This window comes from Homo sapiens, chromosome 5 (assembly GCF_000001405.40).
Source record: "Homo sapiens chromosome 5, GRCh38.p14 Primary Assembly".
Taxonomy (NCBI): Eukaryota; Metazoa; Chordata; class Mammalia; order Primates; family Hominidae; genus Homo; species Homo sapiens.
In genome coordinates, this window is record NC_000005.10 from 123,841,775 (window position 1) to 123,913,863 (window position 72,089).

The 72,089-nt window shown below is 36.8% G+C and overlaps 3 annotated features.

Annotated features, from left to right (window-relative positions):
* Positions 32,560-33,310: an enhancer, noted in NCBI's record as "OCT4-NANOG-H3K27ac hESC enhancer chr5:123210028-123210778 (GRCh37/hg19 assembly coordinates)". NCBI's record gives its function as "activates a minimal SCP1, AML or CMV promoter by ChIP-STARR-seq in primed H9 embryonic stem cells {active_cell/tissue: H9 hESC(primed)}" and the evidence as "EXISTENCE:reporter gene assay evidence [ECO:0000049][PMID:30033119]".
* Positions 33,311-34,060: an enhancer, noted in NCBI's record as "OCT4-NANOG-H3K27ac hESC enhancer chr5:123210779-123211528 (GRCh37/hg19 assembly coordinates)". NCBI's record gives its function as "activates a minimal SCP1, AML or CMV promoter by ChIP-STARR-seq in primed H9 embryonic stem cells {active_cell/tissue: H9 hESC(primed)}" and the evidence as "EXISTENCE:reporter gene assay evidence [ECO:0000049][PMID:30033119]".
* Positions 34,061-34,811: an enhancer, noted in NCBI's record as "OCT4-NANOG-H3K27ac hESC enhancer chr5:123211529-123212279 (GRCh37/hg19 assembly coordinates)". NCBI's record gives its function as "activates a minimal SCP1, AML or CMV promoter by ChIP-STARR-seq in naive H9 embryonic stem cells {active_cell/tissue: H9 hESC(naive)}" and the evidence as "EXISTENCE:reporter gene assay evidence [ECO:0000049][PMID:30033119]".

Consider the following 72,089-nt stretch of genomic DNA (forward strand, 5'->3'; position numbering starts at 1 on the left):
TTCAATAAATAGTCTTGGGATAACTGGTTAGCCATATACAAAAGATTGAAACTGAACCGCTTTCTTACACCATATGCAAAAATTAATTCAAGGTGGATTAATGGCTCAAATGTAAGTCCTAAAACTATAAAAACCTGGAAGATAACCTAGATAATACCATTCTGGACATAGGTGAAGGTTTCATAATGAAGACACTGAAAGCAATTGCAACAAAAACAAAAATTGATGAATGCTACTAAACTTAAAAGCTTCTGCACAGCAAAAGAAACTACAAGCAGGGTAAACAAACAACCTATAGAATGGCAGAAAATATTCACAAACTATGCATCCAAGAAAAAGCTAATATATAGCATCTGTAAGGAATTTAATTCAACAAGCAGAAATCAAATAACTCCATTAAAAAGTGGGCAAAAGACATGAACAGACACTTCTTAAAAGAAGACATACAAGTGGCCAAAAAATATATTAAAAAACCCTTAACATCATTAATCATCACATAAATGCGTATCAAAACCACAATGAGATACCATCTCACACCAGTCAGAATAACTATAATTAAAATATCAAAAAATATCAGATGCTGGGGAGGCTGTGGGGAAAAGGGAATGTTTATACACTGTGGGTGGAAATGTAAATTAGTTCAGCCCCTGTGGAAAGCAGTGCATGTGCATGTTCATAATAGTTCTATTCACTATAGCAAAGACATGGAATCAACCTAAATGCCCATCAATGGTAGACTGGATAAAGAAAATATGGTACATATACATCATGGAATACTACACAGCCATAAAGAGAATGAGATCACGTCCTTTTCAGCAACGTCAGTGGAGTTGGAGTCATTATCCTAAGTGAACTAATGCAGGAACAGAAAACCAAATACTGCATGTTCTTACTTAGAAGTGGGAGCTAAACATTGAGAACACATGGACACAAAGAAGGGAACGATAGACACCAGGGCCTACTTGAGGATGGAGGGTGGGAGGAGGGTAAAGATAAAGAAACTACCTACTGGGTACTATGGTTATTACTTGGGCGATGAAATAATCTGTACACCAAACCCCTATGACACACAATTTACCTATATAACAATCTGCACATGTACCCCTGAACCTAAAAGTTAAAAGTCAAAAAACAAAAAATAAATAAATGAGACAATGAGACAAATAAGTGTAAGGAATATTAGTAATCTATAGTTCATGTACATGTTCATGTACATGTACGTGTTCACCAGAGATGGAGCACACACAACTCTCAGCTCTCCAGGATCCAGCACTAAAGCAAAACATGATTGGCTTAATGTCTTAGAATGTCCATAAAACAATACAAACCACTTGCTCAGAAAAAGCAAAGCTATTCCTACCACTAGAAAGATTTCTCTTCTGGATCCTCTTAAAGAGGACGCTGTAAAATCCCAAGCAAAATCCTCAGCAGCATCCTTACAGCAAATGAGCTGTAGGTTTTTGTAGGTCTCTCACTTGGCAGTGTTTTTCAATGTGGGCTGACATCATCATGCCAAAATGGAATTCTAGAAACAAATGTAGATGGGTAAGGCCACTGTGGTGCAAGCAGGCACAGAGCTGTCTGATAATCTAGCTTAATGTAAGGGCAGATTTTATGGTTTTTAGCAAATGGATAGGCAGAATGGAGGGACTGAATATCCTTTGGGTAATTCTCCATAAATAATATACCTCTCAGATGGAATTTTGGTAAGTATAGTGGGGCAGTAAATTCAGTGTTAGCTTCCCTGACAGGTAGCCAAATTATAGAGACTCTGTAACTATAGTATTGTATTTAATTTTATCCTATGAATGGTCCTTGGAGTTATTATTTTGAAGGAACATATTATTCTGAAGGAACATAAGAGTCAAGGGGCAGTGAGTAACCTGTGCTGAGAGTAGAAAGCTAGTGTGAGGGAGCTTTGAAGGGTAAATGTGAGTTACAGTCTGGCTGAGAAATCTCTTAAGACCGTAAGCTTTAAAAAGAAAGCCTAGGCTGGGCGCGGTGGCTCAGGCCTGTAATCCCAGCACTTTGGGAGGCCAAGGTGGGCGGATCACCTGAGGTCAGGACTCCGAGACCAGCCTGGCCAACATGGTGAAACCCCGTCTCTACTAAAAATACAAAAATTAGCCAGGCATGGTAGTGCACACCTGTAATCCCAGCTACTCGGGAGGCTGAGGCAGGAGGATCACTTGAACCTGGGAGGCAGAGGTTGCAGTGAGCCAAGATCATGCCACTGCACTCCAGTTTGGGGGATAGAGCGAGACTTCCTCTCTAAACAAACAAAAAGAAAACCTCTAAAGGCAGATTAAGAGATGGCAAATTATCAAGGTCTGTTGAAAGCAAATTGAACTTAACTGAAATAAACCCGAATTACACAAACTTATTCTTGAAAAGAATTAATAAACAGGCTAAAGTGGAGAAATGTACTGGAGCAAATGACATGTTAAGGCTAAGTAAAATCGATACCAAACACTTTGTCTTGGTCACTCCGGTTGGTTGGTAAGTAGGCAAATGAGTGCAGAGAGTGGGGAGTGGTATATGGAATGAATTGTGCAGGAGTCAGACCAGAGGACTGAGGGAGACAGTTTCTGGAATGCTATGTGTGAAAGTGGAGAGACTGGATTTCCCATATCTTAGTTCATTCAAGCTGCTATAAGAGAATACCATAGACTGGGTAGCTTATAAACAACAGAAATTTATTTCTCATGATTTTAGAGGCTGGGAAGTCCAAGATGAAGTACCTGGCAGATTTGGTATCTGCTGTGTCTTGGTTCATGGATGACCATCTTCTTTCAGCATCCTCACATGGCAGAAAGGGGCAAGAGAACTCCCTGGAGCCTATTTTATAAGGACATTAATCCCATTCATGAGGGCTGTGCCCTTATGACCTAATTCCTTCCCAAAGGCCCCACCTCCAAATACTCTGAAATTGGGGATTATATTTCAACATATGAATTTTGGGGGACACAAACATTCAGTCTTTAGCACCCATCTATGTTGAATGAGTTACCTGTTCTGAGGCTCTGCTAGGAGTTGAACTGTGTCCCTCAAAATTCATATGTTGAAGTCCTAACCTCCAGTGCCTCAGAATGTGACCTTATTTGGAAATAGGGTTGTTGCAGAAGTAATTAGTTAAGATGAGGTCATCCTGGAGTAGGGTAGGCCTCTAATCTAATATCACTGGTGACCTTATGAAAGGGAAAAATTGGACACAATGACACACAGGGAGAATACTGCATGGAGACAGAAGGAAGTTATTTTGTCACAAGTCAAGGAGCTGCCAGAAGCTCGGAGAGAGGCCTAAAACAGACCCTATTCTAGTGCCTTCTGAGAGAGCATTTCCCTGCTGATATCTTGCTCTCAGACTTCTGGCCTCTAGAACAGTGAGACAATACATTTCTGCTATTCAAGCCACTCAGTTTGTGGTATTTGTTACCTCATCACTAGGAAATGAATGCAGGCTCCCATGGGGTATCCCCCAGCCTGATTCTGGGTTTCCTACCTCTCTGAGTGGGTTCAGAAGACAGCAGAAATCTGGAGGAAGACCCCTGGTCAGGGAACCTGCAGGCAGTGTAGAAAGAAGGTGATAGATTAGCAGGGTGCTAGTTTGGGGCAAAAACTGAAAGGGCAGGCTGTGTATGACAGGCAGTCAACCATTTAGCAGGTGGAAGGCTTTTCCTGGGCAGCAGAATCAGATATCATGTAGCAAAGACTGGGCCTAGAAGTAAGGGGTAAAAGTTTGGGAATGCCTACCCCGCTGGGCATGCGACCACCGCAGAGGTGTTGAATCAGCAGAGACTGTGAGGACTCTTACCAGGAAATGTGAAAGCTGGAATCCTGTGGGTGGATTTTTGGAGTTTCTGAGATGTCTTTGTCAGTTATTTAAACTCACAGAATGCGATAAATTTATTGATTACATATCAAAACCAAAACTGGTGATGATGTGAACTGAAGAGAGAAGGAAGAAAATTCAAATGTACACCCACTCACACACATACACACTGCAAGTTAAGTTCTACAAATTTGATGTTTTTTGGAGTTGGACCTCAGACTTACGTTTAGACCTATAAATTCCCCCTATATTTGATTTTCTGCTCTCATTTCCTCTATGTTCACCTCTGATAAAACTGACAGTCATGGGGTTTGTATATGGTCAAGGGAGCTCTGCTACATTTTGTTAGAGGATCTGGTTAATTGCCAGGGTTTCATACTTAATTGGTATTCTGGAAAGTACCTTGGGATTTCCTTTTGAAATTAAATCTTTGCATCTAAAACATGTGTTTTCATTATCGCTTTATTGATACCTTATGCAAAAGTGCCAGATAGACAGTGTAAAGAAAAAATGATAAATTATCACAAAAGAAAGTCAAAATGTTATTTCTTAGGGTATATAAAACAATGCTACATTTCAACATGGCTATAAAAATTGAAGGTTAACTGCAAAAGATAAACAGAGAAAAATAGGTGATTGGATGATTAACTGTAGCATAAAATATGCAAGCCTAGTTTAGGAGTCATGATAAATTGGAATGTTACTTTTATTGAAGATAAGGATGAAGAGAAATAGAAAAAAGATTAAATAAAACTCTTTCTTTAGAGATGGAAAATAACCAGTTAATAGGTTGAAGATTCAAGAAAGAAGACTAAAGGATCCACTGAAATTAAACAAGAAAAATGACTACATAGCATAAACAATACTTAATATTGAATTTTAACATGGTTGTCATATTATCCTGTATTTTCTCTAAATTTGAAAACATGACAAGATAATATGCATTTCCTGCATAAACTTGTGTAGCACTTAAAAAATATCTACATGAGTAGACAAAGCCTTAAGCAATGTGGCTTCATGTGAAGGTAGGTAAAATGGTGAGATTAAAAGGCTCGCTGATTGCTTGTCAATCATTTGGAGGCCCATTGGCAGAAGAGGCACTAGACCTCTCTTACTCTTCCTGCCTAGCTAGCTTCTTTTCTGCCTCTCGTTTGATAACCACATGATGCTTCAACTCTCCTTAGGTTGAAGAAATAGGTCTATTGAATCCTACAAACCACACAGAGACAGAAAGGATGTGTATCAATGTATTGTAATATTTCACAAGAAAATAGGTTTTAGGTTTCTCACCTACCACTAGTGTGACCTTGAGATGTTAGGTACCCTATATCTCACTCAGTTGTAAAATGAGGGTAATACATATTTCACCTGGTAATCATAAGGATTAAATGAGATTGTGTGTACATATCACTTGGTACATAGATCCAATTATGATTAATATTATTGTTAATCTTTAAGGCCCAGTGATAAGAGGTTGATTAAGCCCAATTATAAAACATGAAAGAAAAAAATTCTAAATGTTATCATTTATCAAATCGTCTCACTTTTCCTTTCTTGGTCTTTAGTCTTGGTTTTGATCACAGAGCTTTGTTTAAAGTTGTATTTCATTAAGGCAATGAAGAATTATTGAAGGAGGGAAATCCAGAGCAGTAGTTTTTGATTCTCGTTGCATATTAGAATCGTCAAAGGCAGAATTTCTCAAACCAGTACCACTGATATTTTCAGTCAGTAATCTTTGATATTGGTGGTAATCCTATGCAATGTAAGATGGTTAGTAGCATCCCTGACCCTTACCTGCTAGATACCAGGAGTACATCCTTCCCCCCATTCCCCATAGTGATAATCAAAATATCTTCAGATAATGCCAAATGGCCTTCCTTAGGGGACAAAATTATCTCCAGTTGAGAAAGACTTACCTAAAAAGAAAGCTGTGATTTAAATGCTATGGGTATACACAGACATTGGTATTTTTAGAAACTCCCTAGGTGAATTTACATGGAATCAGAATCATATCTGGAATCAAATATGAAATCAAATTTGGAACAATTTGACAGGGAATCTATATTTTGATTAACTTGGCTATTGACCACTCTGAAATTCTGAATTAGTTGTAAATTTTTAATGAATGAATGATTTTCTTAGAGTTCAGCAAAAGTTGTTGATGGTAATAGTGGCCTAATACCATTCTCATTATCATTTCCATCTGGATAAAAAATATTTGAGAAAATTTACCTGAATTAAAGAATGGCCAGAGAATACATTGAAGAAATAAGCATTGATGAAGAAAAGAAAACTGAGTGAGTTAAGAAAGCAAGTAACTTACAAACTGTTTTTCATTATTATTGAGACTTAGACAATATGAATCATAGTTGATTGGTTTCCTGGAGCTAAGAGCAATATAAAATAATGTAGACACAATGAACTTTTCCCAGCATTCTATACATTTATTTCCTTTACAACTGATCATCCAATTGAGAATTTTAACCAATTGTCAATTAAGGTCAAAATTTTGGACAACCCATTGATTTTCATATTTTTCATAGAAGTAGCGGTACATTAATTTCCTCATTTTAGTTTAATGTAATAAAATAAATAAATAGAAAATTTTGTTGATATATAATAGTTGCACATATTTTGAAGGTACATGTGATATTTTGATACTTATATACAATGTGCAATGATTGTATATTGTACAATCAAGATAACTGAAATATCCATCACCTTGAACTTTTATTTTCTTGTGTTGGCAATATTGTAATTTTTCTTTTCTAGTTATTTTGAAATATACAATAAGTTGTTGTTAACGATAATTTCCCTACTGTGCTATTAGATACTAGAACTTATTCATTTTATCCAACTGTTTTTTTCTTTTTTTTTTTTTTTTTTTTTGAGACAGAGTCTCGCTTTGTCACCCAGGCTGGAGTGCAGTGGCGTGGTCTCAGCTCACTGCAACCTCCACTTCCCAGGTTCTTGCAATTCTCCTGCCTCAGCCTCCTGAGTAGCTGGGATTACAGGTGCCCACCACTATGCCCGGCTACTTTGTGTATTTTTAGTAGAGACGGGGTTTCATCATCTTGGCCAGGCTGGTCTTGAACTCCTGACCTCGTGATCCACCCACCTCGGCCTCCCAAAGTGTTGGGATTACAGGCGTGAACCACTGCACCTGGCCCAACTGTATTTCTGTACACCTTAACCAACTTCTTTTTATTCCCCCTCCCCTTTTTCTCCCCAGCCTCTGGTAGCCACCATTCTACTCTCAACTTCCATGAAATTCAATATTTTAACTCCCACATATGAATGAGAACATGCAATATTTATCCTTCTGTGCCTGCTTATTTCACTTAACATAGTGACCTTCAATTTCATACATGTTGCTGCGAATGACAGGATTTAATTCTTTTTTAATGGCTGAAAAATGTTCCATTGTGTATATATACCACATTTTCTTATCCATTTATCTATTGATGTACACTTAGGTTGATTCCATATCTTTGCTGTTGTGAATAGAGCTGCAATAAGCATGGTAGTAGTACAGATTTCTCTACTACTTTTCTTGTCTCATTACCTTTATTTCTGCTCTAATCTTTATTTATTTTCCTTCTAATAATTTTGTGTTTGGCTTCTGCTTGCTTTTCTAGTTCCTTGAGGTGCATTGCATTGTTAGGTTGTTTATTCGAAGTCTTTCTAATTTTTTGATGGAGGCATTTATTGCTATAAACTTCCCTCTTAGTTTGGCTTTTGCTATATCCCATAGGCTCTGATATATTGTGTTTTATTTTCGTTTGTTTCAAGAAGTTTTTGATTTCCATAATTTCTTCCTTGACTCGTTGGTCATTCCAGAACATGTTGTTGAACCCATGTGTTTCTCCAGTTTCCAAAGTTCTTCTTGTTATTGATTTCTAGTTTAATTCCATGTGCTCAGAAAAGATACTTGATATGACTTTGATTTTTATAAATTAGTTAAGATTTGTTTTGTGGCCTAACATATGGTCTTTCCTGGAGAATGTTCCATGTGCTGATGAAAAGTATATGTATTCTGAAGCAGTTGGGTGAAATGTTCTGTAAATGTTAAGTCCATTTGGTCTAGAGTACAGTTTAACTTAAATGTTTCTTTGTTCTTTTTCTGCCTGGATGATCTGTCTATTGCCAAAAGTGAGGTGTTGAAGTCCCCTTCTGTTATTATATTAGGGTCTATCTTTCCCTTTAGTTCTATTAATATTTGCTTAATATAGTTAAGTGCTCTGATGTTGAGTGTATATATATTTACCATTGTTATATCTTCCTGAATGGACTCTTTTATCATTATATAAAGACTGTCTTTGTTTCTTTGTATAGTTTCTCACTTAAAGTCTATTTTATCTGATATAAGTATAGCTACTCTGGCTCTTTTTTGCTTTCCATTTACATGAAATATCTTTTTTATTCCTTCACTTTTAGTCTATGGCTGCCTTTAGATGTGAAGTGAATTTCTTGTAGGCAGCGTATAGTTGGGTCTTGTTTTTTTATCCATTGAGCTATTCTATGTCTTTTAATTGGATAATTTATTTATATTCAATATTATACTGATAGGTAAGAACTTACTACTGTCATTTTGTTCTTTGATTTCTATTTGTTTTGTAACTTTTCTTGTCTTACAATCTTCCTTTGGTTAAGTGATTTTCTCTGGTAATGTGTTTCAAATTCATTGTTTTTTATTTTTAGTGTTTCTATTAATAGCATAAGTTTTTCCTTTGTGATTGCCATAAGGCTTATTAAAAACATAGTATTGTTATAACAAGTTATTTAAAATGGATACCAACTTAATTTTGGTGGCAAAAAAAAGGAATCAAGCAAACAAAAAAATCCTGTATACATTAACTCCCTTCTCTTCCCACGTTCTGAATTGCAGATGTCACAATCTCCACTTTTTGTATTACCCATCTCTTAACAAATTGTTGTAGTTATTTTTAATAGTTTTGTCTTTTAGTAGTCTTAGTAAAAAGAAATGGTCCACACATCACAACTACAATATTAGTGTAACAATTATGTTAGTGTCTTTTTCTTTCAGTTTGAACAACTCCCTTTAGCATTTCTTGTAGGAAAGGTTTAGTAGCGATAAATTTTCTCATCTTTTGTTTGTCTGGGACAGTCTTTATTTTTCTTCATTTCTGAAGGATAGTTTTGCTGGGTACTGTACTATCCGTTGCTAGTTTTTGTTGTTGTTGTTGTTGTTGTTTTTTCATTCCTCTAACTATATCATCTCACTCCCTCCTAGCCTGTAATATTTCTACCGAGAATCCTGGTGCCAGGCATATTGCATCTCCCTTACATGTTTTTGCTTTTTTTCTTTCACTATTTTCAGGATTCTCTCTGTGTCTTTGACTTTTTTTGTTTGTTTGTTCGTTTGAGATGGAGTCTTGCTCATGTTGCCCAGGCTGGAGTGCAATGGTGCAATCTCGGCTCACTGCAACCTCTGCCTCCCAGGTTCAAGCGATTCTCCTGCTCAGCCTCCCGAGTAGTTGGGATTACAGGTACCCACCACCACACCCAGCCAATTTTTTTGTATTTTTAGTGGAGATTGGGTTTCACCATGTTGGCCAGGCTGGTCTTGAACTCCTGACCTCGGGTGATCCACCTGCCTTGGCCTCCCAAAGTGCTGAGATTACAGGCATGAGCCACCATGCTCAGCCTGTCTTTGACCTTTGAGAGTTTTATTACAATATGTCTTAGGGTATTCTTAATTGGGTTGATTGGTGATCTTTGACCTTCCTGTACCTGAGTATTTGCCTCTTTCTCCAGGTTTGGAAAGTTTTCTGTTATTATTTCTTTGAATATGCTTTCTGTCCCTTTGTCTTTCTCAGTTACCTCTTTAACTCCAATAACCTGAATATTTGCTCTTTTGATATTGTTCCATAAATCTCATAAACTTTCTTTATTCCTTGTTTTTCTTTTTTCTTCTCTGCCCGTATATTTTCAAATGGTCTATATTTGAGCTCACTGATTCTTCTGTTTGATCAAGTATGCTCTTAATGTTCTCTATTGCATTTTTTTCAATCGACTAATTGTATTTTTCAGCTCCAAGGTTTCTGTTTGATTTTTTAAAATTATTTTAATCCTTGCTAACATTTGTCTGATGAATTTCTGAATTCTCTGTTTTCTTAAAAATGTCACTGAGTTTCCTTAAAACAGCTTTTTTTCAAATACTTTGAGAAATTACACAGCTCTACTCATTTAGGGTTCATCTTTGGCACCTTATTTTGTCTATTTGATGAGATCATATTTCTCTGAATATTCATGATGCTTGTGAATGTGCAATGATGTCTGTACATTGAGTATTTATTTTCGTCTTCACAGACTGGCTTTGTTTATGCCTACCCTTCTTCAGAGGGCCTTCCCAGGAATCTAAGCAGACTTAATTGCTGAGTTCCCTAAGTCTATGACTACTGCAGCCATTTCAGCATTGGGGGAGTGGGGGTTGTTCTAAGCCCCACTTGCTATGAGTCCTGTGAGGACTCCAAGGTTGATGTGACTTTCTGGCCCAGATGGACCTGGTAAAGACCCAAGAAGGGTACTAGGGCTATGTGGGAATGCTGGCTAGGCACCTAAGTCCAGAAAACTGTCCTGGAAGCTCAGACAAGTTGGCTTCCCAACAGGTCTCTGCACAGATGAGATGAGACCTTAACCTTATGGAGATGGACTGGAATTGATACTGGGCCCCCTTGGGATCTCCTGTGGGTAGGAGGCTGGTGGGTCTGTCTCATTGGCTCAGACATTCATGTGTCACCCAAAGGGCCCTGCATAGAGAGGGTAGTTCTTTGACTGCAACAAGAGGGCCAGAACTGAGATTGAGCCCCACTGGGATATGCTGTGGGACAGAGGCTGGAGAGTCTAGTTTTGGCTCAGAGAAGTGTCTTTTGCCTAGTAAGTTTCTTCATTGACAGGATAGTTCCCGGTCTGCAGCAGGAGGGGCTGGAGATGAGAGTGCGACTCTGGGATTTGCTGTGAGGTAGAACTTGGAGAGCCCAGTCTGGTTGGCTTATCTCCCAGCACATCCCTTTGCATGTGGGATAGTTCCTTGACCGCAGCAGAAAGGGCCACCATTGGGACTGTATACCCTTGGGATCTGCTGTGGGATGGAGACTAGAGAGCCCATTAGGGAGGCTCAGACTCCTGGGCTTAGAGATATAGGTGAGTCTCCTTCTAGGTCCTTGTACAAGCAGCTATGAGCTTAGACCTCAATAAAGGGAGGCTGGAACAAAGCCATGGGGGAACTTTTAGGTTCGATGCGAAGAACAATATCAGCAGGTAAAGGAGCCTTTCCACAAAGGCACTAGTGTGTTGGATTCCTTCTAGACCCCTTGGCAGACAGTGGTTTTGGTTACAGGCTCAAGGCCAAACAGGGCTCTAGCCAAGCCCCTAGGAGGATTGGGCCATTTCTGGCCTTGAATCTGAGAGCAAGCTCAGTGGATCAGTCACCTGGGTTTTGGTGTGCATTCTCAAACAACCCTCCAAGGTCTTGGAACCCACCACAGCTTCATAAACTCCTACCTGAATCCTGAGGCTACTGTAGAAAGACTTTTGATTGTGAATGGGTATAGAAATCTTATTGTTATGGAGGGGGATATTAGTGGTTTACCTTCTATTCCACCATCATGCTGACATCATTCCTTATAAATAATTTCATATCTTAAAACATGATCCAGACAGATATGGTTAAATATGTAACAGTCACCCTTTTAAAAATAACTTTAAAAGTTACTTTTAATATAGTTACTCTTAAAACCAAACATTTTGCATTTCCCTATAAGCATAGAACCAAGAAACTATGCATATGTTACCTTTCATGGCAAAATAAACTTTGCAGATATAATTGACTCATGGATCTCGATACAGAGAGATTATCTGGATGGTCCTAATGTTATCACATGGTCCTTAAAAATGGAAGAAGGAGGCAGAAGAGTGAGTTAGAGAGGGAGATAAACTGATAGAAGTGAAGACCAGAGAGATGGTAGTGTGAGAAGAAATTGGCATGACATTTCTGGCTTTGAAGATGGAGGAAGGGGGTCATGTGGAAAAGATAAAAAAGTAAATGATACCTGGAGCTCCCAGAAACAATGCAGTCCTGCCAACACTGTGATTTTAGCCCAGTGAGACTATTTAGACTTCTGACCTTCAGGACTGAAAAATAATAAATTTGTATTGTTTTGAGCTACTGATTAGTGGTAATTTTTACAGTAGCAACAAGAAACTACTCTTATACCAGGTCTTTATAATCTTTTAGTAATATTTGGGATTTCTCCTAGATATTGTGGTACACTAAAAAATTTTTGAGGAAGGATGTTTGCTACATTATAATTCACAAGGGAAAACAACTGTAAATAATCTAAAGATCCAATAATAGAAGAATGATTAACTTATGGTTCATCTATTTAGAGGGATCTTATGCATTTATTTAAAATCATGTTTGAAAAGAACAAGTGCTGTGGGAAATGCTTATGATGTAACCAAAATTAACAAGTGAAACATATAACACTACATTTAAGGTGATAATTTGATTGGAGGTATGGTCTTTTTCCTAGATAGACTTTCATAAGGATTGTTGAATTGGTTTCAAAGGTTTATAAATCACCTAAGGGACACTGAAACCCAATTTAAAAATAATCTTATTTAAAGAATGACCTCAGTTCTATTTAAAAAAACAGATTTAGGTGTATGTACTAATATACATGTATGGGATTATATACAGAATTTATTTAAAAATATTACAGTGGTAAATTATAAAATTCATTGACTATGATCTTGTTTCTATTTCAGTTATCTGTAGCTTGATCACTTGATGTCTTTTATTTTAACAAAAAAATCCATTCTTCATTAAATTAACTAGCATGTATAAATAGTAATAACCTCAACACTTACAATTATGTTGTAACTTCCTAGATACTGCATTTGAAAGCAGGGATCAGGTGTCATTTAATGTTTTCTTGTATTTTTTCTCTATTATCAAATCATAGCATCTTATTCACAAATATCATTTACTATTTTTTACTAACATTTTGTAAATCCTGTTTTCATTGGTTTTTGAGTTTAGTATTTGTCCGACCTCTCAGGCAGAACTGAATCTACCCTGACATCTGCAGAGAGTTTAGGCAAAATGCAACGTTAAAGGGATGACAAATTAGTAGTCAGTACACATCAGTACTGGAGTATGGTATCAAGAACAAATCCCTTGGAACTAAGTCATAAAAGATGTTGTAGATTCCACCTCATACCATGAGACACTTACTCTTGGAACCCACACACCATGATATGAGGAAGTCAAGCAACCATAGAGGCCACCTGAATGTGTACTAGGTCTAGTCCTAACTAAAGCCCAGCTAAGAGCTAGCATCAACAATCAGACATGTAAGTGAGTGAGCCTTCAGATGATTCCAGGCCTCAGGCTTTGATGTACCCCTTCTGACACCAACTGGAGATGAAATGAGCTGTCTCCAGTAAGCCCTGACCAAATTGCAGATTGGTGAGCAAAACAAATGCCATTGCTTTAAGCAACTCATTACATTTTGGTGTGGATTTTCATATAGCAATAGAAACTTGAATGACCTCCATATTTCTTCCAAGCCAAATATACATTCCTTTATCCCTCAGTATTCACTGACCCCTAGAATTAACCTACTTTTCTAGTCTAAATCTCTGATGCTCCATCACTCATGCATTGCCATATTCACATTGAGCAATTATTATTGTCTTTCACTCTCTCCACATAAAGCTTAGTAATATTTTATTCCATCTATGCTCATCTAAATCCTACCCATTCAAGGTTCATAATTAAAGCCATGAAATGCAGATTTGTTCTCTTGCTTTTGCCATATCCAAGACCCCTGGTCTGGTGCCAGTAGCCTGATTTTCTTTTTGAGAAACCACACCTTCTTAACAATCTATCCAGAGGCTTCAGGTAGGGGAAACTTTAGACTCCATTTTAAGGTGATCAAGGGACCCACACTTAGCCAGTTGGCATAGTCTATCTTCCTGGCTAGTATGACTAGTTCAAGGGTGAGCACATGCCCCAAGTTTGTTCACTGAGACTGAATCCTGGATTTTTCCCAGAGCAATTTTTCAGTAGCACCTGCTGAACCATGAGGCTGTCAGCTCAGACAGGGTGAATGCCTGCCTGAGAATGAAGCCAACCCAGAGGAAAGCAGAGCCAAGCATCATATTTCTCCCAGCATCACTGGAGCATCTGGATGCAGCCATGCCTAAAGATTGGTCCTGCCTCCACCCACAACTTCTTAGTTTTGTCTGCCAAACAATTCCTTTTCTGGCTGAATGCCAGTCTGAGTTAGATTTCTATTACTTGGTAACTAAAGAGTCCTGGAGAGTATAGAGCACATCTTTCTAGTTGATATGGCAGTCCCTGGGTGCCTACTTCAAATGTGATCCTGCACCTGGAGTTGGGATACAAATATTGAGTAAGGCAGGGTCCATGAGGCTCAACCTTATTCCCACCATTCTTCCAGTGGAATTCCTCATGATGCCATTTGATTACAGCACATCCCAGAGCCATTTTGCAGTGTAAGTTGCAGCACACATGCCATTATAAGTGGTGCGAAGACAAGAACTATTTACTTTATCTGATTACATAAGAATCCATATCTGAAACTGCCAGGCATATAATGGGTACTCAGTAGATCTTACCTCCTTCTTCTTTCATATTACTCCTCTCATGGGTCTTGTTCATGGTTGTTGAATGAACTATACATTAATTACTGCCTTTAAGTAATACTAGATAACATTTATGGAACAATTATTATGTGCCAGGCATGAGTACTATCTCAATTAATTCTCACAGTAACATAAGGTATGAACTATTCTTCCTTTTGTACAAGTGGACAAACCTCAACAAAGTAAAGCTTGAAGAGTTAAAACAATCCCATCCCTAGTCTCACAGCTAGTAAGCTGCAGAATGAGGACTCCAACTCAGATATCTCTCACACTAAACTATTATTTATTTAGCTCATAGTCACCAACTGTATAAAATGCATACGATTTTCTGCTTGAAAAACTCTAAAATACCTGTTTTGAATCAAGTTATATTTGCTAGGCTAAAAATCCTTGAAAGCTTAGGAAGTCAGTTCTCCAATTAGTGCAGCAGTACTGTCCAGGCTATGGAAGCAACTTAGCAGCATTTGGGGAGGTGGATAGGCTAAGTTAAAATTTGGAAGACATTGCCATAAGCCAATCGCAGAAGTAAATTGCCTGAGCTTTGTTCTTTCCACATCAGCCACAGATGTGAAGAAAATGACAAGAGTAGAAATTGCAAGAGCCTTTGCTAAAAAGTATTGCAAATCCTGTGGCTGTCAGCCAGGAGAAAGCAGTGTCTCTGGTTGTCACAAGTGCATAAAAGAACAAAGAATTGCAGGCTGTGGGGAAAAATGATGGGGCTGGAAATGAAGAGCTTATGAGGAAACAGAAAATAAAAATCTAACCAAGGATAAATGGAGATGAAAGGGACTTGAAGTTTTCAGGAAGACCTGTACAAAGTTCAAATGAGTAAATGTAGGGAAATATGCCATTTGTGGAGCTGCAAGGTAAGTTTTCTACTCCTACCCTCTCAAGAAATAGAACAGGCTCACTATTAAAATTCTGGTAGTTTTTTGCCGGAGAAGGAAATGAATCCACAGGCAAATTGAAAAGGATGACCATATAATCTAGTTTTTTTCTTACAGTACAATATAAAATTAAATATTTGTTATAGACTAAAAATATCCTTGAAAAAGGCAGCTTTTTTTCCCATCTTAATTTTCTGATGGGCCTTATGCAGAGTCCTTAGGTAAATTGCTCCCAGGAGTCATGGCACTGTCCCCAGCCTATTCCTGTGGTCTCATTGAGAGCTGGAGACATAAGGGGAAGACGGGGACATAGGGATGTACCCTGGTCTTAGGAGACCTGCTGGAGAAAAGAGAAGAGGAGCTTCTGTTACATGTATTTTTCAGATTCTCATTTTTGATATCTGAAAAATAGACTATGAAAACACCTCTAGTGGTCATTTGCAGGGTTAAATGGATAACGTATGTAAAATCATTCATCTCATTAACTAATATACTTTCCCACTAGTCTGAGAGCCCCATGATGGCAGAGACCACATCCCTTTTGTTCTCTCACTGCTGTGGCCATAGTGCCTGGCACAGAGGAGAGGCTAAACAAATATGTGTTGGATTAAATAAATACCTGTTGGTTATGCATTCACAAAGATGAAAAATGAGTTTTCTCTTATGTTAATTCAAAAGTAATTTGTGATAAGCAAATAATTTCCAAAGCTAAATTTGCCCCTAAGTAATCAAAGAGATCCTGAAGATGAACTAAAATGGTCATTCACATTTAATGACAGAAACAGAGGGACAACGGGCTCTGAGGACATTTCCTCATAATAATGACAAGAGTCCTTTCTAATCGATATGCTCTGTTTAGAGACCATCATCTTAATCAAAAGACACCTTAAGTGACAATTTACATGTGGTCCTTTAAAAGTGCCAAGTAGCAAGGAAAAAAATCCCTTGAACATCATTCTTTTTTGCATCTGTTCCCAGAAGGAATGAAAACAACATAGCAATTAAAATTTGCTAGGTGATGCTGAAAAACCATTACAATTTTGCTATTCTTCTTTCTAGTACCAGCTTAGAGATAACACTTCCAAAAAGCCTTTCTCTGCATTGGAGATATATAAATTATTAGAGAGGTAGGAATAAGAGATACTAATCGTATTGATAGATAAGATCTGTTGTGGGCTATGGTAGCACATATGAGAGCTGGGTGGTGAGGAAGAGGAGGTAGGGAGGGGAGGGCATGCCGAGAAACTAGTACTAGAAGAGAGTGATGTCCAGTTGGAATCTTGAGGATAGGTCAGTTAACCAATTCATTGAACTCTTTCAAAGTTCCTGTAATGAAACTATCATTCTTATTTCATAGGTGATATAATACTTCAGCTGTCTGAAAGTAAGTCACTCTCCAAAATTCATACTATTTCTACTATACTAGCATTTTACAACTTTTCTTTTGTTTCTGGTCCATCTATCCTTTTCACAAGATTAAATACTTGTGACTCTATTAAAGATTATTGTAATTATTCTTTCATTTTCACATAATTTATTTTTTTAATTCTAAAATACTTTGTTAGATGAGTGTAAGTTAATGGCCATATTATAGGGTGTAATTTTAATGTTTATAATCTTTGATTACATTTATAATGTATAACAATTAATTTTTGTCCATTTAACAAATATCACACGTTGAATTTACTACAAAAAAATAAGAAAAATCATGATTTGGCAATATGTAAATTTATAAACATTATATCATTTTTGGCTTAGAGATTAAAACCATAATGAAATATAGATTGTTTATGGATCATGACATCAACAATGAATAAAAGCTGCCTTCATGTAATGTTTAGAAGTTTTGAATGTTTTATTTAAAAATCAGTTAGTTAATTTTGATAATTTCCATGTTTTATTTCTAAATTACAAGATAAGCTGGAAGGTATTAGGCTGCTATTGGCAATCATTTACCCATAAGTGAGATGTTCCAGATGTTGGTAGCCTTTATTACTAATAAAGAAAAAGCTATATCAGTTCTATTTTTCACAGTGCTTTCTCTTTTCAGTGTTTTCTTTCTTAGCAGAGACTCCCTACTGGCCTATATTATGAGCATATACATATGCCCTACACATCTTTTCTAAAACGTTAAAACAATTTATTTTTTCACACAGGGTCTCACTATGTTAACCTGGCTAGAGTGCAGTGGTGTGATCATAGCTCACTGTATCCTTCTGGGCTTGAATGATCTTCCTGCATCAGCCTTCTGAATAACTAGGACTACAGGTGCGCACCACCATACCTGGCTAATTTTATTTTTGGTAGAGATGAGGTCTCACTATGTGGCCAAGGCTGGTCTTGAATTCCTGGCCTCAAGTGATCCTCCCGCCTTGACCTCCCAAACTGCTGGGATTACAGGCATGAGCCACTGCAACTGTCCTGATCTACACATCTTATGGGGAACATCTTAAGGCACATATCTTAGTTAGTTCTACTATAACAAAATACCATAGACTGGGTGGCTTAAACAACAGGAATTTATTTCTCACAGCACTGGAGGCTAGAAGTCCAAGATCATGGTGCTGTGACCATTTGGTTCCCAGATGAAGTCTTTCTTCCTGGCTTCTCATGTCTTCTCATGTGGTAGAACGAGAGCTCTGGTATCTCTTCCTTGTCTGAATAAGGGCAATAATCCTATTATGAGGGTACAGCTTTATGACCTCATCTAAACCTAAAATACTTCCCAAAGGCCTCATCTTAAAATAACCATCACATTGTGGGTTAGGGCATCAGTATGTAAATTGTCGGGGACATAAACGTTCAGTGCATAATAGCACATTTGTAGAAATGCTTTGGCCCAGACAAGTGGGGCCCCACCTCACTCTTTGGGATTTGCTCTGTTTCTTGTCCTAATAGACTGAGGGATCTGCAGGGCCAAGAAGATGTGCAGAGTCCACACACTCCCTTCCAGGTGACTGAGTGCCTGGGACCCCAGAACTTCCTACTCAAATAGCCTGCCCTTGCTTCTGGGCCTGCAAGGTCCCTTTCCCCAAATCTTTCTTCTTGAGTGTGAACTACACTGCCACCCGAAAGCCTAGGAGATGGCTAAGGGGTAGCAGTTTGTAGGAGAAGAATGGTTGGAACTTGTTAAGTGCTGGCTGGGAGATCCACAGGCATGATACAAGATAGAACCAAAGATAGAAAGAGAAGGGAAAGAAGAGAGCTGGTTCTTCCCACGCCGCTGTGTCCCAGCACCCAACTTTGAAAAGTACAAAGATTTAACATATAAATCTCACCTGCCAGGTTACTAAGAAACTGTATTTATGAAGTTGGGAGGATAGAACAGATTTTATTTTGTGATTGGTTAGGTTGATTTGTAACATTAAAATGTGTAGACACCGATGTTTGAGGCTTCATTTGTACTTTCGCTCTATGATCCCAAATGTTAAGAGCAGGTCTGACAATCACTAATGCTCCTTAGGTGCACACTCATTAATGTGTATTTTAGTATTAGTGATTTTTATGCATCTACTCTTTAACTAATATTAAAGATCTAAACTAAACAATATATGACTGAGAATAAAAACAGCTATAAACCAAGCACTGGTCAAGCCATCTTGGGGGCCAGCAGTGTTGAGCTGAGAGATGATCCATCTGGTTGACTGAGTCTGAATTTGCTCTTCAGAGTTCTATCAATGGCCATTAGGATTCATGTGCTATATGCTACAAATCCCCTGAATTTCTCCCGTTAGAAGGAAAATATATATGCGATAGTTATTTGATTTACTAATTTGAAAAGTTTTATTTAACCCCTAATTCCCATTCCAAATCCCAGCCTGCCCTCCACCTCACAGGCTGCCCATGTGCACTTGTCTTATGTCCTGCAATTTGTGCCATTTTAAAGTACGTAGTGTTGTTTTTTGTGTGTGCTTTTAAAAAATGTAACTATGAAGGGCATTGAGCTGTACATCTCATTTTCTTTCTTACTTTTTTCACCTAATGTTGTTTTTAAGATCTATTCAAATTGCTGTCTGAAATGAGTTTATTGCTTCTAATTACTGCGTAGTGTTCATAGAACATGAATATCATCTTTTACTTGTCAATTCCCCCAGTGATGGACACCTAGGTAGCTTCCAACTCTCTACTAGCACAAATACAGTATGGTCATAATGAGCATATTTTATGTGATCCTTCCCAACCTGGGTGAGTATTTCTCTACCGTATTTACCCAGGAATGGTATTGCTTGTAGGGCTTAAGCACACTTATTTCATTAAATATTGCTGGATTGTTTCCCAGAACTGCTGTACCTATTTTAACTTTTGTGGGTAGTTTAAAAGTGTTCTATCTTTCTACATCTTCATCTATACTTGGTACTATCTACTTTTCAAATTTTTGCCATTCTGAGCCATGTAAGGGGCATCTATCTCATTGTTTTAATTTATCAGTATCTCTATTATTTTAATTTGTATTTTTTGAACGATCATTATTGATATTTTAGAAAGAATAGTTAAAGGTTGTTAAAAAAGATTACACTTTCCTTTTCCATCCTCATGTTGTTTGTTTTGTCTTCTTGTTTGACTTGCATCTACTTTTTTTTTAATGTTCTTGTCCTCAATGAATAATGTAAACTCATTCATTCATTCAGCAAACATTTTTGTTTGTGTGTATGCTATACGCTAGGTACATAAATAAAAATTTGGCCATCTTATAAAATACGAAGTGCTAGTGTGTGTTGCATGTGTGCATGTGTGTGCGTGTTTAATTTATAAGAAGGATATTGAACTCTGTCATTCTGTTTCTTGTTGTTGCTGTTGTTTTTCTTATTTCTTCACCACCATTTCTTTTTTATTCCTCGCCCACCTCCTCTGCTACCTTTTCTTTCTCCCCCTTCCTTTCTTCTCTGTCTTCCTTCTTTTTTCCTCCTTCTTCCTTCCTTTTTCTTTTCATCCTTTACTTAATACTATTTTAAGAAATATCCATCTTGCTATATGTACAATACACCTAACTCAATTTTTCATTTTTTACTTGAGTTTTTAGGTATTTTTTTGAGCTTTTCCAAAGAAAAATTCTACAGGTTAATTGCTAAAAAGAAAAGTAGAATTATTAAATAAGTGGAAGCAGAGAAAAGATTAATGGTGAAACAATTCTGGGATGTTTTTCCTTTAAAGAGAGACTATTTCTATAGGATTAGGGAAAATACATGTCTAACATGTGGTTATTCCCTTCTTAGAGACGGGACAGGTCTCTGATATTAAAGCCAGATCAGCATGATAGGTCTCACAGGCAAGAGTTTCCAAGGTTGCATTATCATCTCTCCACTTCATTTAAGATTAGAATGTCCCAGCATGTTCCTCAGGAGACAATTTTATGTTGAGTCAGAGAACTTGATGATGTGGTCAAATTGCACATCTATGTTCATTCATTGTCAACTCTGGTTTTTCTTTTTTATGTCCATGACATGGGCCTTTAATTTGGATAATAAATCTGTATGGTTTTCTTCTGTGCTATGTGCCTTTCACACTAATGCTAAGCAAGCTGACTTTCAAGTTGTATTTTCTCCTAGTATCCAGGAAGAGTTCTGAGGGAGAGGAAAGAAAGGGGATTTCAGAATTCTAAGTGGTTATCAATTTGTGAATGAGCATATTTTTTGCCTATGACCATTATGAAAGGCAACAACTCCATCTGGGGATAATCAGGAATTTGTGGAGGAACTCTTTTTTTAAAAAAAAAATTGGAATTGGACTGCCAGAGTGAAATTTGTTTTCTGGATACTGACAGAGCAACTCCACCTTGAGAACAAGGTTCAGTAACTTAATAGTATTGTCTTCATCTCTTACTACTTACAACTCTGTCTTTCTGCAATTGATGCAAACAGTTATTTCACCTGTGGCCTCTTCTCTGTGCATTTTAAGGGGCTCCAGGTAGCAGAACTTCATTTTAGTACAGAGATGGAAAAGTGTTCTCCATACATGCAAAATAAAAAAGCCACACTAACCGTAGTTAAAGGGATTCAAGTGCCTTGATTTGGAATCTGATCCATGTTAAATGAATTTCCCTCATTGACTCATATGATGGATGTTCTACTGCTTTTTTATTGCCAAATGATAGTACTCAATTTATCAACAGATCTCCCTTTCTGACCAGTGTGATAACACCGAAGGGCCCAGCAAAATCTAGAAATAGAAAGGTAGTTCTCTCAGGAGATAAGAATCTTAATCAATTACAGATTATATCTTGTTGGACTTGGCATATTGTTTTAATAGTCACAGAAAAAAACTCATTTGAATTAATGTTGCTTTATTTATAACTGCTTTGAAGAACTGAATACTGAAATAAAAATCTGTGTCACTTGCCAGTTTTCCAAAGTAATATCCATTCTCTTCCTCCACCCCTAGCTGCCCTTGCCAACTTTTTGTCATCTGCCTATCACTATACAGAAGGAAATAGGCATCCACCTCTAGCAAATACCTGTTTTTCTTGGTGCTTTGTTAATTAATAAACACTTCTGGGAAACAAACAAAAAGACAAAAAACACCCCAAAGAAGCAAAAACAATGGTCAGTGTAATCTCTTCTCAACTCCATTTTTGGATCATCTGTCTATAAATTTATCTTCATGACTACTGTAAAAATGATTTATCTTTCTATTGGTAGAATTTCTTGGATGTCTGAATGAATTGGATAGGACTTGCCTTACATAGCCTAAGGTGATTTGATTTCAGGGTGATGGTCAGCCGTCTTCCCCAGCTGATTTCTCCGCCCAGCTCCATCCCATTAGCTGCTACCTGAGATTTAGCAATTACGTTTTGTTGGACTTAGAAGTCATTCCTACTTTAGTATGATTGTGCTTATCAGATATTTTCTTAAGGGGAATATTTTCAAGGGTGAAAAAGGGAAGAGTATTACAAAGACATTGGTTACAGTTTAGGTCAAGAAGAGATGGCAGATGAACTTCTGTTGAGAGCCGGCTCTGGACCTGAACTAATGTGACCCCCTACCCCAGACTCCAACTTGTTTCCTTTGCTTCTTACCAAAGGTTCATGCAATGTTATTGGAAATGGAACTGGGTGTAGTTGTAAAGTCCTGGATTCAAGTCTTGGCTCTCATTTGATCTGTTGTTTCCTCTTACAAAATGAAAACAATAATCTTTACCTCACAGGGAGTCAATCTGATAAAATATGTTGAAAGGTAATACTGGTATTATTCCTAAGTACATATAAATATTTCCCTACCATTAAGGTTTCCCCTTGGAAATTATTATTTTCCACACAACGCTGGAGATTTTCTCATTCCTTGGGGTGCATCACAAGCTCCCCACCTGTACACCCTTATTAGAGTTTTGACATATCCGGCTTGGTGTTTGACAGTGTAGAAAACTCTCTTGTTATTGCTCCAGCTGTGGTTGCTACTTGTCATGTCTTACTACATCGTGTCTGGCCTACATTAACTTCTGTGTGTTATTACCCAGAAATGGATAAGAAGACAGGGCATTCTTTTCATTAAGAAAAACCATTCTGAGCTACAGAAATTTTTAGATGAAATGCTAGGCACATAGGAGGAGGCTAATCTTTTCTCCTACTCTGCTGTCATTTCTAAAATGCATGCATAATGCCAGAATTCAGAGGCCATCTTAGGTCCAGCTGACTTCCTATAACACCCCCTTAGGCAAAGTTAGAGTAGTTAAAATACTATGTGTGTTTTTAGAAAAGTGCTGGCATAATCCTGTGTCTTCTTAAATTGTCTTAATATAAAGGTTTGTTTAGTTTTGAAAGCATTTTTATTAATAGTGTGGCAACTCATATTGTGAGTTTGGGAAAATCACATTCTTAGGACTATCTGATATAACCAAAGGTTGTTAGCAGCAATTAAACTTCAGAAAATACTGGCTTTCCCTAGGTTAATGAAATATTTATATGCCAACACCTGTATCAAATAAAAGCCTGGAGTGCCTTAGTCCCTTGCCACTCACAGTGTGATTCAGAACCTGCACCATCAGCAACACCCAACAGCTTGTTAGAAATGCAGACTCCTAGGCCCTGCCCAGACCTACTGAATCAGAATCCTCATTTTAACAAGGTGTCTGCTGGTGACTTGTATGTACATCGGAGTTCAAGAATGCTGCCTTAGTAGACTTTATTCTTTTAAAAAAGAATGAAGAAGCCCAAAATTATTTGCTGCCCTTGTCACATAATAATAATCAATCAGGAAAGCAGTTTAATTGGTAACTTTTTCATCTGTGTAGATCAGCACTAATCAAAAGAAATATAATGTGAGCTACATGTGTAATTTTACATTTTGAGTTGCCACATTAAAAAGGTAAAAAGAAACAGACAAAATTAATTTTAATAATGTTCTATTTAACCCAATACTTCCAAAATAGTATAATTTCAGCAGGTAATCATTGTGAAAAAATATTAACGACATATTCTACATTTTAATCTTCATAATAATGATAATGTTTTATAATAAATTCTTTTGTATATATTATACTTACTGCACATCTCCATTCAGTCTAACCATATTTCAAGTGCTCGATAGCCACATGTGGCGAGTGGCTGCCACTTTGACCGAACGATTGCAGATGATGATGTATCTGCCATCCCACTCCAGGGTCCATTGAATTGTCTTTCCTGTGGTGGTGAAAGGGTAGGAAAACTATGCAAACACTCACTCCTTGGTTTATTCATTACTGAAAGCCTAGTATGTGTCAGACTTAGTGCTACGTTGGAGGGAAGCAGACGTGAGTAACACCCACGTAGTTTAGAAAATAATTACAATATCACACGTAAAGCACTATAGACACATGGAAGACAGCATGAGCATTGCTAAAGGCAGAAATACAACATGAGAGTGAGAAGGCTGCACTCTGGAGTCAAATGGACTCATGCTCTAAGAGTCACATCAGCCCTTTGGGCTTTCAAAAGGAGTTAGTGACAAATCCTTCTTAAAGGGTTGTTATAAAGATAAAATGATAATTGGCTATAAATTTTCTGAAAAAAGTATACTGTATTGATTTACAGTTATTGTTATTATAAGGAAGATAATAATAAATTTGAGTGTTTATTGTTGAATGGAGTTTCACAAGTATATCAGTCAGGATCCACCAATTATGACCATTTTGCCTCCTTTCTTATCTGTCTGTCTATCATCTATCTATCTTAATCTTTTTCCTGAGCCATTTAAGAATAATTTGCAGACATCAAGTCCATTTTTTCCTAAACATGTTGGTATGTAGTTCCTAAGAACAAGAACATTTTCTTAAATAATCAGAGCGTAATTATTAATATCAGGAGTCTAAAACACAATGTTATTGTCTAATCCACAGTCCATATTAGTATTTTCCCAACTGTGCAATGTATCTTTCATAGTTCTTTCTTTTCCTTCTCATTCTAAGATTTAATAAGGATTATATATTATATCCAGTTGTCTTATCTCTGTAATCTCCTGGAATCTAGAACAGTTCTTCAGACTTCATGTGTATGAGTGTTTATAGTAAGAGTGTAGTGGTGGGGAGGGTAAAAGACCTTGACATTTTTAGACTCTATTACTTCTGTAGACTATCCCTCAACTTGGATTTTTCTGATGTCTTCTCATGATTAAATTCAGATTACATATTTTTGGCAGGTCAGTAAGAATTTCTGAAAATACTCTTTAATGAAGGTACCAGTAATAGCAGGAAGGCAACACCACCCCAAGATCTGATGGGAAGGGAACAGGAATGATGTTCTTGTGTTCTAGTTGGGAGCTGTAGCTGCAGGAGGGGCCTACCTTATTGAAGCTGTGATTACCCAGGGATGCTGCCTTGGCTAGACCCATGGCAAAGTGGAATGTAGAAGGAAGAGTAAATACCCTGGCTTTTCTCTGTTTCTGTCCTTGGATCATTCGCAAGTGCTCTCATTGGCTGAGCCCATCAAGAAGTGAAGAGGCGAGGCAATCTGGGTGATTTAGAACTTAGCAGTCAGTCTGCTGGGGCGGTGAGAATGGTACAGTAAAACAGAGTGAATCCTAATGGGTTTCGGAGAAGTAGAAAATAACCAGCACACCAGGTTAAAAAAAAATGGGAGAGCAGAGGAAACAGTATGTGCCAGGGCAATGGGATGTGAAAGGGCAAAAGTGTTGAGGAACATTCTGGAATGTCCTCTGTGAGGTTAAGAAGCTAGACTGGCCCAGTTTGTAAAAGTATTACATATTAAACTAAGGACTTTGAACTTGAGTGTGCCGATGTAAAGATTTTTTTTTTTTTTTTTTGAGACGGAGTCTCGCTCTGTCGCCCAGGCCGGACTGCGGACTGCAGTGGCGCAATCTCGGCTCACTGCAAGCTCCGCTTCCCGGGTTCACGCCATTCTCCTGCCTCAGCCTCCCGAGTAGCTGGGACTACAGGCGCCCGCCACCACGCCCGGCTAATTTTTTTTGTATTTTTAGTAGAGACGGGGTTTCACCTTGTTAGCCAGGATGGTCTCGATCTCCTGACCTCATGATCCACCCGCCTCGGCCTCCCAACGATGTAAAGATTTTTAAGCAGGGGAGTTACATGATCAGATCTGTGTTTCAGAAAAAACATAGCTATGGTGGCAATGGAGCAGAACGGTATGCAATAGAAATGGAAGTCAGGGAGCTATTGCAACAATTCAGGGCAGAGATAAGAAAAGACTCACTAAATCAGTTGCACTGAGGGCAGACAGCAAGAGACAAAAGAGGCATTTGGGATATTTCAAAATTAGAAAGAGGAAGGGGTCAAACATGCTTGAGGTTTAATTATTAATAATTAGTATTATTGATAATGGCAGCTAACAGTGAATACCTATGATTTGACACTAAATTAAAGATCTCATTAATCTTCAGAGCAACTCTGTGAGGCAGGTGTTATTACCAGTTTTAATTATGAGAAATAAAAATGTTTGGGTGGATGATAATACCATGAAGTGAGGTAGAATGTTTAAAGTTGCCAGTGGGGCAAACAGTAAGCTCTAACCAGTAAGCTATCGGAAAATGGGATATGGAGCTAAGGAGATGGATCTGGGCTGCTCTTGGGTATTTGAGGAAGCATCACATTGTTGATATGATAGTTGCAGTCACATAACATATGGGATCAACCAGAATGAGATACTGAATGAGAAGAAACACTGCCATGTTTTAAGCAGTGCTCAAGGAAGAGCTAGAAAATTTCAGATGTGTTTGGCTGGAAAGAATACTACATGTAGCCACTTTAGTTGTTGATATAATTGGCCTATCCAAGAATAGCACTTGTGAACTTTGGTCTCATTATCATTGTGATCTCCCAGCTGGCCCAGACTCATAAAGGACACATAATTTACTACTTTGAAAGGATAGCTGTGTGGCAAACAAGGCATTAATCTCTAGGAACATGACAAAAACTCTAGCTCATTACTGAAGGTGCAGCTTGCCTTGAATGAAGTACACTTGGTTTGTTCTAAGCTCTGCCAGTATTTTGTCACATGATCTTTCATACACCAGTTAACATCCACTTGGGAATTGAGTGCTTTTTGAGCTCCTAAACAGGGAATTATGTTTTTCCCATTAGAAAATTATTTTATGAAAATATTTCTAAGTTCCTGAATTAGAAGGATAGATTTTTTAAAATGTTCTATGCAAGATTATGTCTAGATCTTGATCAAAATGCAAAAGTCTGTTACACTAAATAGATCCTAAATTAGTGTTTCATAATAGGCGGAAGTAGGTGTATTATATATTTTTCACTTTTGGAAGGCAAATGGAAAACAATTTTGCATGTGGAATAGGAATCATTTAAGGAACTAAGGAAACCACTAATCTAGCTTAATGCTTTCTATTACTTAGGAAACATTTATTTTATCCCTTGGTTACTGGCAGTTCTATTATGGTTTGCAGACAACAATAGAAGATTTTATGTTTTATGCTTCACTGGAAAAAAAAAATAGTTCTCAGATATTTGGCCTCAGATAATTGTGAATCCCACTGAGGATGCATTGCATGTTTTCTGAGACTATGCTTTTTTAAACCGTGAGGAAGCACAGAACACAATTTATCCCGGGAGCTTTCCATTAGGATCTATACGATCTTTTCGTGGATTGTTAATATATACTATATATGGTTGTATTGTATATTATATCTCTTATTAACTCTAGTGCCATCACTAATGGTTTAATATATAACTGTATGTGCCTCAAGGGAGCAGTTTGTGTGTTTTACTGGCAAGGAGCACAAAAAAAATTCTCCCTGCTGTTTCCCTCTATTATAAATTAATATCCACTACCAAGGGACCTCTTATGATATAAAATTGTCATCCTGTGAGTGGTATGGATGAAATTACCATGGAGAAAATCTGAGTGCTAACCAGAGTACAAATAAGACACCGCCTATACTGCTGCAAGTAGGACCCCTGGTGTCTTATATTAATTTATAATAAATAATTTACATTGCTAATTGCAAAGTTTAATAACCTATATTATCTTTTTAGTCTCAGTGTAAGGGCATTTTCTATACTGAAAGGAAACCTTCTAATAACATGGAATCATTTTGCCATCAGCAGAGTGTGCTGCCATTTCTGCAAGAGAAGACTTTAGCCAGCAAGGGTACCTGGAGAAAGGACCTTTTCAAGTGACATCATTGCCTACATTGCTTTTCTTTTTGGTAGTGAAGGAGTTAAAGGAGAGGAAGATTGATCCATAATGACAGTCCCGTGTGTTGTAGTGTGGTGGTTGTCTGGCAACTGTACCTGTAGGAACTCAGTATTGGACTTGTATCTGTATTAATCCCCTCTTGTTGTCAAGCTTTATAGGTATTTAATATATTAAGCTTGGAAAATACTTAAAAGCAAAAGGGTTTGTTCATTTGATGATCTTTTGGAATTGTATCAGACTTATTTGTCAACAAATTAGGGTATTGGGGAGTAAGTGCTATGTAATGTCACGAATAGGCCTTGAATGTATTTGAGCATCTTTTTAACAAGACTAGCCCTCCCCTTGGTATCTAACATCTCTTATTTTATCTCTACCAAGGGCATATTTCTTCACTTAAAGAACAATTATTGACTCTCTTAAGTGTGTTAGCTTCTGCACTAGATATGGGCTTGAGTATTAATGTGAGAAAAACAGAGTCCCTGATCTTTTAGTTGAGAGCAGAGGCTTTGTGATCTAGTGCAGAGCACACCTGGTGAGGAATGTTCTAATTTGTCACACAGGCCACACGGCCATCAGTGTCAGCTATTCTTCTTACACTTTTGTGGACATGAAAGTAAGCTGTGGATTATGCCCAATGCCCAGCCCACTGTTTATAGCTCCAATCCAAGCTTTCCTCCTCTGCATATTCTCAGGGTGTCCCATGACATTGGTTAGCACCCTAATCTATGGCCCCTAGATCTTCATTTCTGTTTTCCATGCCTCAGCTTTCACTTTCAGAGTCTTTTACTATTTTGGCCTCATTATGACTTGCCTTCAGGCCATCATTGATCTCCCGTCTAATTAAATTAGGGTCACAGAAAAACTAGGAGGAAAAATTGGCTAAAAAATGACTTATTTTACTAATGAGAAAGCTCTTTAGGGATGAGAGTGTACCTCAAAATTCTAGAAATGGACATGGTCTCAAGATGAAATATATTAAATTGTGTTGACAATGAATAGGCTAAGCACTTCTATTGCTATCAATATGAAGAATCACCTATTATCATTCACAGCTGTTTCCAAATGCGGACATTTTGTCGTTAATCTTCAGTACAGCCATTATCTTACTTGGCAGAGAAAGTAGAAAAGTAGTCATTGCTTTGATCACTGTTAAAATAAGTTAGTTTCATATGAATTGTAAGCCTTTTTAGTGGCCACCAAAACATTTGTGACTTTCATCAGCCGATTTTATCCCAAATCAGTACATCTGATCACAAAGAACAAAGGGGTGAGACGACAGAGATGAATCAAAATGACCTATCTCCCCTATTCCTGTCATTCCCTAAGGCAGCACATTCCCTGCCACAGCTCATCAAGAAAAGGAACATTTATTAGGTGTATTACCGAATCATTGACATTCAATTGGGAAAGGTGAAGCAGTATATTACGGAAAAAGATTCATTAAAAGAGTGAGATCTTATGTAATTGTTGGAGAAGCTGGAGAAGGAAGGATCCAGAGGGAGAAATGGAGGATCTGAGAAAGGATCCAGCCAGCTGTCCCAAGGCACTGGAGCTGGTGGGAAGGTCTATGCTTGCAGGGGAATCTCAGAGGCACATGTGTCCAGTTGCCAGAGTAGGGCTATCAAGGGGAGCTAGGGAAGGGCTTGTGGAAGCTAGCACCGTGGCAGCCACTGCTTCTGGAGGAATTTGGCCAAGTGTTTGGTGAACCTGGGGCTGTTGCTGGTAGGCAGTGCTGGCAGTCACAAGGAAGAGCTGGACACAAAGCTGGGGGCAGTGAGGACAAGCTGGTGTAAGTTAGCACCTCTGAGTTGGTGTCCATATTTAGCCACAGGCACCTGCAAAGAGTAAGGGCTACTGCTTCATTTCTGTCTCCCAAAAGTCATACTAGTTCTTAGCCTGCAACCACCCAGGAAAAGAGATTCTTGGAAATGTAGTTCCAGATCAACCAGGTCCATGCAGTTGAGACCATCAGAGTGACAGTGTGGGGCTCTGTGCAGAGTGTCGGTGAGCTTTCCTTGAACATTCTCATCCCCTGCTCCTTGGCAGACACTTCAAGTAGGTGTCACAGCAAGCCCCCCAAGGGCAGGGACTCTTTATGTCTCACTCATCTTTTTCTCACCATTCTCAACTCAGAACTTACAGTGGGGGACAAGAGGAGAGGAGAAGAGAAAGTAGTCAGGGCTGGATACAGTAGGTATAATTTTACAATACCTCCTTTGGCCATGCTGTAGAATGACTGACTGCAAAGACTGGAGAGTGGTTCTGCAGCAAATGCTAGACTGCCCCTCTTGTCCCTGTCCCCCACTTGTAGCACTGTCCCCCTCAGATGGGTAACCAGTTAACTTTTTCTTATCTACTGTTGGGGTTCAGAAACCGATATCCTAAAATATGGCATGTGGACACGCTAAACTGAAGAAGAAGCCTCAAGGTCTCTTTGACCTTGCCTTGCCACCATCTGTCCCAAAACTGTTGTCTGCCTAAGATCCAGACTTACCAAAAGGAACAACTGTGTCTTCTTCCCCTCGCTGTCAGACCGAGAATGTAACCATACCTGAACAGACCTTTTCACTGCCAAAGGGAACTATTTAAAAGTTCATCTCTGTTCCTAGATCCATTCATTTTCCCTAGTAATCCCCTCCACAGAATTCCTCTTCTCCCCTCTCCCATAGCCTGTTTTGCCAGGATAGCGTATAAGCTTCTGAACCACCTTGTGGGGTGGGCAATCATATTGTGATTTTCCTTGTGCATGCACCTAAAAATAAATAAATAAATAAATAAATTTGTATGCCTTTTCTCCAATTAATCTGCCTTTTGCAAGTTAATTTTTCAGCAAACCTTCAAAGGGCCAAGGGGCAAACTTTCACCTCGTCCCCTACATCTCTTAAAAGTTAGTTAGACTCACAAGTTGCATTGAGCTAGTCATCAGGAATACAGAGATAGCACATAAGGTGCTCACTTTTAAGGCATTTAAGGGAGCAGGATGACATAAAGTCATGAAAGGTTAAATAGAAAAGTGATAGAAGAGAAAAATGAGATTTTTACAAATGCCAAGTTCAAAGGAGGAAAATCCACTGTGTCTCAGCACTGTGAGGGAAAGTTTCTTGAGGGAAGTAGTGCAGGCAAAGGCCTTGAAGATTGGGAGGGACATGATAAACTCAGCACCTGCCATCGTGTCAGTCAGCTTTGGGGATGAAGAAAGCACATGTGGCCTCAACGTGTTACTGCTGGCAGAGGTGGAACTAGTCAAATTATTCAGTTCTACTACACAAGGAGAAAAAAAAATAATAAAGACTAAGATTAGAGTAACTCAGGAAGGAAAAGTAGGACAAATTTACATGATAAGAAAATAAAGAACATAGAAAAAAATCTGTCTGTATCTATTTTGAATCTCTACAAAAATTCAATAAAAATGACAACAGATATGCCTAAAAATGGCTGTGTATTATGGTAGGAACTGTGTTTTTCCTGTGGTTGAGACATTTTGTCTTTAATATATTAATGTGTGTGTGAGACTGGGAGTTCATTCTCCAAATGGAATTATATTATTGGATCAGCACACAATTTTTGAGTCAGAATACAATTTGGATCAGAATTATGATTTTTTAAAAATCCTGTGGCTTAATTGCCAATTCAGGAAAATTAATATGCTCCAGAAAAGGCCCTGCAGAATAAAGTAGGCCAAGGGTTATAATGCAATTGAAGACCATGAACTGGGTCAGCTTTAGTTTAACAGTTCCTTTCCCTCAATGGCATTTCCTTAAAAACGATCCTGATTCTTTAGTTGTGTTTAATTTTGCTCTAATTTTACTTTTCCTCTCTTTGTAATAAGGCCTGGATTATTTCCACTACAGGTTAGCAAATTGGCCACTATTTTCTCTGTATGTCAAAAAGTGTAAATGACAAATGTTCCGCTTTTCTCTAGCATAATTAAATTTGGCCTGCAGTTTAAATCCACATAGAGACCATTATTTTCAAACTGAAAGCAATGGATATCCTCAAATTACTTAGAAGCACTGTCATTATGCACAGACACAAAATTTCTGTAATTTAGAATAAGCCAAATAGATACAAGGCTAATCGTTTCATCGTATTTAGCCTAAGAATAAGACCACAGAGAGGATATGATGATAGCTTCTCCCTATTTAAAGGCTGAAGTAAGCAGCAGAGTCAGGATGGACTAATGAAAACATTCTCATAGTCAAAGATCTATGTTTGAAACTCCTCCTTCTGCAACTTAATTCTCCTTGTGCAATGTAAAGATTGACTGGTTTCCACATTCATAAACTGTGGACTGTGATGAGAAACATCTGAAAGAATAAAATGAGGTAATGCTGCTGAAAGCACTTTGAAAACCATAAAGCACCAAACAAATATTAGCTGTCAATATCAGCAACAACCCAAAATACTGCATAATGTCATCTGTGATAAGAAATATATTTGTAACTGGATAAAAGAAACCTCAATAAATATTTATTGATTAATAATAATTAGATGGTTATGGTGGAACCAAAGTACCAAAGTGTGACAGCGTATTAGAATCTTGCAGCTTCGAAAATTCAAAAAATTTGTACAAGAAATAGTTGCCTGAATTCCTACCCAGTATCAGAGCTTCCATGATTAGTAGCCAATCACGTACATATTTTCTTTTTTTTTTCTTCTAGATGTATCAGGGCATTTTCCCCCTGGACTTTGTTTCTTCAGCTAAAAAACATGACCTTTGACTTTCTGAGCAGCTGTATATATTTTTCGAAGATCAATCAGGGGAAAAAAATCACTGGAAATGGCAAGTGGATGGGACAGTGCTGCACAGTGTAAATGACAGCTGAAGGTTGACAAAAACGCAGCCCCCACTTCAGTTCACTGCTCTGTAGCAAATGTCTCAGTTACTCATAGAACTAAGCCACTCTGAAGGACATTCTGGCAGAAATACTCCTGCCTGCTTTTTAAAAAGAATGTGTGGTGGGTGATGGTGGAATGGCGGGGAAGGTGGAGTGGAAACTCTAAACATTTGCTCCTATCTGTCAGAAATCATCATCTGAGATAATTTTATTATTAGGGAGGGAAAGCAAACCTCAAGCCGTTGCTTTGACCACAGAGGCCAGAGGTGTTTGTGTTTGTTTCAAGATATTGAGTCCGGAGTTGAGATCTGGTATTTTGCTGGTGACTGCTGAAGAGGAGGGATTTGGCTCCTGGCAGAACATAAAGCCAAGCTGACAACAAAGCTTTCCTTTCAAGCTATCCAAATGAACACATTTCTAATCTGAAATTCAAATACTTGACAACAGAGAGCCTGTGAGCTGGGCTTTGAACAGGAAATTGCTTCATGGTTTTAGCATAATGAATTAGGCAGTTAGACTAAATCCATTTAGCAGGAAAAGAATGCTTTCACATGCTAGTGAAAGAAAGGAGGGGGGCAAAACCTTCTTAATTTCCCAAATTTCACAGGACTTACAGACACAAATGCTCCATATAAATTTTATCTGTTGTGTTCTATAATTGGTATGTAAAAAACCGTCAGGTCCTGGTATTCAGAAATCACCTTTGTTAGAAAATGCTGCGCCTTTTAATGTTGGGGAAACTGAATGTGATGAATAAAGGTTAACAGTTCTCATCTTTCTCCGCGTCCTGTTCTTTCCATGCCAGTGGTGAATGCATTTTAATTCTGGAACTCTTTTTTAGTGGCTGCCAGTGTTAAGTTCAACAGATACAATATTGCACTCTTTTGGGGAACAGGGAAGAGATGGGGAAGAAGAGAGGAATCCTCTCGCCTTCCTGGACACTGGGCTGAGAATTGCACCTCTGAATCTCAGTCCTGAACACAGGAGGAGCTGCCCAGTCATCCGGGCTTGTGACAACAGAGGTGGGGGCGAGGGAGGGGTAAAGTTTGCTTGTGTCAGGTCCATGTAACAAGATTGACCTTGAGAGAGCCTGTTGACAGACATCCCTTGGGAAGGAGAGAGCTAGAGAAAATGAAAAACTTTTAAAAAGGAAGAAACAAAGAAAAGCAACAGTACTAATAGCATAAACAAGACAAAGATCCTGAGAGAGGAGAGGGTTAAATCCTGTCCCAGGGACGCTCGCAGAGAGGAGGGTTGATCTGTAACCAGCCACAGCAGCACTTCCTAGAGGCTTGCTGACTATCGACACTTTGTTGTGTGGGGCACCGCCTCTGAGCTTGGGCCCAAAGAAGACAGCTAAGGGAACAGTGTTCTGTGTAATCACTCTGCCACCAGAGAGGACACATGCATAATAAGCTTTGACATCTTTGCATTTACAACTTGCTAGGTAATAGACCCAAACTGTTTCTGGCTCCCCACCTCTATGGAAACAAAATGTAAATAAATATGGCTTCTTTTTAATCATTGTTTTCAACTTTCCTTTCAGAGGGAACAGTGAAGGCCGTCCAGTTGTCATGGTGATGAAGACACTATGACAAATTACATTACAAAGGGATGGTTTTAAAACCACTAATGTGTACCAAGCACCTAATTCATATTTACAGTTAAAATAAAAGAACTGCGTCTCAATTTCATCAGTGCTAAGGAAATCACCCTTCTTGGCGCAGACTGGGAGACCCTGACAAGCAAATAGGTTGGTTATAGGATCACCTACTTGAATGGATGACTAATGAATTAAGCTGGGAACTATTGACATTTAAATGCATGAGAACAGTTCTGATCTGGAATAGTAATGATCACTCCAGGAGCGGAATATGAATATTTAAAGGACTCTCTGCCTTGTGAGTTGGGCTGAGGCACCAGGCAGAACTAGTCAAAATTCCTTCAGGATAGTACCTCAACCCAAGGAGTGTGAGATGGGCAGAGAGGAGAGTCTGATAGCCAACTAGCTCAAATTTATCTAGGGAAAACAGGATGGAATTCCAAATTTAAGCCTGTTGCCAGATATAATATTCCAGAGTCTGGAGAGAGAAGGGGCTGTTTGCGGGAGGGGCATACACAGAAGCAGGTCCTGAGAGATGAGCTTTTTTGCCCACAGAAGCCAAGAATCCCTTTAATGGGGGCAAAGTCTTTAATTGTATGAGAAAAGAGAAAGCGTGAAACGTAAGTGAGCCTCGGAGAGCTAAAGTAGAATGAAATTCATGTTGGCTTAGAAAGGGCTCATATTAGAGCTTTCTTATGGGGAGGAGAGAAATCTCTAAGGACGGGTTTCTCAAATATAGGCTCTTGCAGATGCTGAGAATATCTTTGCAGACCTGCCCCACAACTCTCCCCCAAGAGAGTTTTACAGGCTCTCTTCAAGGAGCTGGAAGCACTGAAAAGGCAGTGACAGATGAGAATAGTTGGGAGCATCAGAGACACTGAACATTTGTCCATCCAAGTCCTTTTAAGAGCAGAGGAAAGGGAAACATTGTATCTCCCCTCCCGGCCTCCACTCCAGGAATTAGAAAGAGTTTAGGCTAAAAAGGTCTGTTACAAGCTCAATATTTCCTTCAGATTTAGAGACTTATCTTAAAAATTCTTGAGTAATTTATTTTCAGTTCCAGTATGTGTTGATATCATCTTAATATAAAAATGATTTAAAATCTACTGTTGCCAGGCACAGTGGCTCACGCCTGTAATCCCAGCACTTTGGGAGGCCGAGGTGAGCAGATCACTTGAGGTCACAAGTTTGAGACCAGCTGGCCAACATGGTGAAAGCCTGTCTCTATTAAAAATACAAAAAAATTAGCCTGGTGTGGTGGCGGGCACCTGTAATCCCAGCTACTTGGGAGGCTGAGACAGGACAATCGCAGGAGGCAGAGGTTGCAGTGAGCCGAGATTGCACCACTGCACTTCAGCCTGGGCAATAGAGCAAGACTCCATCTAAAAAAAAAAAAAAAAATCTACTATCAAGCTAACTTGAACTTCAGGAAGAGGTGCCATGCTTACTGTGTGGCTTTGCAGGAACTTGGCTCCCTGCTCCTGGGCTGCCTCCAAGTTGAGGAAAATGGACCTGTGACCAGCTCTTTACATAATTATTGCAAAAAGAGTAGCCAAAAGCCCAGCTCTGGCTGTTGTTTTCATATTCAGTTCAACCCTATCTCAAAACAGGTAAAGTAATTTAAGAACTTTCCTTTCTTTTAGCTCTTCCATGTTGCCCCTAAAGAATTAACTGAATGGGCTGGGTGCAGTGGCTCACGCCTGTAATCCCAGCACTTTGGGAGGTCGAGGTGGGCGGATCAGCTGAGGTCAAGAGTTTGAGACCAGCCTGGCCAACATGGTGAAACCCCATCTCTACTAATAATACAAAAATTAGCCAGGTGTGGTGGTGTGTGCCTGTAAGCCCAGCTACTCCGGAGGCTGTGGCAGGAGAATTGCTTGACCCGGAGAAGGGGAGGTTGCAGTGAGCCGAGATTGCGCCACTGCACTCCAGCCTGGGCAACACAGTGAGACTCCATCTCAAAAAAAAAAAAAAAATTAACTGAATGGAAAACTTGATAAGGTTACTTCAATCTTTTCCTACCTCAACCTCTAAAGATTTAGCATCTCCTTTGGGATGGTTTTTTTCTCTCTTAGTATGTAAAATATAGTTAGAAACAAATTGCTAATAAGAAATACAAATTGACTGTAAATGCAAATTTACCCCATCAACCTAAACTAAGTCATCTTTCTCTCCTCACCCTTTTGGAGACAACAGATTTTAATTAAGTATTAGCATAGGCAAAGGGCAAGCCTTACAGGTACATTGCTGAGGAAAATCCTCCAGTGTTTGCATGCCGTTCAACAGTGCATTTTTCTGCTTGTCACCAGGTGGTCCCTTAGTGTGGGGACTGCAGAGGCATCTCAAGCCTGTGGGACAGACCCCCATTTGGCGGGCTGATGGAGCTTTTCCAGCATTGCAACAAACTATACCCCTTTAAAAGGGAAAATATAACAACAGAAGTTAGGAGAAACATTAGCCATCTATTTGTATCATTTCATTAGTGTTCATTAAAGTTTTTAGTAAAACAGCTAATATAGAACAGGCAGAATAATGTTCTTATTCTTAGCCATAAAATTGAGTTCACCATATATATAGTTAAGGTAGGTCAATGGCCTTCCTCAAACTCCACTTGTTTGTGTACTATCTTCGTAGATCATCTACACAAAATTATTTTCTTTTTCCATTGTATAACTTTAAATTATTTTTGTTTTCTTGGATTTATTATAAGCAAGAATATTGATGAAATGATAATTTTGATATGCTAATGTATCTAAATATATTAAAATAAGTAATTATTAAAATACAGGGTAGAATAGTGTGTCCATCTGCCACCTATACATCTTGTGAAACCCCAGTATTACACATAAAACAGGTAACGCTGGACTACATCAAGCCCTACAGTGATCAGTAAGGGGTTAAACACGGAGAAAGGAAGTAGACCAGATTGCCTATATTCTGTAGGTGGAAGCTTTGGGCTTTGGATTTCAAGGAAGGGTATTTTGGGCCACAGGCAGGCCAGGAAGAGAGGGAGCGCTGGGCTCCTCTAGGAATTCCTGAGGGGGGCTGGGGGCTAAAGAGTGCATTGCTGAATCCACAGGTATGCAGAGCTGGCACTAGAGAACCGTGGCCCAACCTATATCCTGCTCATCCTGGATCACTGCTGGTGCAGGGAGGGAGAGAGACAATGAACTGTTAGATGACAAGGCAGACAGTGCCTGTCTGTCAGTTTCCTCTGCATTTGTAACTGTGGGTGGGTTATTATTGGAATAGAGTAAGATCAACTGATATAAAAAAATAAGAATGCCTCTTTTTCCTTTGTAGGCAAACCAGTTTGAAGGGTTCAGTAAATGATCCCTGTTTTTGTACCTGCAGCCCATGAGCATGGTGAAAGAGATCAATGTTTTCCTAGGGGAGTGTGCAGATACTGCAAAAGTTTCCAGCTGAAGCAGAATGTTACATTGAAAGGTCTTGGGCAGCAGCCCATGTGTGGCCAGTGAGGTTGCATGCTGCCCTGGTGCTGACTAGGCAGGGGAGCATGCGAACATCACCATATCCAGAATTACCCTGGAGGGTCTTGGGAAATGGGCCACTCTAGGCTGACATTTCATCCAGACCTTCCCTATTTTCAGCCATGTTCCCCTTGGAGTATAAACACTGGCTAGACAAATAAGAGAAAAGATGTGACAGTGTGGGGTCAAGGTCTAGGTCTTGCTATTGCTGTAATTTGTTAGTTTTCCAATAAATTAAATCCCTAAGTAGATCAAAGTTATAAGACTGTTATAAGACTGTGCCTAGCATAGTGCCCAGGATACTGTTCTACCACTAATAATAGGGCAATACAACACATTGTGCTTGCTATTTATAGGCCACTCTTCTGAGTTCGTTACAAGTAGTAATTCATTTAATCCTCATCATAAATTATATTCAATATATATGATTCCCACTTCACAGATGGCGAAATTAAGCCCCAGAGTGGCTATTTTGTCTGTGGTCATGCAGCTAGTGTGAGGCAGAGCTTTGAGAATCCGGGCAGCCTGGCTTTAGAGTGCCCTTAGAACTACTGCACTATTCTGTTTTGCTTACTCAATATGGAATGGATGGGAGGAAGGTGAAATAGGGGCTTATATGACCTACTGAGCTTGATGTCTTTGATCCTATGTGCCACCAGAAACTTAGTGGTTGTGAGTCCACTACTTGTGCTAGAAAGATCAGGGATTTCCTTCCCTCCCACACTCAAAACTAAAATAAATGAATGGAAGGTTCAACTCAGGATTGTCATTAGAGTGTTTGGGGAAAATGTTACCAGGTTCCTGTTAACTACAACCAACACTGTGTAGATAAATACTATATGTTTCCTGATGTTAATGTTTGGCTTTGAGATAATAGTGGTAAATCAGCAAATTCAGGATCATATTTTGTTTGTTTTAGAAGTGCAGACAGGATCTAATCAATTTTTCTTGTTATATCTTCTTACAGAAATCCATTCAGAATGGTCAAGCTTCTTGAAATAGAATATATGCACATAAACTTTAAACAATATTATAATTGGGTCTGAGCTATTTTGAATTTTGGAATCCAGTTTGTCATAATTGGATCTTCAAATTAAAGCTCTGGGCAAGTATTTAGATATTAAAATATTAAAAGCATAACATGACCTGGTCATTCTTCATTTAGTGGTATTTGGGTTCCATTACTGAAATATATCCCATAGGGTATGGCCTAGTAGTAAAGCTACAGAGTTCTAGAATCAAATACTTTAAGTTGGAAATCTGTTGGGTTTCCAATACTTGCAGGCTGTAATACTTGTAGTACTGAAATACTTGTAGGCTGTGTGTCCTGAGGCAAACTACTTAACCTCTCTGTGCTTCTGTCTTTTCATGTGTAAAATGGGGCTAATGTAGTCCATGATCATGAGGTGATCCATGTAATGAGCTCTTAGTACAATGCCTGATACATTGTAAGTACTCAGTAAATGTTAGTTAAAATGAAGAAATAAACATACATTGTGCAATTCTAATTTACAATGAACAAAAATTTCATTCAGTAAAAATATTTATTATCAGAAAAAGGTCAAACTCTAGCTCTTTCACAGAATGCTAATTCATGAGATTTTAAATTTGTATTTTGATTATATGATTAATGATTAATGGTAGATGCCGTGTCAGACATACTATATGTAAAAGACCCTTCCCCTGATTCCACACATATAATCTGAGCATATCTCCTCTACAGTAAACACAATAACTGTGGCTTGAAAATAGCACTGAGTAAGGTGACATTATTTTTTCCTGGCAGTTTCACTCCTGTAGTCATCTTATAACTTTGAAGCAGATTAATCCATTAAAAGGTGTACTCCTAGTGTTTAATAATTGCCAGTAAAGTCTAATCAGATAGCAACCGCTACAGAAGAGCCTTCAAGAAATACTATAAGATAATTAAAACATAAAGGTTATGCAAAAGTAGCAAATCAATAGAGACAGTAAACATGGTTTATCAACAGTCCTGAGAACATTTTTTCAATTCTAAAATGTAAATGGACTTGGGATAGAGCACACGCTAGGATGATAGATAGGATCCCGGTAACAGTTTAATTAACTCCAGTTTCCTGTACGTTAAAGGTTGCCTCAACCCACTGGTTCATGTAACAAACTCTCTTAGGATTTCCTTAGCCGCTGTCTGATATGAAGACCAGGCAGCCTTCCTTCCTTACAGGGTTAAGTTTTGCCCTCCTCCTCTGGAGGCTTTATCAAAACACAACCCTCTGTTTTCTCTATAAATACACAGATATTTTTAATTTCAGCTAAAATGGTTTGACTTTGTAATCAAGGTAAAAGAAACACACACACACTGCCTAAGTAATGAGAAGAGTTTGCTGGGAAGAGTTGTGTAATTAAAATTACATATTAAAATTCACGTGCAGTGTGTGTAGAATTTTAGAAAAACCATGGCAGCTCTCCAGATGACTCATTTGCTGTTTTAATTCTTCTGTAATGTAGGCGATTTTATAATTAGCCACAGAATTGTGCCACTTGGTTAGTTCACAGTGAAAAGAATAATAAAGAATATTTACTATTAAATGATATTAAAACTGCTACTCTGAGCAGCCCTGGTAAGAAGTAGACATTTACTGTTCCTAGCTAGCCATTATAAATGGAATATAGCCAGTGCTTTGCTTGCAATAGTTAAACCTATTGGGCGAGATGAGGGTAAGCTTCATTTGAAGAATTGCAATATTTCTCAAAAATGACTGTGAGGGTCAAGTGTTAAAAGAAAAATTCTTTTTCCAACTGGGTGGAATTAGGTTTCATGCAATTAACTTTATCATTAGTAAATAAAAGAGTCACTTAACCTCTGCCCTTGCAGAAGTTCTTGATATTTTGCTTAGTAAAGGGCAAGAAACCTGTTATGGCTTATTTATTCACTTCGTTAAAAGGTTATTCTTAAATATTGTGATCTAGAAACACATAATACATAATGTTTGTTAATAAAGATATATTTACTACACCATTTAAAGAAGCTGGCTATTATATACTGCTCATTAGTGCTGTGAACGGGAAACCTTTTTCTGTTGTTCCCATGGGAAAGGTTATCGAGCTGTCAGTAAAGGGCTCATTTTCTTTAAATTAAAAATCACGGAAGAATCTTGTGTAGAGGATATTAAAAGCAAGTGTAGTCATGCTGTCTTATTGCAAGATGAGCTAGAGGTAAGTATGTGGTTTAATGCTTTTGAAATGAAAGTTAGAAATGCCGGCTACCTGTGATTTTGAAAATTTCTCTCTCTTCCAACAGTTAGGATTTTCATCCTGAAGCAGAAATCTAAGCTTGTTCTTCTAACAATGATTTAGAGGAAGAAATTTAACACCCCCTGCTTGCAACATCCATTTTTCAATAAATCTATACTTTCTCTGCCCTCCTCCGTGTTATCAGTCATCCACATCCCAGAGGAAATGCTTCAGGCTTGGGGTTAAATTAAGGTCCTATCTCTAGTGATTGTCTAGAATGCTGTCTACATTCTCAAACAAACTTATCTGCATTATATACAGCCATAAATACTTCCTGCCAAGTGGAGACGCTGGTTTTGTTTTGTTTTTGTTTTTCCATTGATGTTAATGGAGAGAGTACTACTTGCTAGTTGAAAATTAAAAGAAAAGCAACAATTGTATTTTATTATGAATTGAAAGTAGGTTGAATCTCAATCAGTATAGTTCTGTGATGCTGAACTTAACATGGGACATGGATGTCCTATATTCTTTCTTGAAAAAAATTGATCTAATGAGATACATTGTCTTTATATTTCTCAAAATAATATTTCAAGTTAAACTACTTCATACCACCTTTCTTTGACAGTTCAGTGATACTTTTTCAGCTCTTTTGGGATAAATATAGCATCTGAAAAGAATAAGCATTTTACAACCTCTTGCTTAATAAATAAAAAATAGAAAAACATTCTACATAAATTAGTTTTACTAAATAGAAAAATTATCTCAGATATCAGGGTTAGTCAAGGTCAAAGATAATCAAATTTTCTGATAAAAACATTAAACAAACATATGACATACCACAACACACACACATACACACATAAAATATCAATATTTGCTTTATCAAATATAGTGGGAGATAAATAGGCCATCAGTATGACTAAGAGCTAAACAAAACCCAATGTATAAAATGAGAGAGTTTCCATAATAATTTGCTGTAAAATCTTTGAGTCGAGTGATAGAGGAAGGCATCACAGAAATATCTGTGTGGGAGGAGGGTAGCTTATTCTAATTCACCAGCAAATCATAGCAAAGTGGAGAGAGAGGGATACTTTATATTGTATGTTCAGGCAGGAAATTCATGTGCTCATTCATCCAGTAAATATGCATTGGATATACATGCCAGGCACAGTTCTAGGCACTGGGGATATGAGTTAACAAAGCAAAGTCCCTGTCATCATGGAGCTTACATTCTAGTGGGAAAAACAGACCAATGAATATACAAATATAAAAATATATGTGTTTTTATAAATATATGTTTTTATAAATAAATCTGGATTGTGGTAATTCTGAATATTACAGTGTCAAGGTTTATAATATTAAAATTCTGTGTTCTACAATTATTTTTCTGCAGTTTTTAAAGTCTTGGTTTTATGTTTCCCTAGTTGTGTATATCCATTTCTCTATTCTCTTTCTTTTTTTTTTTTTTGAGACACAGTTTCACTCTTGTTGCCCGGGCTGGAGTGTGGTGGCAGTAATCTTGGCTCACTGCAACCCCTGCCTCCCGGGTTCAAGTGATTCTCCTGCCTCCGCCTCCCAAGTAGCTGGGATTACAGGCATGCACCACCATGCCCGGCTAATTTTGTATTTTTAGTAGAGACGGGGTTTCACTATGTTGGTCAGACTGGTCTTGAACTCCAGACCTCAGGTAGTCAGCCCGCCTCAGCCTCCCAAAGTGCTGGGATAACAGGTGTAAGCCACCACGTCTGGCCGATTTCTCTATTCTTAAGGTCTTTGTTTTCATATATTTTTCAAAAAACCGTATTTTATATCCAGGCATTTTTTACAAGAATTAGGGGAGGCCAAGGCGGGTGGATCACCTGAGGTAGGGAGTTCAAGACCAGCCTGGCCAACATGGTGAAACCCTGTCTCTACTAAAAATACAAAAATTAGCTGGGTGTGGTGACACACGACTGGAATCCCAGCTACTCGGGAGGCTGAGGCAGGAGAATTGCTTGAACCCGGGAGGCGGAGGTTGCAGTGAACCAAGATCGCGTCACTGCACTCCAGCCCGGGCGACAGAGCAAGACTCTGTCTCAAAAAAAAAAAAAAAAGAAAAGAAATGGGGATGGTTATTGCCTGAATTTTTGCATCCACCAGAATGCCTATTTTGTGTACATTCAGTCAAGTTTCAATAGGGAAACACAAGATTACTCTAGGCATTTCAAGAAGGGAGGAATTTGAGGAAGGCAGAGGTTTACTGAACAGTTCAAAGAGCTGACGTAGTGAAAGTCAGCACAGCTGACATTCAGGAAATCAGAAAGGATAACCATTACAGATGATCTAAGGGACCTCTGGCACTCAAATAGTTGCCTTCCAGGAGGATGCCTAGAAACTGCTATTTGCCAAAGCCTCTATTCTTGCCTGCTGCCAGCACCAAGCCATGATAGCTTCTGCAGTTTTTTGCCTTCTAAATCTGTGCAAGTTCCTCTCATTGGTAAAATCCAATCTGGAAATCTGCTGGCTGGGATTATAGAAAATAGTGTTGCCAGTCTTTATATTTTGCAATACAGAGGAGAACATAAAAGGAACAAAATGGTACCTGCTTATCAATAGATAATCTGAATATACCTTGACTGTTTATAAAATTGAGTAATGTGTTCTTTCCCATATAAATATTCTCCAATGACCACTGGCACTAAGTGTTACTATAGGGCCTGATTAGTTTTCTCCCATCCTCCTACTTTCTTTTTAAAAAATCTTGACACCAAAGAACCTTTTTCTTTATTTTTGAAGTTCAATTATATCATGCAGCGTCTGGGCATTTATCGTGAATTGTATTATTCCTAATGATCCCTGAACCTGTAAGAGGAGTGTATTTTCCCAACCGGGTATCATGCTTGGCCACGTGACTTGCATTGACCAATAGAATGTAAGGAGAAATGACACGGTAGCAGTTCTCAACCAGAAGCTTTTATAGTCATTGTGTTTTTGCTAACTTGCTTACTCTTTTCTTTGTCAAGAGAATTGCATATCCTAGATCACGGCTTTGCCTCTAACCCTGGTCCAAGAATGAGAAGACGTGGAGTAGAGCCAAACTCAACCTGGAGCCATGTAGCATAGGCAGAGAAATAAACTCTGTTTTTTAAGTCACTGAGATTTTGAGGCAACTCATAATTGCAGCAGAGTTAACCAATGCTGTGTTGCTGATTCTACGTTAGTCCTGATATGGTTTGGATTTGTGTCCCCACCCAAATCTCATGTTCAATTGTAATCCCCATTGCTGGAGGTGGGGCCTGGTGGTTGGGTTATGGGGGCAGATTTCTCATGAATGGGTTAGTATCATCCCCTTGGTGCTGTTCTTGTGATAGTGAATGAGTTCTCATGAGGTCTGTATGTTTCAAAGTACATAGCACCTCTCTCACTTCCGCTCTTGCTCCTGCTCTGGCCGTATGAAGTGCCAGCTCCCCCTTCACCTTCTGTGATGACTTTAAGTTTCCTGAGGCCTCTCCAGAAGCTGAGCAGATGCCAGCATCATGCTTTGTGTACAGGCTGTGGAACTGTAAACCAATTAAGCATCTTTTCTTTATAAATTACTCAGTCTCAGGTATTTCTTTATAGGAATGTGAGAATGGACTAATACAAGTCACCATGCCACTCCTTCCAACTTCTCTTGAATTCAATACACCATTTTCATATGCTATCTCAGATACTTCCTAATTTCAGGAATGCTTTTACCTTGACATTTAAAAATTCGTTTGCTGTCCTTTTTTTTTTTCCTGCTTATTTTATTGAGGGAACTTAAACAGTGCAATGATCTTTTTTCAAAAAATTGGTTTATTTCTTTATTGTAGTCTTGATTTTCATCCATTAAATAATGATAATAACCTGGCTTATCATGTTCTCTACTGCATTCTCAGTGCCTCTACAAAGCTTAGCTCATAAAAGACATGGAATAAATGTTTAAAGAGTGTGTGAATAAACAGATATTTTCTACTATAATATGTATTTTCTGAAATCTTGTATACTCAATAAGATTAAATTACTCATTGGTCTTATAATCATATAAAATTATTTCAAATTTGGCTTGTTTTCTTGAGTACTATTTTCTGAAATGTACTTTCTTTTTTTGATATGGAGTCTCACTCTGTTGCCCAGGCTGGAGTGCAATGCTGTGATCTCGTTTCACTGCAACCTCCGCCTCCCAGGTTCAAGCAATACTCTCGCCTCAGCCTCCTGAGTAGCTGGGATTACAGGCACCTGCCATCATGCCCGGCTAATTTTTGTGTTTTTTATAGAGATGGGGTTTCACCATGTTGGCCAGGCTGGTCTTGAACCCCTTACCTCAGGTGATCTGCCTGCCTCAGCCTCCCAAAGTACTGGGATTACAGGCGTGAGCCAAGGCGCCTGGCCTGAAATGTATTTTCTTTAGCAACTTTTCCATTTGTTTCTTTTTTCTGCTATGGTGCAGATTCTATAGATAGATCTTATTTTGTTTATTTTATTTATGATTAGAACATGTCATTGAATTAAAGGAAATATTGGCTAAGAAAATAGTGCAAGTGAATGTGTGGTTGCATAGTAAGAAAGGGTGCTTTGTGATTTCCATTTAGATTTATATTCCTAAATACTTTCTCAAAAGGTATGTATTTTTCTCTGGACACATGTCTTCCCTCAGTCTTTGATGTTCAAGAGACTTCTTTGTCTAGAGGGTTTGTTAGTAGACCAGAAACTGAAAACTAGCAGCTCTGAGGATATATGTAGCCAGCTGATATGCTGTATTTGGCCTGACAGTTATTAACCTGAACAATGTATTTTCATTGTTAACATTTAAAAGCTGGATGAGTTCTCATAAATATCTAGACCTCTGGCTTTTCCTCAACCCCTCCCTCATCCAACTGGAAGGTTTGAAAATATTGGGTCTGCACTTATTACTGAATACAGAGTAGCACTGAAGCTGGATAGTAGCATCTCTCCACTGAGAGGAGATGTGTTACCCAGTTGGCCGCAATTTCTACCATTCTTAGCTCTATCACTGTGGTGAGCATAATGAGGTGACCCCGGTGAATCATGACCTTGTATAATCCCCTCCTTTTGAATGCAGGTGGAAACTGACTTTTTTTCTAGGCCAGAGAATAATGACAAAGGTGATGGGATAGTCATTCTTAGAATTGAGTTACATTATAGAAAACTCCGTCTTAGCAGATTGGTGAGAGATTCTCCTTGTGACCGTGAAAAGGTGAGTTATTTTATTGTGGGAGGGCCTGTGTGAGTGTCTGGGAGAGGGCCACCAACTGCAGGTATCCTCATGTGTTAAGAGAAATTCCCAGCTGCGATGGACAGCAAGAAAATGAGTCCTCAGTATTAAAACCACAAGAAACTGAATTCTGCCAACCACCATGTGAACCTGGAAAAATATACTGAGTTGTAAAAAGGAGTGTAGTCTGACCAACATATTGTTTGCAGCCTTGTGATACCCTGACCAGAGGACATAGTTAAAAGCCATGCTGAGCTTACAGACGCACAAAACTGAGAGATAGTAAATGTGTATTGTTTTCAATCACTAACTTTGTGGTAGTTTTTATGCAGCAAAATAAAAATATACCACCCACACTGAGGTCATATGTCAGTTATCCGTTATCTCTAATCTTAGTTTTCATTGGCATTCAACCTGGCCCAGTTCACCTATTTATCTTATCTAGGAGGCCAACGTTATTCTGAAACAACTAGAAAAAGTCAAGTGAGTTTTAAAATGTAATATTTTAAGTAAAATAGAGGGCAATGGAGTGAAAGTAGAGTAATTGAGCTAAAATTTCAGAGAGGAGGAAAAATGTTCTGAGTTCATTTGACTATTAGCAGAAATTTCTTCCCTGGGGCACTTGTTGATTCAGGGAACTAACTGAGGATTGGTCCTAGCCTTGGAAAAGAATCTCTGTTGAAAGGAAAAAGTAACCTACAAGGCTTTTATTGGTTACATGAGCTAGAGTGACAAATTAAAAACATAAGGGGTCTTAAATGCATGATTGGTTCTCTCCTGGAAATATTTACACCGTCCTGGTTCTGTGTAAGGAGCTGTGGAGCCAGACCAAAAGTTCTAAAAGGTCCTCATTTTTGTAAGTCTCAGCGAAACCCCAGCATAATAAATATAAGGCAACCCACACCTGGGAATATAATAGGCAAATTTCTGAAAGCCAAAGGGAAAAAATAAGATAAAACAACCAATGGATAAAAAGACATATTACCTTCAAAGAAGCAATAACAAAAATTAAAGCTGACTTCTCAACTGAAATGTTGTAAGTCAGAAGACAGTAGAATGCCATCTCTAGGTGCTGAAAGATAAAAACTGATGGTATATAATTATTTACCAAGAAAAATTCCTTCAAAATTAAGGTAAAATAAAAATGTTTTCCAGACAAACAAAAACCAAGGGAATTTAACACCATCATGCTTGAAATAAAATAAATACTAAAAGGAGGGAAAATGTACCCAGAGAAAACATGGTAATGCCAGAAGGAATAAAGAACATTAGATAAGTAGTGAGAATAAATTAAAATAAATACTCATGTTGCAAAAACAATAATTGTAATGTCCTGTGGAATTTACAATGTAAATGGAATTAAAATTTTAATACAGCTGGAAGAAGTGAGATGAGGGTAAATGGAATTAAAATATTCTACAATTCTAACAGTATTAGGCAAGTGGTAAAAATATTCTTTTAGATCAAAATAAGCCAAGAATGCATGCCTTAATTTTAAGAGTATCACTAAAAGAATCAAAAGTTTTATGAGTGGCTTGGGTTTTCCATTGAGCTCTATGTACCCTGACATTCTGTTGTTTCTAGCAAGGTCTCAAAATGTACCTTCCTTGATTCTTACGTGTTCCACAAACACCCTGGCTTTGGTACCTCTAATTAATGTCTTTTGTTAAGCCTTTTATAACTATGATATTCTTAGATAAAGTCTATAGTCTCCTTGAGATCTGAGATAGCAGTTTGGTACTCAAGCTTCTCTTTTCTTTTCATAGTTCTTGGAAAGCTGGATAACTAGATCATGGTTGGAATTGTGACCAGTTGATTGTGTTATTGAAAATAAAATTGTACTGGTGGTCTAATTTTTTAAGTGAGGGTCTAAATTTTCTAGAAAGAATAATGCAGTACAAATGGACTTATCGACAGAACTATTAAAATTCAAAGTGTGAGGAGAAAATGGAATTAATATGTATAGAGGGTTTTTTGTTTGTTTTTTTAATAATAAAAGTTGATTTGGTGTTTGTTTTAAGTAATTTATTATAACTATAGCATGTTCTTTGTGAGTCTCATGGTAACCACAAAGCAAATTACTGGAGAAAATCACTTAACCACAAAAAAGAGACAGTAATGAAGAAAGAAAGACAAAAGCTACCAAACAAATACAAAAACGTAAGAAAATGGCAGTAGTAAGTCCTACTTATCAATGATAACATTGAGTGTTAGTGGACTAAATTCTCCAATTAAAAGACATAGAGTGTCTAAATGACTTAAAAAACAAGACTCAACTATATGCTGCATATAGGAAACTCACTAAACCTATAGAGACCCACATAGGTTGAAAGCGAAGGTATGACAAAAGATATACCATGCAAATGGACACAAAGAAAAGCAGGAATATACTATACTTATATAAGATAAATTAGACTTTAAGTGAAAAACTGTCAAGAGACAAGGTGTTTATACAATGATAAAAGGGTCAATTCAGTAAAAGGATATAACAAAAATAAACATGTATGCTCCCAAATTTGGAACCCAAATATATAAAGCAAATATTAATAGATCTAAAGGGAGAGATAGACTGCAGTACAATAACTGGGGGACTTCAACACCCCACTTCTGTCAATGGACAAATAATGTAGTCAGAAAATCAACAAAGAAACGTCAAAGTTAGATGTATTCTGCACCAACTGCTGCAGAATACATATGTTTTTCATCAGCATATAGAACATTCTCCAGGATAGGCCATATGTTAGGTCATAAAACAAGTATCAACAAATTCAAAAAAGTCAAAGTTATATCAGTTACCTTTCCTGACCATGTGGAATAAAACTAGAAATTGATAACAAGAGAAACTTTGGAAACTGGAGAAATACATGGGAATTAAACAGCATGCTCCAGAATGACCAGTGGGTGAATGAATAAATTGAGAAGGGAATTAAGAAATTTTGTGAAACAAATGAAAATTGAAGCACAATATATCAGAACTTATGGGATACAGCAAAAGCAGCACTAAGAGAGAAGTTTATAGCAATAAATGCCTACACCAAAATAAACAATAGAAAGACTTCAAATAAACAGTATGACAGGCATCTCAAGGAACTAGAAAAGCAAGAACAAGCCAAACAAAAAATTAGTAGAAGGAAAGAAATAATAAAGACTAGAACAGAAATGAATAAATTGGAAACTAAAACAATTACAAACCCTCAACAAACAAAAAGTTGCTTTTTTAAAAAAGATAAAATTGGCAAACCTTTAGCTAGACTAAGAAAGAGAAAAAATCCAAATAAATAAAATCAGAGATAAAAAAGAGACATTACAACTGATAACACAAAAATACAAAGGGTCATTACAGACTATTATAAACAATTATATGCCAACAAATTAAAAAACCTAGAAGAAATAGTTAAATGCCTGAACACATACAACCTACCAAGATTGAATCATGAGCAGACCAATAAGGAGTAACAAGATCAAAGCAGTAATAAAAAGTCTCCCATCAAAATATGGCCCAGGACCTGATGGACTCATTGCTGAATTCAAATATTTAAGAAGAACTAATACTAATTCTACTCAAACTATTTTTTAAAATGGAAGAGGATGAAATACTTCCAAACTCATTCTATGAAGCCAGCATTACCCATACAAAAACCAGACAAGGACACAACAAAAAAAACTACAGACAAATATCCCTGATGAACATAGATGCAAAAATTCTCAACAAAATACCAGCAAACCAAGTTCAACAATACAATATAAATATTATTCATCATATCCCATCAAATGGGATTTATCTCAGGGATTAAAGTATGGTTCAGTATATGCAAATCAATAAACATAATACATCACATCAACAGAATCAAGGACAAAAATCATATAATCTTTTCAATAGATGATAAAAAGCATTCAATAAAACTCAACATCCCTTTATGATAAATACTCTCAACAAATTGAGTATAAAAGGATCATACTTCAACATGATAAAGGCCACATAGGACAAAACCATAGATAATATACTAAACGGGGAAAGATTAAAAGGCTTTTCACTAAGATCTAGAACAAGATATCAATACCCACTTTCATCACTTGTGTTCAACATAGTACTAGACATCCTAGCCAGGGTAGTTAGGGGAACAGAAAGAAATGAAGGGCCAGGCAGCGGTGGCTCACGCCTGTAATCCCAGCACTTTGGGAGTCCGAGGCAGGCCGATCACAAAGTCAAGAGGTGGAGACCATCCTGGCCAATATGGTAAAACCCATCTCTACTGAAAATACAAAAATTAGTGGGGCATGGTGGCACACTCCTGTAGTCCCAGCTACTCGGGAGGCTGAGGCAGGAGAATCGCTTGAACCCAGGATGCGGAGATTGCAATGAGCTGAGTTTGTGCCACTGAACTCCAGCCTGGCGACAAAGCAAGATTCCATCTCAGAAAAAAAAAAAATAAAATAAAAATAAAGGACATCTAAATTAGACAGGATGAAGTCAAATTTTCCTTGTTTGCAGACAAGATGATCTTATATTTATAAAAACCCAATGACTGCACCATAAAACTCTTAGAATGAATGAATAAATTCAGTAAAGTTACAGGATACAATATTAATATCAGTAGTGTTTCTATAAGCTAGCAACTCTCAATATGAAAAAGAACACAAGAAAGCATCTTATTTGTAATAGCTTCAAAAAAATACCTAGAAATAAATTTAACCAAGGAAGTGAAAGATATGTAAAATGAAAACTACAAAGCACTGATGAAAGAAATTCAAGAAACCACCAAAAAAATGGAAGAATATCCCATGCTCATGAATTGGAAGAATTAATACTGCCACAATGTCTATATTACCCAAGTCAATCAATGGATTCAATGCAGTCTCTATCAAAATACCAATAGCATTCTTCATAGAATTTAAAAAAATCCTAAAAAGTGCATGAAACCACATAAGACCCTGAATAGCTAAAGAAATCCTGAGCAAAAAGAACATAGTTAGAGGCATCATATCGTACTGCCTGATGTCAAATTATATTACAAAGCTATAGTAAACAAAACAACATAGTACTGATATAAAAACAAACACATGAACCAATGGAACAGAATACAGAACACAGAAATAAATCCACTCACTTTTGGCAAACTTATTTTTGACAAAGTCACCAAGAAAATACATTGGGGAAAGAGCTATCTTTAATAACGGTGGTGGGAAAACAGCATATCCATATGCAAAAGAAAGAGTCTAGATCTCCATCTTTTACCATGCACAAAAATCAACATAAAGTGCATTAAAAACATAAATGTTAGACCTGAAACTCGGAAACTAGTAAAAGGAAACATGGGGGAAATGCTATAGGACAGTGGTCTGGGCAAAGATTTTTCAGGTATGACTACAAAAGCATAGGTAACAAAAGCAAAAACAGACAAATGGGGTTATATCAAGCTAAAAACTTCTGCACCACAAATAAAACAATCAACAAAGTGAAGAGACACCACAGAATGAAGAAAAATATTTGCGAACTATCCATCTGACAAGAAATTTATAACCGAAATATAGAAGAAACTCAACTCAATAGCAAAAAATCAAATAATCCAATTTAAAAATGGGCAAAAACCTGAATAGACATTTCTCACAAGAAGACATACAAATGGCCAACTGGCATATTGCAAAAAAATCCCAACATCATCAATAATCAGGGAAATGCAAAAAATCCTCAACGTCTCTCTATGAGATATCATCTAATCCCAGTCAGAATGGCTATTATCAAAAAGGAAAAAAAGTAACAAATTTTGGCAAGGATGTGGAGTGCTCATATACTTTTGGTGGGAATGTAAAATAGTGTAGCCATTACAAAAGACAGTATGGAGTGTCCTCAAAAAACTAAAATGGAACCACCATATGATCCAGCAATCCCACTGCTGGGTATATATCAAAGAAAGAAAGGAAATCAGTATACTGAAGATGTATTTGCATTCCCATTTTTATTGCAGCACTATTCACAATCACCAAGATACAGAATCAACCTAAATGTCCATCAAAAGATGAATGGATAAAAGTGGCGCATACATGCGATGGAATATTATTCAACCATAAAAGAATGAAATCCTGTCATTTGCAGCAATGTAGATGGAACTGAAAGTCATCATGTTAAGTGAAATAAACTAGGCAAGAAAGATAAACATCACATGCTCTTACTCACATGTGGGAGCTAAAAAAGTGGATCTCATGGGGGTAGAGGGTAGAGTAGTGGTTATCAAAGTCTGGGAAGAGAAAGAGAGAGAGGAGGATGAAGAGGAGTTGAAGTGTACAAAAATACAGTTTGATAGAAGGAATAAGTTCTAGAATTTGATAGTGCAGTAGGAAAATAATAGTAAACAATAATTTATTGTATACTTCAAAGTAGAAGAATTTTAATGTTTCCAACATAAAAGATAAATGTTTGAGATGATAGATATCCTAATTACCTTGATTGTATCATTACATATTGTATACAGGTATCAAAATATCACATTTATCCCAAAATATGTACAACAAATACATATTAATAAAAAGTTACCAAAAATGCATTTACTTCCTCAAGTTTAACCAGAAAACTTAGGTTAATTTTTATAACTGAAATTTGTAAATGACTTTGGACATTGCATTTTTTTCATTTAAGAAATGAATGAAGAAATATTTAAAAATATTTTGAAAGATGGTAAAATTTTAGTTATATAGGAATGCTATAACTGCATAAAGTGAAGCCAAAACCAAAGGGAGGAAAGCTGAGAACGGATTGAAAATCCAGACATTGGGCTGGGTGGGGTGGCTCACGCCTGTAATCCCAGCACTTTGGGAGGCTGAGGTGGGCGGATCATGAGGTCAGGAGTTTGAGGCCAACCTGGCCAACATGGTGAAACCCCGTCTCACCAAAAATACAAAAAATTAGCTCGGTCTGTTGGTGCGCACCTGTAGTCCCAGCTACTCAGGATGGTAAGGCAGGAGAATCGCTTGAACCCAGGAGACAGAGATTGGAGTGAGCAGAGATTGTGCCATTGCACTCCAGTCTAGGTGACAGAGCAAGACTCCGTCTCAAAAAAAATAAATAAATAAAAAAAATAAATAAATAAAAAATAAATGTCTTATTACACTCTTGAAAAGTTTGGAAAAGAGAGTGAAAAAAAGGGCTTCTGTTAGGAGCCTGCAAGCTGGAAAGTAGTATCAATTTAGAGCAAGATGTTTTTGAAATAATTGTGGTGTTGTAAATGTATAATGATTTCCAATTCTCTCTTTCTTGCATTCCTGCCATTCTTCAAATTAGTAATGAATGTTTAATATAGTAGCTACTATGTTAGATATTGGGATGCAATAATGAATATGACATAATTTCTATTTGTAAAGAACTTAGTCTATTATAAGGGACTCATACATATAATCAAATGATTTTAATATGATGTAATAAATGCATGGATAAAATTATATGCAACTTCCATTCTGGCACAAATAAGCTGAATCAGCTGGCTCAGTGAGAGTATTGTCATGGGTATAGAACAGGGGGTGACAAAGTAGCCCACAGGCCAAATCTAGCTACCTATTTTTTTTTTTTTAGATGGAGTTTCGCTCTTGTTGCCCAGGCTGGAGTGCAATGGCGCGATCTCAGCTTACTGCAACCTCTGCCTCCCTGGTTCAAGTGATTCTCCTGCCTCAGGCCCCTGAGTAGCTGCGATTACAGGCATGTGCCAGCCTGCCTGGCTAATTTTGTATTTTTAGTATAGACAGAGTTTCTCCATGTTGATCAGGCTGGTCTCAAACTCCCGACCTCAGGTGATCCCCCGGCCTCAGCCTCCCAAAATGCTGGGATTACAGGCATGAGCCACCGCGCCCGGCCCTAATTTTCATAAATGAAGTTTTATTGGAATATAGCAACATTCATTTATTTGTATATTTTTTATGGCTGCTTTTGCATAAAAAGAGCGCATGAAGTAGTTACAACAGAGACTGTATAAACCACAGATCCCCAAATAGTTACTATCTGGCTGCTTTAGTCCATTTGTGCTGCTATAAAAGAATACCTGGGATTGGGTAATTTACAAAGGACAGACATTTATTTCTCACAGTTTCAGAGGCTGGGAAGTCCAAGATCAAGTTATCGTCACCTGATTGGGGCCTTCTTGCTGTGTCTCCACATGGAAGAAAGTAGAATTCAAGAGAAGGTGAATGATATGTTCCCATATGAAGGAAGAATGGAAGAGCAAGCTACCCAAATGCAGCTGAACTCTCTTTCATAAAGCTCTTAATACCATTCACAAACGAGTAGTCCTCATGGCCTAATCACCTCTTAAAGACCTCAAATCTTAATACTATTACATTAGCAACACCTAAAATTTGAAGGGATACATTCAAACTATAGAATTCCCTTTTTGGCTTCTCAAAATTCATGCCCTTCTCACTTGCAAGATATACTAATTTCATCCCAATAGTCCCAGAGTCTTAACTCATTCCAGCATCAACTCAAAAGCCTAAAGTCCAAGGTCTTATATAGATATCACCTTAATTAGATGTAGGTGAGGCTCAAAGGTATAGTTCATCTCGAGGCAAATTGCTCTCCAGCTGTGCATCTGTGAAATCAAACAATTTTTGTTCTTCCAAAATATAATGGTGTTTCAGGCATAGGATAGATATTACCATTCCAAAACAGAACATTAGAAAATTTTTTGGCTACAACATTCTCACTGATTACAGAAACTGCTTGTGTTTTCAATGGGAGAAAACAACATTCTGAAGGAAAATCACTGATACACAGGCTGTGATTTGTCTTACTCTTTTCATCTTAATACCCAAAGCTAGGTAATGAAAGACAGAACTTTAAAGAAAAGCACATTCCCAAACTAAATATGTAAATATGTATCTGTGAAACAGTTGGAATTGGTCAAGTAGAAAAGAAAGTTATACAGAATCTTCAAATTGTGGCAGTGAGAGAGATTTTAGACATTATGTAATTCAACCTCTTTTTTTTTTTTTACTGATGAGAAAGTAGGATCCCAGAAGATGAGGGAAATAGTGCAAGGCCAAAATGGATAATTAGAAGCAAACTGGGACTTGATTTAGTTATCTGCCTCTGAATCTAATTCCATTCCTAAATTGTATAATGAATCACTGATAAAGAGTTTGATGACATTGAGGGGGCATTTTAAACTTGAGTAAGTATGTTATTTGTGGAGTAAGTATGTTGTGCTGAGTAGGTGTAATAATTGATACTATATAAAATATTGTGCAATTTTCATATGTAAAATATTATAGGTGTCCTTGCACTTTTATGTTGGAATTCATACAGGTTTATAATTTCATATCTTGTATAAAACTTTGGCACAAAGTTCCACATATGTGCAGTTTTAAATATTAAATATTAAAATCACAATCTCATATTACTTTATTTGAGGCTTTAAAACTTTACATTAACCATATGAGCGTGTATTTGCCATTTTGCAGAGGATGAAATTGAGTACCATAAAGGTTAAGCAATGGAAACTAGGATCCATATCTTTACACTTTTCCTTCCAGCTTGATAATTGGATAAAAGTTTTATAAGTATCATTTTTTTATCACAAAGGGCAAAAGGTGAAACAAAGCCTTTGGCTTGCCAAGATATCTTTTTAGCTCTTCATTTTTTTTCCTCTATCTTCACTTCCACCCTCAGATTGTTGAGGAATAACAGTAGTCATGGAAGAGACCTCATGTTGGTTCAGCAACTCCTGAAGTTTCTTGGTTGTCCTACTAAGAAGTCATTTTTTAAAAGGACCATTTAATGTAGAATTGAAATGTTCTTTACTGCCATGCCCTATGAAAATTCATATTTCCCCAGGAAGGACATACTGTGGTCATGTGAAAGATATTAAATGGGTAACACTAACCTCCTAGGTGCCTTGGCTTCAATAGTTTTGACAATATTTTGACATTTGTCAAGACTTTTTCACTAAAATTACAAGTTTTTCTTATTGTTTCTGAATAACGTTATGTGACATGAGATTTGTTTATAGTTTTGGGAAACTCTGGAATTTTCAAACCAAAAAACAGATGAAGATTAGGAATATTATAAGCTATAACTTGAATGCAAGGGAAGTAAAGGCCACTTGTAATTTCTGAGGCTACCTGACCACCTAATAACTACTTATGAGCAATGACTATCAGAAACCATTTTAATATAATTCAATTTTGAAGCTATACATGATGACCAAATACAAGCAAGACAATACAGAATATATAATTTGGTGTATATCATGGATTGAAAGCTAAGAATTTAATGTATGGCGAAGAGGTGTGACTTTTTATATTTTAAGTGAAATGTTTACCTCTTTAAAGAATCGGAGATCTAAATTTATTATACCATTAAACTTTTAAATAATATCTCTTGTTACATTAATGAGTGGTCAAATTAGGTAAGAGGAAATAATTTACCCTTGATATGATATTCTACATTTTTTACTATAATTTTAATAAATTTGCTATGATATAAATGTAATATTTCTCTTTATTATGTCTTTGTAAGACAGAATCATAATTTGTTCCTAGACATGCAAATTAACATGTTCATAATAGCTTACATGATTAGAGGTAGAACATACTTCTTGAAATTTTTCATATAACCAAGTTCATATGATGGTACACTTATGTAAAGCATAAAGATTTGACAAGAATCTTGACAAAAGGAGAACTAAGAAAATAATCAAAATGATATTTGTGCCATAGGTGCTGAGGACAGGAAAAAATATAAGTTTGGTAGAAATGGTAAAATAATTTATCTGGAAGCATTAGCAAATCTTTGGCTAATATATTCAAGAGTCACCTGAATTAATGCTAGCAATTTTGTATTATTTAATTTTTTGATGTACAGTCTTGATTACTTAGAAAACTCAAGTAGCTATTCCCAGTTCCTTAACAATAATAAAAAGTTTAAAGACTTGTCTTGTATAATCTGCTCAACTCATTACTGAGCACATTTAAAGACATATTAAAATAAGTTTCACATAAAAATTCAGTTTTCAAATGAAAGGCTGATTGTAATAATTGACATTAAGTGCTGTTTTGAGTAGCAAACCAGTGACTTCTTAATTGACATTAAACAGGAAAAGTTTGTGAAATGATATTAAATTAACGTTTACATTAAATTAATAAAAAATAGTTCGGAGGATGAGAAAAAACTTTCCCATTAGTGGGAATTTCCATTAATAGAGTTGATATTAAATGAACATAATAATTTAGACAAGGGGGAAAAGATGTCTGGCTGCCTGGAAATTAGAGAAAGAAAGTGAGCAGAGAAATGCTAGAAATGGTATCAGCTTCAAGGAAGAAGCCTCTTTATTTGGGTAGTGAGTTAGTTTAAGCAATAGGATGAACTGTTAGCAAATAAATAAAAACCAGGGTTCTGTTCAACAGTGCAGAGAAAAATTTTGATGATCTACGACTTTGAAATTCTGATTATCATTATGTTTTTGAAAATAATAGTTTATAGAAAGATTACTTCAATAAGAATTGGAAATGGATTAATATTTTCTCAATGGGCATGATTTAACAGAACTATTTTCATGTATACTCAGTTTCAAAATATTTGTTTCTCAGGTTTTCTTTTATGAACCTCAGGCTAAAATATAAAGTTTTAGAATTTAAAAAAATCATTTTGATAGGACTCAGCCAACCAGATCTAGTCACCCTTGATTTTATTTCTGGAGCTAGTGTCATAATGCTCATGGACAAGAGAAAGTTCTTTTGGTGATGGTGGTGAAGACATGGATGTCCATTTCCTGGGATGGCAATGTTGGTGAAGCTGGTGGAGTGGGCACAAGTTTTAGAGAACTATGTCCAGTGGTGGTGGTCATGGTGTTCTTACTACACTGCGTCTGTGGTATATTTGGGCTGTGGCTCAAGCAGCGTGGCTTCCCTCTGTTCTGAGAAAGCCTGTGGGTCTGTACCCTACCTGTTAAAGTTTTGAAAATTTCCTTTTCTCCTGAATATCTTTTGGTTGCACGTTAAGAACATTGACTGATATATGTAACTTGCATGTAATGATGTGGGAATATAGTACATAGGGGGTATTCAATAAATATTTGTCAAATGAATTGAATATGTGAATAAACCTCTGGATTCTAAGATATAAGTTTACCGTATCATGACACTAGTGTCACCACTAATAAATGAAATGTCTCAAGGAAATGTGGAAGCTTTCCTTGTAATATCTTTACCCTTGACAGGCAGCTTTGAGTTCCCGCAGTGAGAACTGCATGGAAAGTTGTAGTAATACTCCTACAAGGAGTTAGCACCCTGGAAGTCTTCTGGATCTGCACTGTGGGGCAGGTGTGCAAAAGCAAGTTGGGGGTAATGGAATCTGTTGCTTTCATGGGACATCATCTTGGTATCAAGTATAGAAGTGATTTTAGTAGCTTTACTTTAGAAAAATGCCTTACCTACTAGACTTAATTTCTACTTTGTTAAAGACATACACAATGCAGAGGCAATTATTTTGCTATTAGCAATGAAATGCATATAATAGAGAATTTAGTATTATCTGCCATTTTTCTCATGGTTTACATTGTCACTGGAAACCTATCACTAAATTAATCACTTCATATTATGTATTAACTGTTACATTTTCTACATTGAGTCAGATTTTTCCCAGCTCGGAATTTCATTCTGTTTATTTGCTTTTTGTTATTTAAGTAATAATAATAATAATAATATCACTGTAGTTTTTGTAGCTGTCCCCTGGATATTTTTAGTTACTGTTACTGAATTTAGAAAATGTTGTCTTGGGAGCTTTTCTTAGCTTTTCCTCACAAGACAAGCAATTATGCTATCAGAGCTGCTAATACCCTCTTTTAGAACATGTTTGCTCATTACTGATGAATATTTCATTTTTGTGTGAAATACCATTTCATTATGCCGTCAATTATTCAATCGGAAAACTGGACAAGACTGAGACTGTCATCAAGAAATGTACAATAAACTTCAAAAGATAGTAACTGATGATAAAATAATTAGAATATGTCAAATTAGTGCTGCAGATTTTAACTATGGGTTTAAGAAAGGATAAGTCAAGAATATTAGAGCGATTGGGTTGCTGAACTTTAAAAAATGACCATGTGGCTTTAGTACCTAGTCAACAGAGGGGGACTACAGTACGTGAAGTCCCTTAACAGGTGGAGGCTAAGCTGTGGAGGTGTGGCAGTGGGAACTATTGAGAGGTGGAGATGTTTGGTTCTTACAAATTTCAATATAATATTTATCCTGCACTTCTCACCATATTGGGTTAAAGAAAAGTCTTGGCTAGACTGGTGTCTCCAAAATAAAATAACACAAAAAGTCATTGGGATTTCAGATTTCATTTGGCCCCAATTCATTTGCCAGACAGAAGGTGATAGAAATAAGACAATTTTTTGACTGTTCATTCAGTTCTGCATAGGATTACTTATTTATAGTCTAATTTTATAGAAGATAAAAAAAGAGAACCAAGGAAAATATTTGGAATTCCAGGAAGCAATGTAGATCTCCCAGGTGCCCTTGATTAGAATGTGCTCAATATAGTACACGGTGAAGTTAAATGTCAACTAAACAGAGCTGCAATTGTGAGTTGGTTTGACTTGACAGATGGTGGGGGAGGGGTTATTTTCTAGCCACTTCCCATTGAAAAGGTCAACCAATCACAATAATTAGGGATGATTTTGTATTAGTCTTGTTCAGCTTGGGAAGACCAGTAAATAGTTATAACTTAGAAAGTACAGTTTCTACATAGAGACTATTGATCTTAACCAGGGATTTTTATGAATTGGAAATAATTTTCAGGTGTTCAGTCCTAAGCATACTTAACCTCACTTGTTCTATGGGGATTGATTTTACAATGATGTTTTTGATATTCACTGTTAACAGAAGGAAAGCCCCCTAAAACTATACAATCTACAATGGATTAATCATGTTAAATGCATGAACATTCAGAGATTACAATACTTGTGAGAGCTCGAGCATTTCAGTTGCTGTTTTGGAAGATGTACAGTGAATCTTACTTTTCAATCAGCATAAGTCTAAATGATAGCAAGTCTTTGCCAAAAGCAATTTTGTGCTGAATTTATATGGGTGTGTGTGTCTATTTAGCAAAAATATAAAATGCAAGATTTTATTTTTTGAAACAACAACAGAAAAATGCAGCTGTTGAGAAACTTGAATAGTTACCAATTGAAGGTAGAAAGCAGATTTTAGAAAACAGGTAAAAGGGGGAAATACAGGCTTGAGGAACTCCTGCCAGGCAAACTCAGGGCTTCTGCTCTTGTTGTCCCCTTTTTGGGAACATTCCTCATGGTGTCTACTGAGATACCCCCTCCTCTGAGAAGGCTTTCCTGAGCATTTTGTTTTAAATTGTAGCCCTCCAGCTCTAGTACTCCTTCTCCCTCACTTCTATTTTTTTTTTCACCCTAGAACTTATCAGCATCTGACATATATGTGTTTCATTTAATTATCGTCTCCCAAATAGAGGTCAGAGGTGTTTGTCTATTTTGTTCGATGCTTTATTCCCAAACCTACGAGGGGGGCCTGGCACACAGGAGCTCAATAAATATTTATTGAATGAGGAAGGAGGAAAAAGCTACTGATTTTCTCTTCAAGAGGTGTCTTTTGAAAAATACTAAAGTCTCTATTGTACCTACATATATTGGAAATAGAAGTATGAATGTATAGGCATTTAGAGTTCATAACAGTTTTCATCTGAAGCCACAATAGCCAGAGGGAAGTTGATGGTTCTGCTAAGTTAACATCAATTGTGATACATCCCTAAGACAACAGAAGGTGGTAGAATTACAAAATGAAAGCAGAAATAGAAGTCTAGCCTAAGAATATGGAGAACTACCAGTGGAGCACAGTTCTTTCCTGTGTAACTTTTCTCTTCTTCTCCTCTCCTTCCCCATCTCTCCTGGCCTTCGTAAGCCTTAATATTGGGAAGAGCTCCTCTCTGCTTAGGTTTTTGTCTCACTCTCTGTAGACCTGATTCTTTTGCTTTTCCAATCCATATGATACGTAACATGTCACTGTTATCTTACAGTCCTATCACCTAAAAATATATTTAATTCTTTTTTTAAGTTCCAATTCCAATATTTTTAGTGAAGGGCCCTGATTGACTCAAATTGGACCAGTTGGCTACCTGTGGAAGAGTAAGTAAGCTCTTTCCAAGAGGCAGTCACATTTATTAGGGTGATCAAATAGTTTATTATCCCAATTGGGTGCTAAAATAACCAAAGTAACAGTTGTACCGTGGTATCTGTGGGGAATTGGTTCTAGGACCCTTTGTGGATACCAAAATCCACAGATGCTTAAGACCCTTATATCAGATGGTGTACTATTTGCATATAATCTATGCATATCCTCCAATATATTTTAAATCATCTCTAGATTACTTACAATACCTAATACGATGTAAATACTATGCAAATAGTTATACTGTATTGTTTAGGGAATAATGACAAGAAAAAATGTCTGCATGTGTTTAGTACAATTGTAACCATTCTTTTCTTTCTTTAAGTTCTGGGATACATGTGCTGAATGTGCAGGTTTGTTACATATGTATACACATGCCATGGTGGTTTACTGCACCTATCAACCCGTCATCTAGGTTTTAAGCCCCACATGCATTAGGTATTTGTCCTAATGCTCTCCCTCCCCTTGCCCCCCACCCCCTGACAGGCCCCAGTGTGTGATGTTCCCCTCCCTGTGTCCATGTGTTCTCGTTGTTCAACTCCCACTTATGAATTAAAACATGCAGTGTTTAGTTTTCTGTTCTTGTGTTAGTTTACTGAGGATGATGGTTTCCAGCTTCATTCATGTCCCTGCAAGGGACATGAACTCATTTTTTTTTATGGCTGCATGGTATTCCATGGTATACATGTGCCACATTTTCTTTATGCAGTCTGTCATTGGTGGGCATTTGGGTTGGTTCCAAGTCTTTGCTATTGTAAATAGTGCTGCAGTAAACATATGTGTGCATGGGTCTTTATAGTAGAATGATTTGTAATCTTTTGGATATATACCCAGTAATGGGATTGCTGGGTCAAATGGTATTTCTGGTTCTAGATCCTTGAGGAATCACCACACTGTCTTCCACAATGTAGCCATTCTTTTTTTCTTAATATTTTTGATTGGTGATTCGTTGAATCTGTGGGTGCAGAACCCATGGATACTAAGGGCTGTCTGTATAGAGTTTTTGAAATATTGTTTACTTACCAACAAATTAGTTGTGATGGCACCTCCTTAAAAATATCTTATTCGAAGTTATTCAAATAAATATTCTTTCCCTAAGAATGAAATGACTTAACATCTGTGTACAATGAAGCAAAAAATAAAATAAATTATTTATGTCAATTATCTAAACTTTAAAAAATGACAATGTGGCTTTAGTACCTAGTCATAATGGGCACTTGATATTTGCTGGATAAAGGGATGAAAAGACATAAAATTGCAATGAGATTTTATTGCTCTGTGCAGGAGAAATTCAACAGATGCTGTTAAATCCTTTATTTAAGTAAGTCTGGATTCTAGTATCTACTGAGCTGGTATGTTGAACCTCAAAAGTTGCCAATATTTTGCAAGTGCAAAATGTTGGAGAAGAGATGATGCTTCTTTCAGACGTCCCCTATAACCAACCAAGTGAGGGAGGCCTCCTTGATACCACAGCTAAGTATGTTTCTCCTGCTTTCATCAGCTCTGCCATGGACCTCCCAACCTACCATCCACTGGATTAACCAACCTTCCTAAAAGGTCAGTCACAACATTTCCCACTTAAATTTTGTTTGGCTTTAGAGAGTACTCCATTGAAATCTATCTTTTCCTTTACTCCTTTAGTGAGCTTTCAAATTATTTTGTTTTTGATTTGTCTCCTTAGATTGTTTGTACACTTGAGCATCTTGCACTTATAAACTCCTACTGTACTGGGCATACAATAGGTGTTTAGTAAATACATTTTGTGTGTTTTATTGCTCAAAATGACCAAAATAATTGTTCTTTATATATGTTAAAGTGAACTAAATATGGCCTGAGAAGGACTCCGTACATCTATATTTGAGTCTTTGTGGACGAACCGTAACCTAGCTTAACAGGCAGACAAGATTGAAAATCTAGCTTAGTAGTATGCACCTGTAACAACAGCTGAGTCTTGGCCAATTCCAGCATTCATACTTCAACCACTCATAGACTGATAGAACACTGCTGAGTGTTCAAACTGTGTTCAAATAAGGCAAATGCAAACCTGTAACCAATCCAGCTGTTTCTGTATCTCACTTCTGATTTTTGTACATCACTTCTCTTTTGTCTATAAATTTCTTCTGACTATGAGGCACCCATGCAGTCTCTCTCAATCTGTTGCGATTCTGAGAGCTGCCCAATTTGTGAATCATTCGTTGCTCAATTAAACCCCTTTAAATTTAATTCCCCTGAAGTTTTTCTTTTAGCATATGTATTCATGTACTTTAACAAGTTTTGAACTGTATCTGTCCCTAATAGGGGGTAAGAATCTCTTTCTATAGAATGTAATTTGATATATTCTCATTCGTTTTTAATTTTTCATAAGTTGCTTGTAATTTCTGCAAAGTTACATTTCTGTGACTCTACATTAGAGATCACTGTACATTAGAGACCACAATATCTTAAATTGAGAAAATATTCTCCCTATAGATCCTGAGGTAGGAAAAAAACTCTGCTGAATGAAGAATTTCAATGTAGATGTTCTCATTTCTATTTTTTGTGTGTTGAAATACAAAAATATTTCAGATAAAATACTTTCACAGGTCCTGTCTTTTGCTTCCAATTAAAGTATCTGTCTTTGGAAAATCATTCTAAAAGACAAAATTTAATAAACAAGGATATCACTATTTATGATTTCTTGAATGTTTTCTCATATTTAGATGCCATAAAATCATGGAATTTCTTAATTTTGTTACATTCTAGCACAGAATTAAAATTCATTCATTTAAAATTAGATCTATGAAAATGTTCTTTGTAACACTATATTAAAATAGAAGAAGTTGGGGGGACTAGATTCTTTTAAAAAGTGTCAATGTCATAAAAGAGAAAGAAAAGCTGTGAAAATGTTCCAGATTAAAGAAAGCTTAAAGAGACATGACCACTAACAACCAAATCCTATATATGACTCCGGAGTGGATCCTGTACCAGATGGAGAAAATGCTATAAAGAACATTATTAGATCAACTGACAAAATTAGAACATGACAGTAGATTGGACAAAAGTATTATGCCAATATAAATTTATAAAATTGGTAACTGTAGCTGTGAGAACATTCCTAATCTTAGGAAATATACAATAAAATATTTAGAGTAAAGGGCCATGATGTATGTTACTTACCTTCAAATGACTCAGGAGACAGAGAGAGAAGGGGTAGAGGGTGTGGGGGAGATGAAGGGAGAAAGAAGGAAGCAGAGAAGAGAGAGAGGGTGACAGAGGGGAAGGAGAGGGAATGATAAAGCCAATGTGGCAAAATGTTAATTATAAAATGTGGGGAATGGGTATATGAGTGTACCTTTAATAATATAATTTTAGCAACCTTTTATAAATTTAAAATTATTTCTAAGCCCAAATTAAAAAAAATACCTTTACTACAATGAATAACAACATAATTATAGCATTTTAAATTTAGATCTTGCATATTGCTTGAGTTCTCATCACGTCAGTTTCAGGTTCTCTTTTGCTTTTGTAGAGATAATTTTCAATGGCTGATCATCTTTCCGATTTAGTCAGGTGCTGAGTGGTGAGAAATCTGTACACTGCTGATGCTCTCTTACTCTTTTGGATATGACCATTGCAGAAGTCAGAGGATAGAGTGGAGTCCACAAAACCCACCTGGCTTAATTCAAAGCAACTATTGATAACGCTACTTCATTAACCAGTGGCAAATCCTGAACAAATGCTAAATCTGATGACACAGCAGATATAAACAAGAGCTATAAAACAAACTAGATGTATGGATACTGTAATTAATAAGGAGTATACTGTGAAAACCATGTGTATTAAAATGGAGGGAGTTGATTCCAGGAACAGGGATGATAGTTGAATAATCCTAAACATTTTGGTATATGTGATAACATTCAGAATGGGATGAGAGGCCAAAACGTAATGCAAACAAGTCCAATTCCAGAAAAGGGGTTCAAAACAGAGCTATGCTATTTTGACAATTGAGGGTCACTAGTGCTTAATATTTGAAACATCTGCTAGAGGTTCACGTGCATTCTTTTTAGAAGTAGTAAAAATATTATGTTTGCACTGTCAGAAATAGATGGAAGATGACAATTTATATTTTGTTGTTACCACTAGTGTAATTCTTTCATATTTCTATCTCAATGACATTCAGTTTCATTTCTTCTTTTCTTGTGAAATTGTACTAGCAAAATAAGCTGTCAGGTGTCAGAAGTAGAAAAGTCTCTGCTTCTTCTGGAGAGGTGAAAGATTACTTAGAATATGCTCTCAATTATACATTGTAAAACGGTGTGGATATTCCTTCAATTATACAATGGTTAAAACAGTGCCTTACGTAGACTTTATTTCCAGTAAAGAAAGGGAATTTTAGCATAGCTATATTCCAGTAGGAACAGTATTTCTGCCCTGAATGAGATCACCTCCTTAATTAAAAATAGATAATTTTGAAACACATCAGAAAGGTGCCTTTTCCCCTCTTTCTCCTGTGCTAATTTCAAACATTTTTAGTGCTTTCTCTTTTCCAGGCACTATAGTAAGTGTTTTACATATATTTTCTAATTTTATCCTTATTCCACCTCTGAAAGATAAGTATTACTCCCATTTAATGTGTGAGAAAAATGACACTGAATGGTGGAACATAGTATTGATTTCAAAGTCAATAATTGAGAACAAAGTGTTGGCAAAACCAAGAATTGATTTCAAGTCTATCTGACTGTAAATCCTAGACTCATAACTATGACAAAATTTGGCCTTCCAATGACCTATAACCCTTCCCCCTGGGTTATCGATTTCCCTTTTGAAAAATGTGTTTAGGGGACTGGATTTACCCCTTGCCAGTCATTAGGAATACAATTTTGACTCCTCTACAAGTGTGTCTCAGATATTTCAAACTCTATTGATTTCAGTAAGTAAGCGTGTTCTAGGGATTTGAATGATAAGAAATTTTCTGCACTAGAAATGGGTTTATTTCTAACCCATTCTACTCTGGAAAGAATTTAAATGTTAAGACAATGATTTTCTGTATTAAGTCCCAAACTATCTCTCGATATCTGATTTCTAACCACCTATGCTTAGCTATCTTTAGAAATCAATAGAAGTTCAAGTCTTCCTCCATTTGATAAACCTTCAAATATTTTGAGGCAATCATAGTTTGTGCTATATTGTTTGTACTTTATTAAAGAATTCTCAAGTCGTATATCACCTATGTGGTTCCAATGAACAAGTCTCATTTTCTCTCCTAAAAGGCAGAGGTTGGGGAAAACACTTTATGAAGCTTTCCCCTTTCTGAGATCAACTTGTCTGTTTTTCTTACAACTCCAGGAATCACTTTCAGGGATTTCATCTCAAGTTATCTCATGAGGATCCTTGAACAATTTTATTATCTCCACTGCCCATTCTCATGAATTAGAATTACAGACAGACCAGGCACATACTTAGATATCACTTTGCTGCCTCAGCCCTTGGCCCTCAGTAGGTTTTCCATCATTTTTGTTGCGTGGATGATTCCTCTGTTGATTGGCTAGTGACTGCTAGACTTCTACCAGCCCTCTAACTTGAACAGTATTACATTATAGAATCCTTTCTACAGGTGTTTTCTCCTTTATTGTTTAAAATAATCTTCCAAAGTAGATGTTACTGCTCCTATTAAATGAGAAAATGATGAAAGGATAGCATGACACCTGGCCCACAGTAAGCCCTTAATAACTGTACTTCCCCCTTTCTTTCTTCCAGTCTAAACTGAAGTTTAGAGCAATTAAGTAATTTGCCTAACACCATGTAATCCAAGACTCAACATCAGTTCTTTAGATTCTAAAACCTCTTCTCTTTCTACTATTTGCACTTTTTAACCCTAGATTATTTCCTCGAATGAAGTAATATGTGGTACTCAATGTCCAAAACAGATGAAGGTGGCTTTTATCAGCAAACAATGTGTAGTTTATGAGTTAAGTGTACATTTACTTACTTCGCAATCGGTTAATGAGAAGAATGAAGCTTCTTTGATGCCAAACACAAAATTTTGAGTTTGTAATTATAAACATTATTTCAGCATATCAAGTAAATGTTCTGATCAATGTATGTACCTGTAGATGATATTTTCTAAAAGATTACATTTTAATCTGAGGATATTCTTCAATTAAATGGATTCGGTAGCTTCAAAGTAGAATAGTAGAGCTATTTTGTTTTAAATTTGAGTTAATAAGACTAATAAGTGTTCTCATTCCTTATCTTTGAGAGGTACCAGGGATTAGAAATGTTATGCAGTAAGACTGTAGGCCTTCAAAGATCAGTTCTTTTAGAAGTTTGACACTGGGCAAATTACTTAAGCATTTTGTAACTTTGTTTTCTTATCAGTATAATGGGCACATGGTTAGGGCTCAACAGATATTAGGTATTATTTCAAGATATAAATACAATGTAACATATAATATGAGCTCTCCAAACTGTAAATAATATATAAAAGTATAAGTAATATCATCATGACTAAGTGCTGACACATTCTGGGGATTGTCAGTGAACTTGTTATGTTGGGATGGACTTTTTCCCCTGGCAGATCTACCCATGTAACATTAGGAACTAAAGTAGGTCATGTGATATCAAATTTTATAAGCATATTCACTGAACTAAAATTTCAAAAGGGTAAGTCCTAAGCTACAAACCTCCCAACAAATGACGTATTTATGAGAAGTTTAAACATGTTCTTAGTATGGTAGATTAAGCTTTTATTCCAAAACTGAGTTAAAATCGAAGTGCATGTTAACTTGCATGTTAATATATTACGTAATAAACTGTAATTAGCTTTATAGTTTATAACATTGATTAATATATAAATATGTATACATACAGAGGTTTCAATCAAGTGCTTTGGGATGTCCTAAGTACCTACAGAATACTGTTTTAAAATTTCTTATTATAATATACGAGGCTAGAGAGTTTCCTTATTTGTTATCAAACTCCTTTCAGAATAAATATGTGCTTGCTTTTTATTTTTCAGTAAGCTATATCTACGTCATTTAATTGGCTACATCACCAAATCTCTCTATGCCTGTTTCTTCATGACAAAAACAGGGATATTAACAGCTATCTGCTAGGGTACATTAAATAAAATAACATTTATAATATACTTAGTGTTTGCCTATGACATGATAAGTATTCATTAAATGATACCTATTTTCATTATTGCTATTGTTTATTTTTTTCTTATATTAGATATATTTGTGGGTTTTGAAGTGGACAAATTAGAAACATTATTCTATGAAAGAAAATTAGGAAGGGCTCCACTTCTTGTTGCCCTTCCAGAAGCAAATGTAATCAATTTTACTACCTTGGAAATGAACTTTCACAAATTGAGGGCCACCTGTGGGAAACTGGCTTCAATTATGTGTATGCAGATGGTTTCATAATTCAGAATATTGACCATGTGGGAGAATTTGGTAGGTGAATAAAATAGGAACTTTAATGACACGATTGCTTTTTATGTGACCAGAGATTTAACTAATTTACAATGTTTGGCTCTTGGTGGATTGAAGAGAAGTAGAGTGTTTGGTCTGAGTCTAAATCAATTTTGCTGCAATGGAAAAGCACAGGGAAACAACCTCCAAATAGAACTATAAAATCCTCCAAGAAGTCTATTTTTATGTGTTATACAAGTAACCTTTACTGGTAATAGGATCTTTTTTCTTTTACAAACTGTGTTATTTTAAACATTTCAACATCACTATTGGTATGTTAAAAAACCAGAGCTCAAAAGTAACAAGTACTCCTAAATAATAGTCTGGAAAATAATTCAATTACAACATACTTTAATATAATCAGTTTGTACAAAAACACATATTAAAATAGAAAATCTGTCTCATTAACATTCAGCAGGCATCTCACTCAGCTGGAACTGAACTTATTTCAGACTCAAACATACAGAAATCTCAGATAGATTACAAATATATGGGCATGCATAAAATTAAATAGAAAATACTTTGTAAGTGCTTAAGGAGCTGAGATTATTTTGGTGGGTGCATCTGTATATTTTATGACATACTGTGTCATTGCCTTTTCAAATTTGAGTAAATTATAGTTTTGCAAATCATAATTACATTGGCTCATGCTTGATGGTTATGCTTTGTAATACTGAGCCAGTATTAATCAAGATTTCCTAAATTTATGTCTCATTCCCTGTAGGTCATGTTACTGCTTATTTGCTTTGGATAATTATACTCATCTATTGCTTTTATTATGTGATTGGATACCACTCCCTTAGTCCCATAGCTTTCATCTGTTTTACAGTATTCAGACTGTGGTTTACATTTTTTTTTTCCTTTTGGCCAATACTTGTTTCTTAACTGAGTGATACTTTCACCTTTCTGTCCACCATCCTTTCTACTCATCAAAACCAGATTGCATTTTGCTGCAGAAGAAAGATGTGTTCAATAAAACTTTGCCAAGAAAATGGTTATTGATATGTCTTTGAAAGGCAGCTGTATTGCTTATGTACCACTGGGGATTGGAGTAGTGAGACTTAAATTGCTTGTGGAACAAAGCAAAAGCAAATCCGTTTCTTTGCAACTTAAGAATTTGAAATAGTCTGTCTTTCTCATATCTGAAAAGAGAATTGTGAGTAAATAAATGGTCCTTGGAGTTAGGCTGAATAATTATGTTATCATTATGGAAAATGCTATTTATAGGAAATACTGAAATATTTTATAGTCGTACTCTTAAGCATGTAATTAGATTTAGAGGTAACGTAGTAAAATCATTTACAGCTGGATTTTTAAGTCTTTCTAAAATTTCTGTAAAGATATCTTTGCAAATACCAATAAATATTTAAAATCCTTAGGAAAACCATAGCATCTCCTGTGAAATATTTTACTTTAGGAATATTTCATTCAAGGCTTTCACTAACTTGGGTATAGATTTTTTGAGATCTAAGGAAGCCATGAGTAAGCCTCTGATTAATATAAAGAAAAATAAGTGCTGGTAAATATAGTAGAAACTCATTAAAGATTCATTGAAAACATACAGGCATCAATCAATTATATACAAATGACTCTTCAGAAGGGGCAATTGAAATGCAAAGATGTGTCCCTTTATGCTGTCTGGTAGGAAAATGTTAATTTCAAAATATGTTTTTGCAAATAGAAATTATACAAATTCTCTTTGGTAGCCTAGTCTGAGGTATAAAAAGTTTTCTAAAGTTTTCCTGAACAGTTTTCTGGTTAAGGGTTAAAAACATTCTTAGTATTTTATCATTCTTCATAATCCCTAACTAAAGAATTGCTACCTCCAATTAGAGCATGTTTAATGTGAACCAATCCACTATTTTTAACATTAAAGATTTGTTTTCCTTTTTACTCTGCTCTTGTTTCCTAAAGTTCTTCTGCTAACTTGACATACATCTGTATTTTTTTTACATTATTTTCATCATTATTGTCATTAATTTAAAAAATGTTTATGGAAAATATACCTATCTTCACATTTAAAGTCCCTGTGCTCCAACATGGGAAGATACAAAAATGTGAAATACGGTCATGACCTGAAGGAGTTTCCCCTCTAATTGGGGGCACTATGTTCTTAAATGCAACTACTGCCTCCAGATTCTTCCCCTCTCCCACCACCTTTTAGAATGTCACCAGACACACAAATGCAAATTTCCGGGTAACTTGAAAAAGCAATACAAATTTATAAGTCTCTCTTTAATCTCTTTTTCATATCTCAATGAATGGCAAAGGGGAAATGCAAAAGAACCCAACAGAGAGTTGATTTTACTTGAAGTCTTGAGTTCTGCAGAGAAGTCTTGAAGACAGCCTTAACTTTGAATGCACTGCACTAGTAACAAACATATTTATTGGCTTGAGAACAACCTCTGTCCAATCACTGGATGACAGTAAAACTAGGCAAACACAGGGGCAACCCCTTAAAGGCTAATCTTAAAAATAAAAACAATAATAATTTCAAAAATTGAGTAGAGATATCAGTGGCCACACACTGCACATGAAGCAGATTTTATAGGTTTGGACCATACAAATTACAAAAAAACATTTAAAAACACAAACAACCAGCACCAATAAGAACTCTGGGGGAGAAATCAGAATTCATAACTGGTATCATGTATTATTTTTAAAAATTTTCAACAAAAATATAAGATATAAAAGAATAAGGAGAGTATAACTCAGAAAAAAGCAGTAGATCACTCCAATTAAAGATGTTAGATTTAGCAAAAGCTTAAAGCAGCTATTATGAATATGTTCAAAGAACTGAAAGAAATAATGTTTAATGAGTTAAAGGAAAACGTGACAATAATGAATCAGTCAACGGAGAACCTTAATAAGGAGATGGAAATTTTTAAAAAATAGGATTTTTAAAACAAATTATTTTAAGTAAAAACACTGAAAGGCAACCTAAGCAATATCATTCAGGACATAGGCATGAGCAAAGATTTATGACAAAGACACCAAAAGCATTTGCAACAAAAGTAAAAATTGACAAATGAGATCTAATTAAACTAAAG